The sequence below is a fragment of the Aplidium turbinatum genome, chromosome 9, assembly GCF_918807975.1.
Source record: "Aplidium turbinatum chromosome 9, kaAplTurb1.1, whole genome shotgun sequence".
In the NCBI taxonomy this organism is placed as follows: Eukaryota; Metazoa; Chordata; class Ascidiacea; order Aplousobranchia; family Polyclinidae; genus Aplidium; species Aplidium turbinatum.
Genome location: NC_137480.1, coordinates 249665 through 321753, shown reverse-complemented (window position 1 = coordinate 321753; position 72089 = coordinate 249665).

Below are 72089 nucleotides of genomic sequence, written 5' to 3'. Positions count from 1 at the left end.
TAATGACGTTAGTTTCAAACAAAAAGAATTAGACAGTTTCGAAAAAAAAAATTATTTTTCACTGTATGAAATGTCTTAGAAAAATTTTTTTGAAAAGAAAATTTTTTTTCAATAATTTTCACTTTTAGTACGTAAAAAAACTTTCTTAGACAATTTTTAATGACGCTAGTTTCAAACAAGAAAAATTGGATAGTTTCGCAAAAAAAAAATATTTTTCACTGTATGAAATGTCTTAGAAAAATTTTTTTGAAAAGACAATTTTTTTTCAATAATTTTCACTTTTAGTACTTAAAAAAACTTTCTTAGACAATTTTTAAGGACGTTAGTTTCAAACAAAAAGAATTAGACAGTTTCGCAAAAAAAAATTATTTTTCACTGTATGAAATGTCTTAGAAAAATTTTTTTGAAAAGAAAATTTTTTTTCAATAATTTTCACTTTTAGTACGTAAAAAAGCTTTCTTAGACAATTTTTAATGACGTTAGTTTCAAACAAATAGAATTAGACAGTTTCGCAAAAAAAAATTGTTTTTCACTGTATGAAATGTCTTAGAAAAATTTTTTTGAAAAGACAATTTTTTTTCAATAATTTTCACTTTTAGTACGTAAAAAAACTTTCTTAGACAATTTTTAATGACGTTAGTTTCAAACAAAAAGAATTAGACAGTTTCGCAAAAAAAAATTATTTTTCACTGTATGAAATGTCTTAGAAAAATTTTTTTGAAAAGACAATTTTTTTTCAATAATTTTCACTTTTAGTAGGTAAAAAAACTTTCTTAGACAATTTTTAATGACGTTAGTTTCAAACAAATAGAATTAGACAGTTTCGCAAAAAAAAATTGTTTTTCACTGTATGAAATGTCTTAGAAAAATTTTTTTGAAAAGAAAATTTTTTTTCAATAATTTTCACTTTTAGTACGTAAAAAAACTTTCTTAGACAATTTTTAATGACGCTAGTTTCAAACAAAAAAAATTGGATAGTTTCGCAAAAAAAAAATATTTTTCACTGTATGAAATGTCTTAGAAAATTTTTTTTGAAAAGACAATTTTTTTTCAATAATTTTCACTTTTAGTACTTAAAAAAACTTTCTTAGACAATTTTTAAGGACGTTAGTTTCAAACAAAAAGAATTAGACAGTTTCGCAAAAAAAAATTATTTTTCACTGTATGAAATGTCTTAGAAAAATTTTTTTGAAAAGACAATTTTTTTTCAATAATTTTCACTTTTAGTACGTAAAAAAACTTTCTTAGACAATTTTTAATGACGTTAGTTTCAAACAAAAAGAATTAGACAGTTTCGCAAAAAAAAATTATTTTTCACTGTATGAAATGTCTTAGAAAAATTTTTTTGAAAAGAAAATTTTTTTTCAATAATTTTCACTTTTAGTACGTAAAAAAGCTTTCTTAGACAATTTTTAATAACGTTAGTTTCAAACAAATAGAATTAGACAGTTTCGCAAAAAAAAATTGTTTTTCACTGTATGAAATGTCTTAGAAAAATTTTTTTGAAAAGACAATTTTTTTTCAATAATTTTCACTTTTAGTAGGTAAAAAAACTTTCTTAGACAATTTTTAATGACGTTAGTTTCAAACAAAAAGAATTAGACAGTTTCGCAAAAAAAAATTATTTTTCACTGTATGAAATGTCTTAGAAAAATTTTTGAAAATTTTTCTTGAAAAGAAAATTTTTTTCAATAATTTTCACTTTTAGTACGTAAAAAAACTTTCTTAGACAATTTTTAATGACGTTAGTTTCAAACAAAAAGAATTAGACAGTTTCGCAAAAAAAAATTATTTTTCACTGTATGAAATGTCTTTGAAAAATTTTTGAAATTTTTTTTTGAAAAGAAAATTTTTTTCAATAATGTTCACTTTTAGTACGTAAAAAAACTTTCTTAGACAATTTTTAATGACGTTGGTTTCAAACAAAAAGAATTAGACAGTTTCGCAAAAAAAAATTATTTTTCACTGTATGAAATGTCTTAGAAAAATTTTTTTGAAAAGACAATTTTTTTTCAATAATTTTCACTTTTAGTACTTAAAAAAACTTTCTTAGACAATTTTTAATGACGTTAGTTTCAAACAAAAAGAATTAGACAGTTTCGCAAAAAAAAATTATTTTTCACTGTATGAAATGTCTTAGAAAAATTTTTGAAAATTTTTCTTAAAAAGAAAATTTTTTTCAATAATTTTCACTTTTAGTACGTAAAAAAACTTTCTTAGACAATTTTTAATGACGTTAGTTTCAAACAAAAAGAATTAGACAGTTTCGCAAAAACAAATTATTTTTCACTGTATGAAATGTCTTAGAAAAATTTTTTGAAAAGACAACTTTTTTTCAATAATTTTCACTTTTAGTACGTAAAAAAACTTTCTTAGACAATTTTTAATGACGTTAGTTTCAAACAAAAAGAATTAGACAGTTTCGAAAAAAAAAATTATTTTTCACTGTATGAAATGTCTTAGAAAAATTTTTTTGAAAAGAAAATTTTTTTTCAATAATTTTCACTTTTAGTACGTAAAAAAACTTTCTTAGACAATTTTTAATGACGCTAGTTTCAAACAAAAAAATTGGATAGTTTCGCAAAAAAAAAATATTTTTCACTGTATGAAATGTCTTAGAAAAATTTTTTTGAAAAGACAATTTTTTTTCAATAATTTTCACTTTTAGTACTTAAAAAAACTTTCTTAGACAATTTTTAAGGACGTTAGTTTCAAACAAAAAGAATTAGACAGTTTCGCAAAAAAAAATTATTTTTCACTGTATGAAATGTCTTAGAAAAATTTTTTTGAAAAGACAATTTTTTTTCAATAATTTTCACTTTTAGTACGTAAAAAAACTTTCTTAGACAATTTTTAATGACGTTAGTTTCAAACAAAAAGAATTAGACAGTTTCGCAAAAAAAAATTATTTTTCACTGTATGAAATGTCTTAGAAAAATTTTTTTGAAAAGAAAATTTTTTTTCAATAATTTTCACTTTTAGTACGTAAAAAAGCTTTCTTAGACAATTTTTAATGACGTTAGTTTCAAACAAATAGAATTAGACAGTTTCGCAAAAAAAAATTGTTTTTCACTGTATGAAATGTCTTAGAAAAATTTTTTTGAAAAGACAATTTTTTTTCAATAATTTTCACTTTTAGTAGGTAAAAAAACTTTCTTAGACAATTTTTAATGACGTTAGTTTCAAACAAAAAGAATTAGACAGTTTCGCAAAAAAAAATTATTTTTCACTGTATGAAATGTCTTAGAAAAATTTTTGAAAATTTTTCTTGAAAAGAAAATTTTTTTCAATAATTTTCACTTTTAGTACGTAAAAAAACTTTCTTAGACAATTTTTAATGACGTTAGTTTCAAACAAAAAGAATTAGACAGTTTCGCAAAAAAAAATTATTTTTCACTGTATGAAATGTCTTTGAAAAATTTTTGAAATTTTTTTTTGAAAAGAAAATTTTTTTCAATAATGTTCACTTTTAGTACGTAAAAAAACTTTCTTAGACAATTTTTAATGACGTTGGTTTCAAACAAAAAGAATTAGACAGTTTCGCAAAAAAAAATTATTTTTCACTGTATGAAATGTCTTAGAAAAATTTTTTTGAAAAGAAAATTTTTTTTCAATAATTTTCACTTTTAGTACTTAAAAAAACTTTCTTAGACAATTTTTAATGACGTTAGTTTCAAACAAAAAGAATTAGACAGTTTCTCAAAAAAAAATTATTTTTCACTGTATGAAATGTCTTAGAAAAATTTTTGAAAATTTTTCTTGAAAAGAAAATTTTTTTCAATGATTTTCACTTTTAGTACGTAAAAAAACTTTCTTAGACAATTTTTAATGACGTTAGTTTCAAACAAAAAGAATTAGACAGTTTCGCAAAAAAAAATTTTTTTTCACTGTATGAAATGTCTTTGAAAAATTTTTTTGAAAAGACAATTTTTTTTCAATAATTTTCACTTTAGTACGTAAAAAAACTTTCTTAGACAATTTTTAATGACGTTAGTTTCAAACAAAAAGAATTAGACAGTTTCGCAAAAAAAAATTATTTTTCACTGTATGAAATGTCTTAGAAAAATTTTTTTGAAAAGACAACTTTTTTTCAATAATTTTCACTTTTAGTACGTAAAAAAACTTTCTTAGACAATTTGTAATGACGTTAGTTTCAAACAAAAAGAATTAGACAGTTTCGAAAAAAAAAATTATTTTTGAGTGTATGAAATGTCTTAGAAAAATTTTTGAAAATTTTTTTTGAAAAGACAGTTTTTTTTCAATAATTTTCACTTTAGTACGTAAAAAAACTTTCTTAGACAATTTTTAATGACGTTAGTTTCAAACAAAAAGAATTAGACAGTTTCGAAAAAAAAAATTATTTTTCACTGTATGAAATGTCTTAGAAAAATTTTTTTGAAAAGACAACTTTTTTTCAATAATTTTCACTTTTAGTACGTAAAAAAACTTTCTTAGACAATTTTTAATGACGTTAGTTTCAAACAAAAAGAATTAGACAGTTTCGCAAAAAAAAATTATTTTTCACTGTATGAAATGTCTTAGAAAAATTTTTGAAAATTTTTCTTGAAAAGAAAATTTTTTTCAATAATTTTCACTTTTAGTACGTAAAAAAACTTTCTTAGACAATTTTTAATGACGTTAGTTTCAAACAAAAAGAATTAGACAGTTTCGCAAAAAAAAATTATTTTTCACTGTATGAAATGTCTTAGAAAAATTTTTTTGAAAAGACAATTTTTTTTCAATAATTTTCACTTTTAGTACGTAAAAAAACTTTCTTAGACAATTTTTAATGACGTTAGTTTCAAACAAAAAGAATTAGACAGTTTCGCAAAAAAAAATTATTTTTCACTGTATGAAATGTCTTAGAAAAATTTTTGAAAATTTTTCTTAAAAAGAAAATTTTTTTCAATAATTTTCACTTTTAGTACGTAAAAAAACTTTCTTAGACAATTTTTAATGACGTTAGTTTCAAACAAAAAGAATTAGACAGTTTCGCAAAAACAAATTATTTTTCACTGTATGAAATGTCTTAGAAAAATTTTTTTGAAAAGACAACTTTTTTTCAATAATTTTCACTTTTAGTACGTAAAAAAACTTTCTTAGACAATTTGTAATGACGTTAGTTTCAAACAAAAAGAATTAGACAGTTTCGAAAAAAAAAATTATTTTTCACTGTATGAAATGTCTTAGAAAAATTTTTTTGAAAAGAAAATTTTTTTTCAATAATTTTCACTTTTAGTACGTAAAAAAACTTTCTTAGACAATTTTTAATGACGTTAGTTTCAAACAAAAAAAATTGGATAGTTTCGCAAAAAAAAAATATTTTTGACTGTATGAAATGTCTTAGAAAAATTTTTTTGAAAAGACAATTTTTTTTCAATAATTTTCACTTTTAGTACTTAAAAAAACTTTCTTAGACAATTTTTAAGGACGTTAGTTTCAAACAAAAAGAATTAGACAGTTTCGCAAAAAAAAATTATTTTTCACTGTATGAAATGTCTTAGAAAAATTTTTTTGAAAAGACAATTTTTTTTCAATAATTTTCACTTTTAGTACGTAAAAAAACTTTCTTAGACAATTTTTAATGACGTTAGTTTCAAACAAATAGAATTAGACAGTTTCGCAAAAAAAAATTGTTTTTCACTGTATGAAATGTCTTAGAAAAATTTTTTTGAAAAGACAATTTTTTTTCAATAATTTTCACTTTTAGTACGTAAAAAAACTTTCTTAGACAATTTTTAATGACGTTAGTTTCAAACAAAAAGAATTAGACAGTTTCGCAAAAAAAAATTATTTTTCACTGTATGAAATGTCTTAGAAAAATTTTTTTGAAAAGAAAATTTTTTTTCAATAATTTTCACTTTTAGTAGGTAAAAAAACTTTCTTAGACAATTTTTAATGACGTTAGTTTCAAACAAATAGAATTAGACAGTTTCGCAAAAAAAAATTGTTTTTCACTGTATGAAATGTCTTAGAAAAATTTTTTTGAAAAGAAAATTTTTTTTCAATAATTTTCACTTTTAGTACGTAAAAAAACTTTCTTAGACAATTTTTAATGACGCTAGTTTCAAACAAAAAAAATTGGATAGTTTCGCAAAAAAAAAATATTTTTCACTGTATGAAATGTCTTAGAAAAATTTTTTTGAAAAGACAATTTTTTTTCAATAATTTTCACTTTTAGTACTTAAAAAAACTTTCTTAGACAATTTTTAAGGACGTTAGTTTCAAACAAAAAGAATTAGACAGTTTCGCAAAAAAAAATTATTTTTCACTGTATGAAATGTCTTAGAAAAATTTTTTTGAAAAGACAATTTTTTTTCAATAATTTTCACTTTTAGTACGTAAAAAAACTTTCTTAGACAATTTTTAATGACGTTGGTTTAAAGAATTAGACAGTTTCGCAAAAAAAAATTATTTTTCACTGTATGAAATGTCTTAGAAAAATTTTTTTGAAAAGAAAATTTTTTTTCAATAATTTTCACTTTTAGTACGTAAAAAAGCTTTCTTAGACAATTTTTAATGACGTTAGTTTCAAACAAATAGAATTAGACAGTTTCGCAAAAAAAAATTGTTTTTCACTGTATGAAATGTCTTAGAAAAATTTTTTTGAAAAGACAATTTTTTTTCAATAATTTTCACTTTTAGTAGGTAAAAAAACTTTCTTAGACAATTTTTAATGACGTTAGTTTCAAACAAAAAGAATTAGACAGTTTCGCAAAAAAAAATTATTTTTCACTGTATGAAATGTCTGGGAAAAATTTTTGAAAATTTTTCTTGAAAAGAAAATTTTTTTCAATAATTTTCACTTTTAGTACGTAAAAAAACTTTCTTAGACAATTTTTAATGACGTTAGTTTCAAACAAAAAAAATTGGATAGTTTCGCAAAAAAAAAATATTTTTCACTGTATGAAATGTCTTAGAAAAATTTTTTTGAAAAGACAATTTTTTTTCAATAATTTTCACTTTTAGTACTTAAAAAAACTTTCTTAGACAATTTTTAAGGACGTTAGTTTCAAACAAAAAGAATTAGACAGTTTCGCAAAAAAAAATTATTTTTCACTGTATGAAATGTCTTAGAAAAATTTTTTTGAAAAGACAATTTTTTTTCAATAATTTTCACTTTTAGTACGTAAAAAAACTTTCTTAGACAATTTTTAATGACGTTAGTTTCAAACAAAAAGAATTAGACAGTTTCGCAAAAAAAAATTATTTTTCACTGTATGAAATGTCTTAGAAAAATTTTTTTGAAAAGAAAATTTTTTTTCAATAATTTTCACTTTTAGTACGTAAAAAAGCTTTCTTAGACAATTTTTAATGACGTTAGTTTCAAACAAAAAGAATTAGACAGTTTCGCAAAAAAAAATTGTTTTTCACTGTATGAAATGTCTTAGAAAAATTTTTTTGAAAAGACAATTTTTTTTCAATAATTTTCACTATTAGTACGTAAAAAAACTTTCTTAGACAATTTTTAATGACGTTAGTTTCAAACAAAAAGAATTAGACAGTTTCGCAAAAAAAAATTATTTTTCACTGTATGAAATGTCTTAGAAAAATTTTTTTGAAAAGAAAATTTTTTTTCAATAATTTTCACTTTTAGTAGGTAAAAAAACTTTCTTAGACAATTTTTAATGACGTTAGTTTCAAACAAATAGAATTAGACAGTTTCGCAAAAAAAAATTGTTTTTCACTGTATGAAATGTCTTAGAAAAATTTTTTTGAAAAGAAAATTTTTTTTCAATAATTTTCACTTTTAGTACGTAAAAAAACTTTCTTAGACAATTTTTAATGACGCTAGTTTCAAACAAAAAAAATTGGATAGTTTCGCAAAAAAAAAATATTTTTCACTGTATGAAATGTCTTAGAAAAATTTTTTTGAAAAGACAATTTTTTTTCAATAATTTTCACTTTTAGTACTTAAAAAAACTTTCTTAGACAATTTTTAAGGACGTTAGTTTCAAACAAAAAGAATTAGACAGTTTCGCAAAAAAAAATTATTTTTCACTGTATGAAATGTCTTAGAAAAATTTTTTTGAAAAGACAATTTTTTTTCAATAATTTTCACTTTTAGTACGTAAAAAAACTTTCTTAGACAATTTTTAATGACGTTAGTTTCAAACAAAAAGAATTAGACAGTTTCGCAAAAAAAAATTATTTTTCACTGTATGAAATGTCTTAGAAAAATTTTTTTGAAAAGAAAATTTTTTTTCAATAATTTTCACTTTTAGTACGTAAAAAAGCTTTCTCAGACAATTTTTAATGACGTTAGTTTCAAACAAATAGAATTAGACAGTTTCGCAAAAAAAAATTGTTTTTCACTGTATGAAATGTCTTAGAAAAATTTTTTTGAAAAGACAATTTTTTTTCAATAATTTTCACTTTTAGTAGGTAAAAAAACTTTCTTAGACAATTTTTAATGACGTTAGTTTCAAACAAAAAGAATTAGACAGTTTCGCAAAAAAAAATTATTTTTCACTGTATGAAATGTCTTAGAAAAATTTTTGAAAATTTTTCTTGAAAAGAAAATTTTTTTCAATAATTTTCACTTTTAGTACGTAAAAAAACTTTCTTAGACAATTTTTAATGACGTTAGTTTCAAACAAAAAGAATTAGACAGTTTCGCAAAAAAAAATTATTTTTCACTGTATGAAATGTCTTTGAAAAATTTTTGAAATTTTTTTTTGAAAAGAAAATTTTTTTCAATAATGTTCACTTTTAGTACGTAAAAAAACTTTCTTAGACAATTTTTAATGACGTTGGTTTCAAACAAAAAGAATTAGACAGTTTCGCAAAAAAAAATTATTTTTCACTGTATGAAATGTCTTAGAAAAATTTTTTTGAAAAGACAATTTTTTTTCAATAATTTTCACTTTTAGTACTTAAAAAAACTTTCTTAGACAATTTTTAATGACGTTAGTTTCAAACAAAAAGAATTAGACAGTTTCTCAAAAAAAAATTATTTTTCACTGTATGAAATGTCTTAGAAAAATTTTTGAAAATTTTTCTTGAAAAGAAAATTTTTTTCAATGATTTTCACTTTTAGTACGTAAAAAAACTTTCTTAGACAATTTGTAATGACGTTAGTTTCAAACAAAAAGAATTAGACAGTTTCGCAAAAAAAAATTTTTTTTCACTGTATGAAATGTCTTAGAAAAATTTTTTTGAAAAGACAATTTTTTTTCAATAATTTTCACTTTAGTACGTAAAAAAACTTTCTTAGACAATTTTTAATGACGTTAGTTTCAAACAAAAAGAATTAGACAGTTTCGCAAAAAAAAATTATTTTTCACTGTATGAAATGTCTTAGAAAAACTTTTTTGAAAAGACAACTTTTTTTCAATAATTTTCACTTTTAGTACGTAAAAAAACTTTCTTAGACAATTTGTAATGACGTTAGTTTCAAACAAAAAGAATTAGACAGTTTCGAAAAAAAAAATTATTTTTGAGTGTATGAAATGTCTTAGAAAAATTTTTGAAAATTTTTTTTGAAAAGACAATTTTTTTTCAATAATTTTCTTTTTAGTACGTAAAAAAACTTTCTTAGACAATTTTTAATGACGTTAGTTTCAAACAAAAAGAATTAGACAGTTTCGAAAAAAAAAATTATTTTTCACTGTATGAAATGTCTTAGAAAAATTTTTTTGAAAAGACAACTTTTTTTCAATAATTTTCACTTTTAGTACGTAAAAAAACTTTCTTAGACAATTTTTAAGGACGTTAGTTTCAAACAAAAAGAATTAGACAGTTTCGCAAAAAAAAATTATTTTTCACTGTATGAAATGTCTTAGAAAAATTTTTTTGAAAAGAAAATTTTTTTTCAATAATTTTCACTTTTAGTACGTAAAAAAACTTTCTTAGACAATTTTTAAGGACGTTAGTTTCAAACAAAAAGAATTAGACAGTTTCGCAAAAAAAAATTATTTTTCACTGTATGAAATGTCTTAGAAAAATTTTTTTGAAAAGAAAATTTTTTTTCAATAATTTTCACTTTTAGTACGTAAAAAAACTTTCTTAGACAATTTTTAATGACGTTAGTTGCAAACAAATAGAATTAGACAGTTTCGCAAAAAAAAATTGTTTTTCACTGTATGAAATGTCTTAGAAAAATTTTTTTGAAAAGACAATTTTTTTTCAATAATTTTCACTTTTAGTACGTAAAAAAACTTTCTTAGACAATTTTTAATGACGTTAGTTTCAAACAAAAAGAATTAGACAGTTTCGCAAAAAAAAATTATTTTTCACTGTATGAAATGTCTTAGAAAAATTTTTTTGAAAAGAAAATTTTTTTTCAATAATTTTCACTTTTAGTAGGTAAAAAAACTTTCTTAGACAATTTTTAATGACGTTAGTTTCAAACAAAAAGAATTAGACAGTTTCGCAAAAAAAAATTATTTTTCACTGTATGAAATGTCTTAGAAAAATTTTTGAAAATTTTTCTTGAAAAGAAAATTTTTTTCAATAATTTTCACTTTTAGTACGTAAAAAAACTTTCTTAGACAATTTTTAATGACGTTAGTTTCAAACAAAAAGAATTAGACAGTTTCGCAAAAAAAAATTATTTTTCACTGTATGAAATGTCTTAGAAAAATTTTTTTGAAAAGACAATTTTTTTTCAATAATTTTCACTTTTAGTACGTAAAAAAACTTTCTTAGACAATTTTTAATGACGTTAGTTTCAAACAAAAAGAATTAGACAGTTTCGCAAAAACAAATTATTTTTCACTGTATGAAATGTCTTAGAAAAATTTTTTTGAAAAGACAACTTTTTTTCATTAATTTTCACTTTTAGTACGTAAAAAAACTTTCTTAGACAATTTGTAATGACGTTAGTTTCAAACAAAAAGAATTAGACAGTTTCGAAAAAAAAAATTATTTTTCACTGTATGAAATGTCTTAGAAAAATTTTTTTGAAAAGAAAATTTTTTTTCAATAATTTTCACTTTTAGTACGTAAAAAAACTTTCTTAGACAATTTTTAATGACGCTAGTTTTAAACAAAAAAAATTGGATAGTTTCGCAAAAAAAAAATATTTTTCACTGTATGAAATGTCTTAGAAAAATTTTTTTGAAAAGAAAATTTTTTTTCAATAATTTTCACTTTTAGTACGTAAAAAAGCTTTCTTAGACAATTTTTAATGACGTTAGTTTCAAACAAATAGAATTAGACAGTTTCGCAAAAAAAAATTATTTTTCACTGTATGAAATGTCTTAGAAAAATTTTTGAAAATTTTTCTTGAAAAGAAAATTTTTTTCAATAATTTTCACTTTTAGTACGTAAAAAAACTTTCTTAGACAATTTTTAATGACGTTAGTTTCAAACAAAAAAAATTGGATAGTTTCGCAAAAAAAAAATATTTTTCACTGTATGAAATGTCTTAGAAAAATTTTTTTGAAAAGACAATTTTTTTTCAATAATTTTCACTTTTAGTACTTAAAAAAACTTTCTTAGACAATTTTTAAGGACGTTAGTTTCAAACAAAAAGAATTAGACAGTTTCGCAAAAAAAAATTATTTTTCACTGTATGAAATGTCTTAGAAAAATTTTTTTGAAAAGACAATTTTTTTTCAATAATTTTCACTTTTAGTACGTAAAAAAACTTTCTTAGACAATTTTTAAGGACGTTAGTTTCAAACAAAAAGAATTAGACAGTTTCGCAAAAAAAAATTATTTTTCACTGTATGAAATGTCTTAGAAAAATTTTTTTGAAAAGAAAATTTTTTTTCAATAATTTTCACTTTTAGTACGTAAAAAAGCTTTCTTAGACAATTTTTAATGACGTTAGTTTCAAACAAATAGAATTAGACAGTTTCGCAAAAAAAAATTGTTTTTCACTGTATGAAATGTCTTAGAAAAATTTTTTTGAAAAGACAATTTTTTTTCAATAATTTTCACTTTTAGTACGTAAAAAAACTTTCTTAGACAATTTTTAATGACGTTAGTTTCAAACAAAAAGAATTAGACAGTTTCGCAAAAAAAAATTATTTTTCACTGTATGAAATGTCTTAGAAAAATTTTTTTGAAAAGAAAATTTTTTTTCAATAATTTTCACTTTTAGTAGGTAAAAAAACTTTCTTAGACAATTTTTAATGACGTTAGTTTCAAACAAAAAGAATTAGACAGTTTCGCAAAAAAAAATTATTTTTCACTGTATGAAATGTCTTAGAAAAATTTTTTTGAAAAGAAAATTTTTTTTCAATAATTTTCACTTTTAGTACGTAAAAAAGCTTTCTTAGACAATTTTTAATGACGTTAGTTTCAAACAAATAGAATTAGACAGTTTCGCAAAAAAAAATTGTTTTTCACTGTATGAAATGTCTTAGAAAAATTTTTTTGGAAAGACAATTTTTTTTCAATAATTTTCACTTTTAGTACGTAAAAAAACTTTCTTAGACAATTTTTAATGACGTTAGTTTCAAACAAAAAGAATTAGACAGTTTCGCAAAAAAAAATTATTTTTCACTGTATGAAATGTCTTAGAAAAGTTTTTTTGAAAAGAAAATTTTTTTTCAATAATTTTCACTTTTAGTACGTAAAAAAGCTTTCTTAGACAATTTTTAATGACGTTAGTTTCAAACAAATAGAATTAGACAGTTTCGCAAAAAAAAATTGTTTTTCACTGTATGAAATGTCTTAGAAAAATTTTTTTGAAAAGACAATTTTTTTTCAATAATTTTCACTTTTAGTACGTAAAAAAACTTTCTTAGACAATTTTTAATGACGTTAGTTTCAAACAAAAAGAATTAGACAGTTTCGCAAAAAAAAATTATTTTTCACTGTATGAAATGTCTTAGAAAAATTTTTTTGAAAAGAAAATTTTTTTTCAATAATTTTCACTTTTAGTAGGTAAAAAAACTTTCTTAGACAATTTTTAATGACGTTAGTTTCAAACAAATAGAATTAGACAGTTTCGCAAAAAAAAATTGTTTTTCACTGTATGAAATGTCTTAGAAAAATTTTTTTGAAAAGACAATTTTTTTTCAATAATTTTCACTTTTAGTACGTAAAAAAACTTTCTTAGACAATTTTTAATGACGTTAGTTTCAAACAAAAAGAATTAGACAGTTTCGCAAAAACAAATTATTTTTCACTGTATGAAATGTCTTAGAAAAATTTTTTTGAAAAGACAACTTTTTTTCAATAATTTTCACTTTTAGTACGTAAAAAAACTTTCTTAGACAATTTGTAATGACGTTAGTTTCAAACAAAAAGAATTAGACAGTTTCGAAAAAAAAAATTATTTTTCACTGTATGAAATGTCTTAGAAAAATTTTTTTGAAAAGAAAATTTTTTTTCAATAATTTTCACTTTTAGTACGTAAAAAAACTTTCTTAGACAATTTTTAATGACGCTAGTTTTAAACAAAAAAAATTGGATAGTTTCGCAAAAAAAAAATATTTTTCACTGTATGAAATGTCTTAGAAAAATTTTTTTGAAAAGAAAATTTTTTTTCAATAATTTTCACTTTTAGTACGTAAAAAAGCTTTCTTAGACAATTTTTAATGACGTTAGTTTCAAACAAATAGAATTAGACAGTTTCGCAAAAAAAAATTATTTTTCACTGTATGAAATGTCTTAGAAAAATTTTTGAAAATTTTTCTTGAAAAGAAAATTTTTTTCAATAATTTTCACTTTTAGTACGTAAAAAAACTTTCTTAGACAATTTTTAATGACGTTAGTTTCAAACAAAAAAAATTGGATAGTTTCGCAAAAAAAAAATATTTTTCACTGTATGAAATGTCTTAGAAAAATTTTTTTGAAAAGACAATTTTTTTTCAATAATTTTCACTTTTAGTACTTAAAAAAACTTTCTTAGACAATTTTTAAGGACGTTAGTTTCAAACAAAAAGAATTAGACAGTTTCGCAAAAAAAAATTATTTTTCACTGTATGAAATGTCTTAGAAAAATTTTTTTGAAAAGAAAATTTTTTTTCAATAATTTTCACTTTTAGTACGTAAAAAAACTTTCTTAGACAATTTTTAAGGACGTTAGTTTCAAACAAAAAGAATTAGACAGTTTCGCAAAAAAAAATTATTTTTCACTGTATGAAATGTCTTAGAAAAATTTTTTTGAAAAGAAAATTTTTTTTCAATAATTTTCACTTTTAGTACGTAAAAAAGCTTTCTTAGACAATTTTTAATGACGTTAGTTTCAAACAAATAGAATTAGACAGTTTCGCAAAAAAAAATTGTTTTTCACTGTATGAAATGTCTTAGAAAAATTTTTTTGAAAAGACAATTTTTTTTCAATAATTTTCACTTTTAGTACGTAAAAAAACTTTCTTAGACAATTTTTAATGACGTTAGTTTCAAACAAAAAGAATTAGACAGTTTCGCAAAAAAAAATTATTTTTCACTGTATGAAATGTCTTAGAAAAATTTTTTTGAAAAGAAAATTTTTTTTCAATAATTTTCACTTTTAGTAGGTAAAAAAACTTTCTTAGACAATTTTTAATGACGTTAGTTTCAAACAAAAAGAATTAGACAGTTTCGCAAAAAAAAATTATTTTTCACTGTATGAAATGTCTTAGAAAAATTTTTTTGAAAAGAAAATTTTTTTTCAATAATTTTCACTTTTAGTACGTAAAAAAGCTTTCTTAGACAATTTTTAATGACGTTAGTTTCAAACAAATAGAATTAGACAGTTTCGCAAAAAAAAATTGTTTTTCACTGTATGAAATGTCTTAGAAAAATTTTTTTGAAAAGACAATTTTTTTTCAATAATTTTCACTTTTAGTACGTAAAAAAACTTTCTTAGACAATTTTTAATGACGTTAGTTTCAAACAAAAAGAATTAGACAGTTTCGCAAAAAAAAATTATTTTTCACTGTATGAAATGTCTTAGAAAAATTTTTTTGAAAAGAAAATTTTTTTTCAATAATTTTCACTTTTAGTAGGTAAAAAAACTTTCTTAGACAATTTTTAATGACGTTAGTTTCAAACAAATAGAATTAGACAGTTTCGCAAAAAAAAATTGTTTTTCACTGTATGAAATGTCTTAGAAAAATTTTTTTGAAAAGAAAATTTTTTTTCAATAATTTTCACTTTTAGTACGTAAAAAAACTTTCTTAGACAATTTTTAATGACGCTAGTTTCAAACAAAAAAAATTGGATAGTTTCGCAAAAAAAAAATATTTTTCACTGTATGAAATGTCTTAGAAAAATTTTTTTGAAAAGACAATTTTTTTTCAATAATTTTCACTTTTAGTACTTAAAAAAACTTTCTTAGACAATTTTTAATGACGTTAGTTTCAAACAAAAAGAATTAGACAGTTTCGCAAAAAAAAATTATTTTTCACTGTATGAAATGTCTTAGAAAAATTTTTGAAAATTTTTCTTGAAAAGAAAATTTTTTTCAATAATTTTCACTTTTAGTACGTAAAAAAACTTTCTTAGACAATTTTTAATGACGTTAGTTTCAAACAAAAAAAATTGGATAGTTTCGCAAAAAAAAAATATTTTTCACTGTATGAAATGTCTTAGAAAAATTTTTTTGAAAAGACAATTTTTTTTCAATAATTTTCACTTTTAGTACTTAAAAAAACTTTCTTAGACAATTTTTAATGACGTTAGTTTCAAACAAAAAGAATTAGACAGTTTCGCAAAAAAAAATTATTTTTCACTGTATGAAATGTCTTAGAAAAATTTTTTTGAAAAGACAATTTTTTTTCAATAATTTTCACTTTTAGTACGTAAAAAAACTTTCTTAGACAATTTTTAATGACGTTAGTTTCAAACAAAAAGAATTAGACAGTTTCGCAAAAAAAAATTATTTTTCACTGTATGAAATGTCTTAGAAAAATTTTTTTGAAAAGAAAATTTTTTTTCAATAATTTTCACTTTTAGTACGTAAAAAAGCTTTCTTAGACAATTTTTAATGACGTTAGTTTCAAACAAATAGAATTAGACAGTTTCGCAAAAAAAAATTGTTTTTCACTGTATGAAATGTCTTAGAAAAATTTTTTTGAAAAGACAATTTTTTTTCAATAATTTTCACTTTTAGTACGTAAAAAAACTTTCTTAGACAATTTTTAATGACGTTAGTTTCAAACAAAAAGAATTAGACAGTTTCGCAAAAAAAAATTATTTTTCACTGTATGAAATGTCTTAGAAAAATTTTTTTGAAAAGAAAATTTTTTTTCAATAATTTTCACTTTTAGTAGGTAAAAAAACTTTCTTAGACAATTTTTAATGACGTTAGTTTCAAACAAATAGAATTAGACAGTTTCGCAAAAAAAAATTGTTTTTCACTGTATGAAATGTCTTAGAAAAATTTTTTTGAAAAGAAAATTTTTTTTCAATAATTTTCACTTTTAGTACGTAAAAAAACTTTCTTAGACAATTTTTAATGACGCTAGTTTCAAACAAAAAAAATTGGATAGTTTCGCAAAAAAAAAATATTTTTCACTGTATGAAATGTCTTAGAAAAATTTTTTTGAAAAGACAATTTTTTTTCAATAATTTTCACTTTTAGTACTTAAAAAAACTTTCTTAGACAATTTTTAATGACGTTAGTTTCAAACAAAAAGAATTAGACAGTTTCGCAAAAAAAAATTATTTTTCACTGTATGAAATGTCTTAGAAAAATTTTTTTGAAAAGACAATTTTTTTTCAATAATTTTCACTTTTAGTACGTAAAAAAACTTTCTTAGACAATTTTTAATGACGTTAGTTTCAAACAAAAAGAATTAGACAGTTTCGCAAAAAAAAATTATTTTTCACTGTATGAAATGTCTTAGAAAAATTTTTTTAAAAAGAAAATTTTTTTTCAATAATTTTCACTTTTAGTACGTAAAAAAGCTTTCTTAGACAATTTTTAATGACGTTAGTTTCAAACAAATAGAATTAGACAGTTTCGAAAAAAAAAATTATTTTTGAGTGTATGAAATGTCTTAGAAAAATTTTTGAAAATTTTTTTTGAAAAGACAATTTTTTTTCAATAATTTTCACTTTAGTACGTAAAAAAACTTTCTTAGACAATTTTTAATGACGTTAGTTTCAAACAAAAAGAATTAGACAGTTTCGAAAAAAAAAATTATTTTTCACTGTATGAAATGTCTTAGAAAAATTTTTTTGAAAAGACAACTTTTTTTCAATAATTTTCACTTTTAGTACGTAAAAAAACTTTCTTAGACAATTTTTAAGGACGTTAGTTTCAAACAAAAAGAATTAGACAGTTTCGCAAAAAAAAATTATTTTTCACTGTATGAAATGTCTTAGAAAAATTTTTTTGAAAAGAAAATTTTTTTTCAATAATTTTCACTTTTAGTACGTAAAAAAACTTTCTTAGACAATTTTTAATGACGTTAGTTGCAAACAAATAGAATTAGACAGTTTCGCAAAAAAAAATTGTTTTTCACTGTATGAAATGTCTTAGAAAAGTTTTTTTGAAAAGACAATTTTTTTTCAATAATTTTCACTTTTAGTACGTAAAAAAACTTTCTTAGACAATTTTTAATGACGTCAGTTTCAAACAAAAAGAATTAGACAGTTTCGCAAAAAAAAATTATTTTTCACTGTATGAAATGTCTTAGAAAAATTTTTTTGAAAAGAAAATTTTTTTTCAATAATTTTCACTTTTAGTAGGTAAAAAAACTTTCTTAGACAATTTTTAATGACGTTAGTTTCAAACAAAACGAATTAGACAGTTTCGCAAAAAAAAATTATTTTTCACTGTATGAAATGTCTTAGAAAAATTTTTGAAAATTTTTCTTGAAAAGAAAATTTTTTTCAATAATTTTCACTTTTAGTACGTAAAAAAACTTTCTTAGACAATTTTTAATGACGTTAGTTTCAAACAAAAAGAATTAGACAGTTTCGCAAAAAAAAATTATTTTTCACTGTATGAAATGTCTTAGAAAAATTTTTTTGAAAAGACAATTTTTTTTCAATAATTTTCACTTTTAGTACGTAAAAAAACTTTCTTAGACAATTTTTAATGACGTTAGTTTCAAACAAAAAGAATTAGACAGTTTCGCAAAAACAAATTATTTTTCACTGTATGAAATGTCTTAGAAAAATTTTTTTGAAAAGACAACTTTTTTTCAATAATTTTCACTTTTAGTACGTAAAAAAACTTTCTTAGACAATTTGTAATGACGTTAGTTTCAAACAAAAAGAATTAGACAGTTTCGAAAAAAAAAATTATTTTTCACTGTATGAAATGTCTTAGAAAAATTTTTTTGAAAAGAAAATTTTTTTTCAATAATTTTCACTTTTAGTACGTAAAAAAACTTTCTTAGACAATTTTTAATGACGCTAGTTTCAAACAAAAAAAATTGGATAGTTTCGCAAAAAAAAAATATTTTTCACTGTATGAAATGTCTTAGAAAAATTTTTTTGAAAAGACAATTTTTTTTCAATAATTTTCACTTTTAGTACTTAAAAAAACTTTCTTAGACAATTTTTAAGGACGTTAGTTTCAAACAAAAAGAATTAGACAGTTTCGCAAAAAAAAATTATTTTTCACTGTATGAAATGTCTTAGAAAAATTTTTTTGAAAAGACAATTTTTTTTTAATAATTTTCACTTTTAGTACGTAAAAAAACTTTCTTAGACAATTTTTAATGACGTTAGTTTCAAACAAAAAGAATTAGACAGTTTCGCAAAAAAAAATTATTTTTCACTGTATGAAATGTCTTAGAAAAATTTTTTTGAAAAGAAAATTTTTTTTCAATAATTTTCACTTTTAGTACGTAAAAAAGCTTTCTTAGACAATTTTTAATGACGTTAGTTTCAAACAAATAGAATTAGACAGTTTCGCAAAAAAAAATTGTTTTTCACTGTATGAAATGTCTTAGAAAAATTTTTTTGAAAAGACAATTTTTTTTCAATAATTTTCACTTTTAGTACGTAAAAAAACTTTCTTAGACAATTTTTAATGACGTTAGTTTCAAACAAAAAGAATTAGACAGTTTCGCAAAAAAAAATTATTTTTCACTGTATGAAATGTCTTAGAAAAATTTTTTTGAAAAGAAAATTTTTTTTCAATAATTTTCACTTTTAGTAGGTAAAAAAACTTTCTTAGACAATTTTTAATGACGTTAGTTTCAAACAAAAAGAATTAGACAGTTTCGCAAAAAAAAATTATTTTTCACTGTATGAAATGTCTTAGAAAAATTTTTGAAAATTTTTCTTGAAAAGAAAATTTTTTTCAATAATTTTCACTTTTAGTACGTAAAAAAACTTTCTTAGACAATTTTTAATGACGTTAGTTTCAAACAAAAAGAATTAGACAGTTTCGCAAAAAAAAATTATTTTTCACTGTATGAGATGTCTTTGAAAAATTTTTGAAATTTTTTTTTGAAAAGAAAATTTTTTTCAATAATGTTCACTTTTAGTACGTAAAAAAACTTTCTTAGACAATTTTTAATGACGTTGGTTTCAAACAAAAAGAATTGGATAGTTTCGCAAAAAAAAAATATTTTTCACTGTATGAAATGTCTTAGAAAAATTTTTTTGAAAAGACAATTTTTTTTCAATAATTTTCACTTTTAGTACGTAAAAAAACTTTCTTAGACAATTTTTAATGACGTTAGTTTCAAACAAAAAGAATTAGACAGTTTCGCAAAAAAAAATTATTTTTCACTGTATGAAATGTCTTAGAAAAATTTTTTTGAAAAGAAAATTTTTTTTCAATAATTTTCACTTTTAGTACGTAAAAAAACTTTCTTAGACAATTTTTAATGACGTTAGTTGCAAACAAATAGAATTAGACAGTTTCGCAAAAAAAAATTGTTTTTCACTGTATGAAATGTCTTAGAAAAATTTTTTTGAAAAGACAATTTTTTTTCAATAATTTTCACTTTTAGTACGTAAAAAAACTTTCTTAGACAATTTTTAATGACGTTAGTTTCAAACAAAAAGAATTAGACAGTTTCGCAAAAAAAAATTATTTTTCACTGTATGAAATGTCTTAGAAAAATTTTTTTGAAAAGAAAATTTTTTTTCAATAATTTTCACTTTTAGTACGTAAAAAAACTTTCTTAGACAATTTTTAATGACGTTAGTTTCAAACAAAAAGAATTAGACAGTTTCGCAAAAAAAAATTATTTTTCACTGTATGAAATGTCTTAGAAAAATTTTTGAAAATTTTTCTTGAAAAGAAAATTTTTTTCAATAATTTTCACTTTTAGTACGTAAAAAAACTTTCTTAGACAATTTTTAATGACGTTAGTTTCAAACAAAAAGAATTAGACAGTTTCGCAAAAAAAAATTATTTTTCACTGTATGAAATGTCTCAGAAAAATTTTTGAAAATTCTTCTTAAAAAGAAAATTTTTTTCAATAATTTTCACTTTTAGTACGTAAAAAAACTTTCTTAGACAATTTTTAATGACGTTAGTTTCAAACAAAAAGAATTAGACAGTTTCGCAAAAACAAATTATTTTTCACTGTATGAAATGTCTTAGAAAAATTTTTTTGAAAAGACAACTTTTTTTCAATAATTTTCACTTTTAGTACGTAAAAAAACTTTCTTAGACAATTTGTAATGACGTTAGTTTCAAACAAAAAGAATTAGACAGTTTCGAAAAAAAAAATTATTTTTCACTGTATGAAATGTCTTAGAAAAATTTTTTTGAAAAGAAAATTTTTTTTCAATAATTTTCACTTTTAGTACGTAAAAAAACTTTCTTAGACAATTTTTAATGACGCTAGTTTCAAACAAAAAAAATTGGATAGTTTCGCAAAAAAAAAATATTTTTCACTGTATGAAATGTCTTAGAAAAATTTTTTTGAAAAGACAATTTTTTTTCAATAATTTTCACTTTTAGTACTTAAAAAAACTTTCTTAGACAATTTTTAAGGACGTTAGTTTCAAACAAAAAGAATTAGACAGTTTCGCAAAAAAAAATTATTTTTCACTGTATGAAATGTCTTAGAAAAATTTTTTTGAAAAGACAATTTTTTTTCAATAATTTTCACTTTTAGTACTTAAAAAAACATTCTTAGACAATTTTTAATGACGTTAGTTTCAAAAAAAAAGAATTAGACAGTTTCTCAAAAAAAAATTATTTCTCACTGTATGAAATGTCTTAGAAAAATTTTTGAAAATTTTTCTTGAAAAGAAAATTTTTTTCAATAATTTTCACTTTTAGTACGTAAAAAAACTTTCTTAGACAATTTTTAATGACGTTAGTTTCAAACAAAAAGAATTAGACAGTTTCGGAAAAAAAAATTATTTTTCACTGTATGAAATGTCTTAGAAAAATTTTTTTGAAAAGACAATTTTTTTTCAATAATTTTCACTTTTAGTACGTAAAAAAACTTTCTTAGACAATTTTTAATGACGTTAGTTTCAAACAAAAAGAATTAGACAGTTTCGCAAAAAAAAATTATTTTTCACTGTATGAAATGTCTTGGAAAAATTTTTTTGAAAAGATAATTTTTTTTTAATAATTTTCACTTTTAGTACGTAAAAAAACTTTCTTAGACAATTTTTAATGACGTTAGTTTCAAACAAAACGAATTAGACAGTTTCGCAAAAAAAAGTTATTTTTCACTGTATGAAATGTCTTAGAAAAATTTTTTTGAAAAGACAATTTTTTTTCAATAATTTTCACTTTTAGTACTTAAAAAAACTTTCTTAGACAATTTTTAATGACGTTAGTTTCAAACAAAAAGAATTAGACAGTTTCTCAAAAAAAAATTATTTTTCACTGTATGAAATGTCTTAGAAAAATTTTTGAAAATTTTTCTTGAAAAGAAAATTTTTTTCAATGATTTTCACTTTTAGTACGTAAAAAAACTTTCTTAGACAATTTGTAATGACGTTAGTTTCAAGCAAAAAGAATTAGACAGTTTCGCAAAAAAAAATTATTTTTCACTGTATGAAATGTCTTAGAAAAATTTTTTTGAAAAGATAATTTTTTTTCAATAATTTTCACTTTTAGTACGTAAAAAAACTTTCTTAGACAATTTTTAATGACGTTAGTTTCAAACAAAAAGAATTAGACAGTTTCGCAAAAAAAAATTATTTTTCACTGTATGAAATGTCTTAGAAAAATTTTTTTGAAAAGACAATTTTTTTTCAATAATTTTCACTTTTAGTACGTAAAAAAACTTTCTTAGACAATTTTTAATGACGTTAGTTTCAAACAAAAAGAATTAGACAGTTTCTCAAAAAAAAATTATTTTTCACTGTATGAAATGTCTTAGAAAAATTTTTGAAAATTTTTCTTGAAAAGAAAATTTTTTTCAATGATTTTCACTTTTAGTACGTAAAAAAACTTTCTTAGACAATTTGTAATGACGTTAGTTTCAAACAAAAAGAATTAGACAGTTTCGCAAAAAAAAATTATTTTTCAACGTATGAAATGTCTTAGAAAAATTTTTTTGAAAAGACAATTTTTTTTCAATAATTTTCACTTTTAGTACGTAAAAAAACTTTCTTAGACAATTTTTAATGACGTTAGTTTCAAACAAAAAGAATTAGACAGTTTCGCAAAAAAAAATTATTTTTCACTGTATGAAATGTCTTGGAAAAATTTTTTTGAAAAGACAATTTTTTTTCAATAATTTTCACTTTTAGTACGTAAAAAAACTTTCTTAGACAATTTTTAATGACGTTAGTTTCAAACAAAACGAATTAGACAGTTTCGCAAAAAAAAATTATTTTTCACTGTATGAAATGTCTTAGAAAACATTTTTTGAAAAGACAATTTGTTTTCAATAATTTTCACTTTTAGTACTTAAAAAAACTTTCTTAGACAATTTTTAATGACGTTTGTTTCAAACAAAAAGAATTAGACAGTTTCGCAAAAAAAAATTATTTTTCACTGTATGAAATGTCTTAGAAAAATTTTTGAAAATTTTTTTTGAAAAGAAAATTTTTTTCAATAATTTTCACTTTTAGTACGTAAAATAACTTTCTTAGACAATTTTTAATGACGTTAGTTTCAAACAAAAAGAATTAGACAATTTCGAAAAAAAAAATTATTTTTGACTGTATGAAATGTCTTTGAAAAATTTTTGAAAATTTTTTTTGAAAAGAAAATTTTTTTCAATAAATTTCACTTTTACTACGTAAAAAAACTTTCTTAGACAATTTGTAATGACGTTAGTTTCAAACAAAAAAAATTGGATAGTTTCGCAAAAAAAAATTATTTTTCACTGTATGAAATGTCTTAGAAAAATTTTTTTGAAAAGACAATTTTTTTTCAATAATTTTCACTTTTAGTACGTAAAAAAACTTTCTTAGACAATTTTTAATGACGTTAGTTTCAAACAAAAAGAATTAGACAGTTTCGCAAAAAAAAATTATTTTTCACTGTATGAAATGTCTTAGAAAAATTTTTTTGAAAAGAAAATTTTTTTTCAATAATTTTCACTTTTAGTACGTAAAAAAGCTTTCTTAGACAATTTTTAATGACGTTAGTTTCAAACAAATAGAATTAGACAGTTTCGCAAAAAAAAATTGTTTTTCACTGTATGAAATGTCTTAGAAAAATTTTTTTGAAAAGACAATTTTTTTTCAATAATTTTCACTTTTAGTAGGTAAAAAAACTTTCTTAGACAATTTTTAATGACGTTAGTTTCAAACAAAAAGAATTAGACAGTTTCGCAAAAAAAAATTATTTTTCACTGTATGAAATGTCTTAGAAAAATTTTTGAAAATTTTTCTTGAAAAGAAAATTTTTTTCAATAATTTTCACTTTTAGTAGGTAAAAAAACTTTCTTAGACAATTTTTAATGACGTTAGTTTCAAACAAAAAGAATTAGACAGTTTCGCAAAAAAAAATTATTTTTCACTGTATGAAATGTCTTTGAAAAATTTTTGAAATTTTTTTTTGAAAAGAAAATTTTTTTCAATAATGTTCACTTTTAGTACGTAAAAAAACTTTCTTAGACAATTTTTAATGACGTTGGTTTCAAACAAAAAGAATTAGACAGTTTCGCAAAAAAAAATTATTTTTCACTGTATGAAATGTCTTAGAAAAATTTTTTTGAAAAGACAATTTTTTTTCAATAATTTTCACTTTTAGTACTTAAAAAAACTTTCTTAGACAATTTTTAATGACGTTAGTTTCAAACAAAAAGAATTAGACAGTTTCTCAAAAAAAAATTATTTTTCACTGTATGAAATGTCTTAGAAAAATTTTTGAAAATTTTTCTTGAAAAGAAAATTTTTTTCAATGATTTTCACTTTTAGTACGTAAAAAAACTTTCTTAGACAATTTTTAATGACGTTAGTTTCAAACAAAAAGAATTAGACAGTTTCGCAAAAAAAAATTTTTTTTCACTGTATGAAATGTCTTAGAAAAGTTTTTTTGAAAAGACAATTTTTTTTCAATAATTTTCACTTTAGTACGTAAAAAAACTTTCTTAGACAATTTTTAATGACGTTAGTTTCAAACAAAAAGAATTAGACAGTTTCGCAAAAAAAAATTATTTTTCACTGTATGAAATGTCTTAGAAAAATTTTTTTGAAAAGACAACTTTTTTTCAATAATTTTCACTTTTAGTACGTAAAAAAACTTTCTTAGACAATTTGTAATGACGTTAGTTTCAAACAAAAAGAATTAGACAGTTTCGAAAAAAAAAATTATTTTTGAGTGTATGAAATGTCTTAGAAAAATTTTTGAAAATTTTTTTTGAAAAGACAATTTTTTTTCAATAATTTTCACTTTAGTACATAAAAAAACTTTCTTAGACAATTTTTAATGACGTTAGTTTCAAACAAAAAGAATTAGACAGTTTCGAAAAAAAAAATTATTTTTCACTGTATGAAATGTCTTAGAAAAATTTTTTTGAAAAGACAACTTTTTTTCAATAATTTTCACTTTTAGTACGTAAAAAAACTTTCTTAGACAATTTTTAATGACGTTAGTTTCAAACAAAAAGAATTAGACAGTTTCGCAAAAAAAAATTATTTTTCACTGTATGAAATGTCTTAGAAAAATTTTTGAAAATTTTTCTTGCAAAGAAAATTTTTTTTAATAATTTTCACTTTTAGTACGTAAAAAAACTTTCTTAGACAATTTTTAATGACGTTAGTTTCAAACAAAACGAATTAGACAGTTTCGCAAAAAAAAATTATTTTTCACTGTATGAAATGTCTTAGAAAAATTTTTTTGAAAAGACAATTTTTTTTCAATAATTTTCACTTTTAGTACGTAAAAAAACTTTCTTAGACAATTTTTAATGACGTTAGTTTCAAACAAAAAGAATTAGACAGTTTCGCAAAAAAAAATTATTTTTCACTGTATGAAATGTCTTAGAAAAATTTTTGAAAATTTTTCTTAAAAAGAAAATTTTTTTCAATAATTTTCACTTTTAGTACGTAAAAAAACTTTCTTAGACAATTTTTAATGACGTTAGTTTCAAACAAAAAGAATTAGACAGTTTCGCAAAAACAAATTATTTTTCACTGTAAGAAATGTCTTAGAAAAATTTTTTTGAAAAGACAACTTTTTTTCAATAATTTTCACTTTTAGTACGTAAAAAAACTTTCTTAGACAATTTGTAATGACGTTAGTTTCAAACAAAAAGAATTAGACAGTTTCGAAAAAAAAAATTATTTTTCACTGTATGAAATGTCTTAGAAAAATTTTTTTGAAAAGAAAATTTTTTTTCAATAATTTTCACTTTTAGTACGTAAAAAAACTTTCTTAGACAATTTTTAATGACGCTAGTTTCAAACAAAAAAAATTGGATAGTTTCGCAAAAAAAAAATATTTTTCACTGTATGAAATGTCTTAGAAAAATTTTTTTGAAAAGACAATTTTTTTTCAATAATTTTCACTTTTAGTACGTAAAAAAACTTTCTTAGACAATTTTTAAGGACGTTAGTTTCAAACAAAAAGAATTAGACAGTTTCGCAAAAAAAAATTATTTTTCACTGTATGAAATGTCTTAGAAAAATTTTTTTGAAAAGAAAATTTTTTTTCAATAATTTTCACTTTTAGTACGTAAAAAAGCTTTCTTAGACAATTTTTAATGACGTTAGTTTCAAACAAATAGAATTAGACAGTTTCGCAAAAAAAAATTGTTTTTCACTGTATGAAATGTCTTAGAAAAATTTTTTTGAAAAGACAATTTTTTTTCAATAATTTTCACTTTTAGTACGTAAAAAAACTTTCTTAGACAATTTTTAATGACGTTAGTTTCAAACAAAAAGAATTAGACAGTTTCGCAAAAAAAAATTATTTTTCACTGTATGAAATGTCTTAGAAAAATTTTTTTGAAAAGAAAATTTTTTTTCAATAATTTTCACTTTTAGTAGGTAAAAAAACTTTCTTAGACAATTTTTAATGACGTTAGTTTCAAACAAATAGAATTAGACAGTTTCGCAAAAAAAAATTGTTTTTCACTGTATGAAATGTCTTAGAAAAATTTTTTTGAAAAGAAAATTTTTTTTCAATAATTTTCACTTTTAGTACGTAAAAAAACTTTCTTAGACAATTTTTAATGACGCTAGTTTCAAACAAAAAAAATTGGATAGTTTCGCAAAAAAAAAATATTTTTCACTGTATGAAATGTCTTAGAAAATTTTTTTTGAAAAGACAATTTTTTTTCAATAATTTTCACTTTTAGTACTTAAAAAAACTTTCTTAGACAATTTTTAAGGACGTTAGTTTCAAACAAAAAGAATTAGACAGTTTCGCAAAAAAAAATTATTTTTCACTGTATGAAATGTCTTAGAAAAATTTTTTTGAAAAGACAATTTTTTTTCAATAATTTTCACTTTTAGTACGTAAAAAAACTTTCTTAGACAATTTTTAATGACGTTAGTTTCAAACAAAAAGAATTAGACAGTTTCGCAAAAAAAAATTATTTTTCACTGTATGAAATGTCTTAGAAAAATTTTTTTGAAAAGAAAATTTTTTTTCAATAATTTTCACTTTTAGTACGTAAAAAAGCTTTCTTAGACAATTTTTAATAACGTTAGTTTCAAACAAATAGAATTAGACAGTTTCGCAAAAAAAAATTGTTTTTCACTGTATGAAATGTCTTAGAAAAATTTTTTTGAAAAGACAATTTTTTTTCAATAATTTTCACTTTTAGTAGGTAAAAAAACTTTCTTAGACAATTTTTAATGACGTTAGTTTCAAACAAAAAGAATTAGACAGTTTCGCAAAAAAAAATTATTTTTCACTGTATGAAATGTCTTAGAAAAATTTTTGAAAATTTTTCTTGAAAAGAAAATTTTTTTCAATAATTTTCACTTTTAGTACGTAAAAAAACTTTCTTAGACAATTTTTAATGACGTTAGTTTCAAACAAAAAGAATTAGACAGTTTCGCAAAAAAAAATTATTTTTCACTGTATGAAATGTCTTTGAAAAATTTTTGAAATTTTTTTTTGAAAAGAAAATTTTTTTCAATAATGTTCACTTTTAGTACGTAAAAAAACTTTCTTAGACAATTTTTAATGACGTTGGTTTCAAACAAAAAGAATTAGACAGTTTCGCAAAAAAAAATTATTTTTCACTGTATGAAATGTCTTAGAAAAATTTTTTTGAAAAGACAATTTTTTTTCAATAATTTTCACTTTTAGTACTTAAAAAAACTTTCTTAGACAATTTTTAATGACGTTAGTTTCAAACAAAAAGAATTAGACAGTTTCGCAAAAAAAAATTATTTTTCACTGTATGAAATGTCTTAGAAAAATTTTTGAAAATTTTTCTTAAAAAGAAAATTTTTTTCAATAATTTTCACTTTTAGTACGTAAAAAAACTTTCTTAGACAATTTTTAATGACGTTAGTTTCAAACAAAAAGAATTAGACAGTTTCGCAAAAACAAATTATTTTTCACTGTATGAAATGTCTTAGAAAAATTTTTTGAAAAGACAACTTTTTTTCAATAATTTTCACTTTTAGTACGTAAAAAAACTTTCTTAGACAATTTGTAATGACGTTAGTTTCAAACAAAAAGAATTAGACAGTTTCGAAAAAAAAAATTATTTTTCACTGTATGAAATGTCTTAGAAAAATTTTTTTGAAAAGAAAATTTTTTTTCAATAATTTTCACTTTTAGTACGTAAAAAAACTTTCTTAGACAATTTTTAATGACGCTAGTTTCAAACAAAAAAATTGGATAGTTTCGCAAAAAAAAAATATTTTTCACTGTATGAAATGTCTTAGAAAAATTTTTTTGAAAAGACAATTTTTTTTCAATAATTTTCACTTTTAGTACTTAAAAAAACTTTCTTAGACAATTTTTAAGGACGTTAGTTTCAAACAAAAAGAATTAGACAGTTTCGCAAAAAAAAATTATTTTTCACTGTATGAAATGTCTTAGAAAAATTTTTTTGAAAAGACAATTTTTTTTCAATAATTTTCACTTTTAGTACGTAAAAAAACTTTCTTAGACAATTTTTAATGACGTTAGTTTCAAACAAAAAGAATTAGACAGTTTCGCAAAAAAAAATTATTTTTCACTGTATGAAATGTCTTAGAAAAATTTTTTTGAAAAGAAAATTTTTTTTCAATAATTTTCACTTTTAGTACGTAAAAAAGCTTTCTTAGACAATTTTTAATGACGTTAGTTTCAAACAAATAGAATTAGACAGTTTCGCAAAAAAAAATTGTTTTTCACTGTATGAAATGTCTTAGAAAAATTTTTTTGAAAAGACAATTTTTTTTCAATAATTTTCACTTTTAGTAGGTAAAAAAACTTTCTTAGACAATTTTTAATGACGTTAGTTTCAAACAAAAAGAATTAGACAGTTTCGCAAAAAAAAATTATTTTTCACTGTATGAAATGTCTTAGAAAAATTTTTGAAAATATTTCTTGAAAAGAAAATTTTTTTCAATAATTTTCACTTTTAGTACGTAAAAAAACTTTCTTAGACAATTTTTAATGACGTTAGTTTCAAACAAAAAGAATTAGACAGTTTCGCAAAAAAAAATTATTTTTCACTGTATGAAATGTCTTTGAAAAATTTTTGAAATTTTTTTTTGAAAAGAAAATTTTTTTCAATAATGTTCACTTTTAGTACGTAAAAAAACTTTCTTAGACAATTTTTAATGACGTTGGTTTCAAACAAAAAGAATTAGACAGTTTCGCAAAAAAAAATTATTTTTCACTGTATGAAATGTCTTAGAAAAATTTTTTTGAAAAGACAATTTTTTTTCAATAATTTTCACTTTTAGTACTTAAAAAAACTTTCTTAGACAATTTTTAATGACGTTAGTTTCAAACAAAAAGAATTAGACAGTTTCTCAAAAAAAAATTATTTTTCACTGTATGAAATGTCTTAGAAAAATTTTTGAAAATTTTTCTTGAAAAGAAAATTTTTTTCAATGATTTTCACTTTTAGTACGTAAAAAAACTTTCTTAGACAATTTTTAATGACGTTAGTTTCAAACAAAAAGAATTAGACAGTTTCGCAAAAAAAAATTTTTTTTCACTGTATGAAATGTCTTTGAAAAATTTTTTTGAAAAGACAATTTTTTTTCAATAATTTTCACTTTAGTACGTAAAAAAACTTTCTTAGACAATTTTTAATGACGTTAGTTTCAAACAAAAAGAATTAGACAGTTTCGCAAAAAAAAATTATTTTTCACTGTATGAAATGTCTTAGAAAAATTTTTTTGAAAAGACAACTTTTTTTCAATAATTTTCACTTTTAGTACGTAAAAAAACTTTCTTAGACAATTTGTAATGACGTTAGTTTCAAACAAAAAGAATTAGACAGTTTCGAAAAAAAAAATTATTTTTGAGTGTATGAAATGTCTTAGAAAAATTTTTGAAAATTTTTTTTGAAAAGACAGTTTTTTTTCAATAATTTTCACTTTAGTACGTAAAAAAACTTTCTTAGACAATTTTTAATGACGTTAGTTTCAAACAAAAAGAATTAGACAGTTTCGAAAAAAAAAATTATTTTTCACTGTATGAAATGTCTTAGAAAAATTTTTTTGAAAAGACAACTTTTTTTCAATAATTTTCACTTTTAGTACGTAAAAAAACTTTCTTAGACAATTTTTAATGACGTTAGTTTCAAACAAAAAGAATTAGACAGTTTCGCAAAAAAAAATTATTTTTCACTGTATGAAATGTCTTAGAAAAATTTTTGAAAATTTTTCTTGAAAAGAAAATTTTTTTCAATAATTTTCACTTTTAGTACGTAAAAAAACTTTCTTAGACAATTTTTAATGACGTTAGTTTCAAACAAAAAGAATTAGACAGTTTCGCAAAAAAAAATTATTTTTCACTGTATGAAATGTCTTAGAAAAATTTTTTTGAAAAGACAATTTTTTTTCAATAATTTTCACTTTTAGTACGTAAAAAAACTTTCTTAGACAATTTTTAATGACGTTAGTTTCAAACAAAAAGAATTAGACAGTTTCGCAAAAAAAAATTATTTTTCACTGTATGAAATGTCTTAGAAAAATTTTTGAAAATTTTTCTTAAAAAGAAAATTTTTTTCAATAATTTTCACTTTTAGTACGTAAAAAAACTTTCTTAGACAATTTTTAATGACGTTAGTTTCAAACAAAAAGAATTAGACAGTTTCGCAAAAACAAATTATTTTTCACTGTATGAAATGTCTTAGAAAAATTTTTTTGAAAAGACAACTTTTTTTCAATAATTTTCACTTTTAGTACGTAAAAAAACTTTCTTAGACAATTTGTAATGACGTTAGTTTCAAACAAAAAGAATTAGACAGTTTCGAAAAAAAAAATTATTTTTCACTGTATGAAATGTCTTAGAAAAATTTTTTTGAAAAGAAAATTTTTTTTCAATAATTTTCACTTTTAGTACGTAAAAAAACTTTCTTAGACAATTTTTAATGACGTTAGTTTCAAACAAAAAAAATTGGATAGTTTCGCAAAAAAAAAATATTTTTGACTGTATGAAATGTCTTAGAAAAATTTTTTTGAAAAGACAATTTTTTTTCAATAATTTTCACTTTTAGTACTTAAAAAAACTTTCTTAGACAATTTTTAAGGACGTTAGTTTCAAACAAAAAGAATTAGACAGTTTCGCAAAAAAAAATTGTTTTTCACTGTATGAAATGTCTTAGAAAAATTTTTTTGAAAAGACAATTTTTTTTCAATAATTTTCACTTTTAGTACGTAAAAAAACTTTCTTAGACAATTTTTAATGACGTTAGTTTCAAACAAATAGAATTAGACAGTTTCGCAAAAAAAAATTGTTTTTCACTGTATGAAATGTCTTAGAAAAATTTTTTTGAAAAGACAATTTTTTTTCAATAATTTTCACTTTTAGTACGTAAAAAAACTTTCTTAGACAATTTTTAATGACGTTAGTTTCAAACAAAAAGAATTAGACAGTTTCGCAAAAAAAAATTATTTTTCACTGTATGAAATGTCTTAGAAAAATTTTTTTGAAAAGAAAATTTTTTTTCAATAATTTTCACTTTTAGTAGGTAAAAAAACTTTCTTAGACAATTTTTAATGACGTTAGTTTCAAACAAATAGAATTAGACAGTTTCGCAAAAAAAAATTGTTTTTCACTGTATGAAATGTCTTAGAAAAATTTTTTTGAAAAGAAAATTTTTTTTCAATAATTTTCACTTTTAGTACGTAAAAAAACTTTCTTAGACAATTTTTAATGACGCTAGTTTCAAACAAAAAAAATTGGATAGTTTCGCAAAAAAAAAATATTTTTCACTGTATGAAATGTCTTAGAAAAATTTTTTTGAAAAGACAATTTTTTTTCAATAATTTTCACTTTTAGTACTTAAAAAAACTTTCTTAGACAATTTTTAAGGACGTTAGTTTCAAACAAAAAGAATTAGACAGTTTCGCAAAAAAAAATTATTTTTCACTGTATGAAATGTCTTAGAAAAATTTTTTTGAAAAGACAATTTTTTTTCAATAATTTTCACTTTTAGTACGTAAAAAAACTTTCTTAGACAATTTTTAATGACGTTGGTTTAAAGAATTAGACAGTTTCGCAAAAAAAAATTATTTTTCACTGTATGAAATGTCTTAGAAAAATTTTTTTGAAAAGAAAATTTTTTTTCAATAATTTTCACTTTTAGTACGTAAAAAAGCTTTCTTAGACAATTTTTAATGACGTTAGTTTCAAACAAATAGAATTAGACAGTTTCGCAAAAAAAAATTGTTTTTCACTGTATGAAATGTCTTAGAAAAATTTTTTTGAAAAGACAATTTTTTTTCAATAATTTTCACTTTTAGTAGGTAAAAAAACTTTCTTAGACAATTTTTAATGACGTTAGTTTCAAACAAAAAGAATTAGACAGTTTCGCAAAAAAAAATTATTTTTCACTGTATGAAATGTCTGGGAAAAATTTTTGAAAATTTTTCTTGAAAAGAAAATTTTTTTCAATAATTTTCACTTTTAGTACGTAAAAAAACTTTCTTAGACAATTTTTAATGACGTTAGTTTCAAACAAAAAAAATTGGATAGTTTCGCAAAAAAAAAATATTTTTCACTGTATGAAATGTCTTAGAAAAATTTTTTTGAAAAGACAATTTTTTTTCAATAATTTTCACTTTTAGTACTTAAAAAAACTTTCTTAGACAATTTTTAAGGACGTTAGTTTCAAACAAAAAGAATTAGACAGTTTCGCAAAAAAAAATTATTTTTCACTGTATGAAATGTCTTAGAAAAATTTTTTTGAAAAGACAATTTTTTTTCAATAATTTTCACTTTTAGTACGTAAAAAAACTTTCTTAGACAATTTTTAATGACGTTAGTTTCAAACAAAAAGAATTAGACAGTTTCGCAAAAAAAAATTATTTTTCACTGTATGAAATGTCTTAGAAAAATTTTTTTGAAAAGAAAATTTTTTTTCAATAATTTTCACTTTTAGTACGTAAAAAAGCTTTCTTAGACAATTTTTAATGACGTTAGTTTCAAACAAATAGAATTAGACAGTTTCGCAAAAAAAAATTGTTTTTCACTGTATGAAATGTCTTAGAAAAATTTTTTTGAAAAGACAATTTTTTTTCAATAATTTTCACTATTAGTACGTAAAAAAACTTTCTTAGACAATTTTTAATGACGTTAGTTTCAAACAAAAAGAATTAGACAGTTTCGCAAAAAAAAATTATTTTTCACTGTATGAAATGTCTTAGAAAAATTTTTTTGAAAAGAAAATTTTTTTTCAATAATTTTCACTTTTAGTAGGTAAAAAAACTTTCTTAGACAATTTTTAATGACGTTAGTTTCAAACAAATAGAATTAGACAGTTTCGCAAAAAAAAATTGTTTTTCACTGTATGAAATGTCTTAGAAAAATTTTTTTGAAAAGAAATTTTTTTTTCAATAATTTTCACTTTTAGTACGTAAAAAAACTTTCTTAGACAATTTTTAATGACGCTAGTTTCAAACAAAAAAAATTGGATAGTTTCGCAAAAAAAAAATATTTTTCACTGTATGAAATGTCTTAGAAAAATTTTTTTGAAAAGACAATTTTTTTTCAATAATTTTCACTTTTAGTACTTAAAAAAACTTTCTTAGACAATTTTTAAGGACGTTAGTTTCAAACAAAAAGAATTAGACAGTTTCGCAAAAAAAAATTATTTTTCACTGTATGAAATGTCTTAGAAAAATTTTTTTGAAAAGACAATTTTTTTTCAATAATTTTCACTTTTAGTACGTAAAAAAACTTTCTTAGACAATTTTTAATGACGTTAGTTTCAAACAAAAAGAATTAGACAGTTTCGCAAAAAAAAATTATTTTTCACTGTATGAAATGTCTTAGAAAAATTTTTTTGAAAAGAAAATTTTTTTTCAATAATTTTCACTTTTAGTACGTAAAAAAGCTTTCTCAGACAATTTTTAATGACGTTAGTTTCAAACAAATAGAATTAGACAGTTTCGCAAAAAAAAATTGTTTTTCACTGTATGAAATGTCTTAGAAAAATTTTTTTGAAAAGACAATTTTTTTTCAATAATTTTCACTTTTAGTAGGTAAAAAAACTTTCTTAGACAATTTTTAATGACGTTAGTTTCAAACAAAAAGAATTAGACAGTTTCGCAAAAAAAAATTATTTTTCACTGTATGAAATGTCTTAGAAAAATTTTTGAAAATTTTTCTTGAAAAGAAAATTTTTTTCAATAATTTTCACTTTTAGTACGTAAAAAAACTTTCTTAGACAATTTTTAATGACGTTAGTTTCAAACAAAAAGAATTAGACAGTTTCGCAAAAAAAAATTATTTTTCACTGTATGAAATGTCTTTGAAAAATTTTTGAAATTTTTTTTTTGAAAAGAAAATTTTTTTCAATAATGTTCACTTTTAGTACGTAAAAAAACTTTCTTAGACAATTTTTAATGACGTTGGTTTCAAACAAAAAGAATTAGACAGTTTCGCAAAAAAAAATTATTTTTCACTGTATGAAATGTCTTAGAAAAATTTTTTTGAAAAGACAATTTTTTTTCAATAATTTTCACTTTTAGTACTTAAAAAAACTTTCTTAGACAATTTTTAATGACGTTAGTTTCAAACAAAAAGAATTAGACAGTTTCTCAAAAAAAAATTATTTTTCACTGTATGAAATGTCTTAGAAAAATTTTTGAAAATTTTTCTTGAAAAGAAAATTTTTTTCAATGATTTTCACTTTTAGTACGTAAAAAAACTTTCTTAGACAATTTTTAATGACGTTAGTTTCAAACAAAAAGAATTAGACAGTTTCGCAAAAAAAAATTTTTTTTCACTGTATGAAATGTCTTAGAAAAATTTTTTTGAAAAGACAATTTTTTTTCAATAATTTTCACTTTAGTACGTAAAAAAACTTTCTTAGACAATTTTTAATGACGTTAGTTTCAAACAAAAAGAATTAGACAGTTTCGCAAAAAAAAATTATTTTTCACTGTATGAAATGTCTTAGAAAAACTTTTTTGAAAAGACAACTTTTTTTCAATAATTTTCACTTTTAGTACGTAAAAAAACTTTCTTAGACAATTTGTAATGACGTTAGTTTCAAACAAAAAGAATTAGACAGTTTCGAAAAAAAAAATTATTTTTGAGTGTATGAAATGTCTTAGAAAAATTTTTGAAATTTTTTCTTGAAAAGAAAATTTTTTTCAATAATTTTCACTTTTAGTACGTAAAAAAACTTTCTTAGACAATTTTTAATGACGTTAGTTTCAAACAAAAAGAATTAGACAGTTTCGCAAAAAAAAATTATTTTTCACTGTATGAAATGTCTTAGAAAAATTTTTTTGAAAAGACAATTTTTTTTCAATAATTTTCACTTTTAGTACGTAAAAAAACTTTCTTAGACAATTTTTAATGACGTTAGTTTCAAACAAAAAGAATTAGACAGTTTCGCAAAAACAAATTATTTTTCACTGTATGAAATGTCTTAGAAAATTTTTTTTGAAAAGACAACTTTTTTTCAATAATTTTCACTTTTAGTACGTAAAAAAACTTTCTTAGACAATTTGTAATGACGTTAGTTTCAAACAAAAAGAATTAGACAGTTTCGAAAAAAAAAATTATTTTTCACTGTATGAAATGTCTTAGAAAAATTTTTTTGAAAAGAAAATTTTTTTTCAATAATTTTCACTTTTAGTACGTAAAAAAACTTTCTTAGACAATTTTTAATGACGCTAGTTTTAAACAAAAAAAATTGGATAGTTTCGCAAAAAAAAAATATTTTTCACTGTATGAAATGTCTTAGAAAAATTTTTTTGAAAAGACAATTTTTTTTCAATAATTTTCACTTTTAGTACTTAAAAAAACTTTCTTAGACAATTTTTAAGGACGTTAGTTTCAAACAAAAAGAATTAGACAGTTTCGCAAAAAAAAATTATTTTTCACTGTATGAAATGTCTTAGAAAAATTTTTTTGAAAAGACAATTTTTTTTCAATAATTTTCACTTTTAGTACGTAAAAAAACTTTCTTAGACAATTTTTAATGACGTTAGTTTCAAACAAAAAGAATTAGACAGTTTCGCAAAAAAAAATTATTTTTCACTGTATGAAATGTCTTAGAAAAATTTTTTTGAAAAGAAAATTTTTTTTCAATAATTTTCACTTTTAGTACGTAAAAAAGCTTTCTTAGACAATTTTTAATGACGTTAGTTTCAAACAAATAGAATTAGACAGTTTCGCAAAAAAAAATTGTTTTTCACTGTATGAAATGTCTTAGAAAAATTTTTTTGAAAAGACAATTTTTTTTCAATAATTTTCACTTTTAGTACGTAAAAAAACTTTCTTAGACAATTTTTAATGACGTTAGTTTCAAACAAAAAGAATTAGACAGTTTCGCAAAAAAAAATTATTTTTCACTGTATGAAATGTCTTAGAAAAATTTTTTTGAAAAGAAAATTTTTTTTCAATAATTTTCACTTTTAGTAGGTAAAAAAACTTTCTTAGACAATTTTTAATGACGTTAGTTTCAAACAAAAAGAATTAGACAGTTTCGCAAAAAAAAATTATTTTTCACTGTATGAAATGTCTTAGAAAAATTTTTGAAAATTTTTCTTGAAAAGAAAATTTTTTTCAATAATTTTCACTTTTAGTACGTAAAAAAACTTTCTTAGACAATTTTTAATGACGTTAGTTTCAAACAAAAAGAATTAGACAGTTTCGCAAAAAAAAATTATTTTTCACTGTATGAAATGTCTTTGAAAAATTTTTGAAATTTTTTTTTGAAAAGAAAATTTTTTTCAATAATGTTCACTTTTAGTACGTAAAAAAACTTTCTTAGACAATTTTTAATGACGTTGGTTTCAAACAAAAAGAATTGGATAGTTTCGCAAAAAAAAAATATTTTTCACTGTATGAAATGTCTTAGAAAAATTTTTTTGAAAAGACAATTTTTTTTCAATAATTTTCACTTTCAGTACGTAAAAAAACTTTCTTAGACAATTTTTAATGACGTTAGTTTCAAACAAAAAGAATTAGACAGTTTCGCAAAAAAAAATTATTTTTCACTGTATGAAATGTCTTAGAAAATTTTTTTTGAAAAGAAAATTTTTTTTCAATAATTTTCACTTTTAGTACGTAAAAAAACTTTCTTAGACAATTTTCAATGACGTTAGTTTCAAAAAAAAAGAATTAGACAGTTTCTCAAAAAAAAATTATTTCTCACTGTATGAAATGTCTTAGAAAACTTTTTGAAAATTTTTCTTGAAAAGAAAATTTTTTTCAATAATTTTCACTTTTAGTACGTAAAAAAACTTTCTTAGACAATTTTTAATGACGTTAGTTTCAAACAAAACGAATTAGACAGTTTCGCAAAAAAAAATTATTTTTCACTGTATGAAATGTCTTAGAAAAGTTTTTTTGAAAAGACAATTTTTTTTCAATAATTTTCACTTTTAGTACTTAAAAAAACTTTCTTAGACAATTTTTAATGACGTTAGTTTCAAACAAAAAGAATTAGACAGTTTCTCAAAAAAAAATTATTTTTCACTGTATGAAATGTCTTAGAAAAATTTTTGAAAATTTTTCTTGAAAAGAAAATTTTTTTCAATAATTTTCACTTTTAGTACGTAAAAAAACTTTCTTAGACAATTTTTAATGACGTTGGTTTCAAACAAAAAGAATTAGACAGTTTCGCAAAAAAAAATTATTTTTCACTGTATGAAATGTCTTTGAAAAATTTATGAAATTTTTTTTTGAAAAGAAAATTTTTTTCAATAATGTTCACTTTTAGTACGTAAAAAAACTTTCTTAGACAATTTTTAATGACGTTAGTTTCAAACAAAAAGAATTAGACAGTTTCGCAAATAAAAATAATTTTTCACTGTATGAAATGTCTTAGAAAAATTTTTTTGAAAAGACAACTTTTTTTCAATAATTTTCACTTTTAGTACGTAAAAAAACTTTCTTAGACAATTTGTAATGACGTTAGTTTCAAACAAAACGAATTAGACAGTTTCGCAAAAAAAAATTATTTTTCACTGTATGAAATGTCTTAGAAAAATTTTTTTGAAAAGACAATTTTTTTTCAATAATTTTCACTTTTAGTACGTAAAAAAACTTTCTTAGACAATTTTTAATGACGTTAGTTTCAAACAAAAAGAATTAGACAGTTTCGCAAAAAAAAATTATTTTTCACTGTATGAAATGTCTTAGAAAAATTTTTGAAAATTTTTCTTAAAAAGAAAATTTTTTTCAATAATTTTCACTTTTAGTACGTAAAAAAACTTTCTTAGACAATTTTTAATGACGTTAGTTTCAAACAAAAAGAATTAGACAGTTTCGCAAAAACAAATTATTTTTCACTGTATGAAATGTCTTAGAAAAATTTTTTTGAAAAGACAACTTTTTTTCAATAATTTTCACTTTTAGTAGGTAAAAAAACTTTCTTAGACAATTTGTAATGACGTTAGTTTCAAACAAAAAGAATTAGACAGTTTCGAAAAAAAAAATTATTTTTCACTGTATGAAATGTCTTAGAAAAATTTTTTTGAAAAGAAAATTTTTTTTCAATAATTTTCACTTTTAGTACGTAAAAAAACTTTCTTAGACAATTTTTAATGACGCTAGTTTCAAACAAAAAAAATTGGATAGTTTCGCAAAAAAAAAATATTTTTCACTGTATGAAATGTCTTAGAAAAATTTTTTTGAAAAGACAATTTTTTTTCAATAATTTTCACTTTTAGTACGTAAAAAAACTTTCTTAGACAATTTTTAAGGACGTTAGTTTCAAACAAAAAGAATTAGACAGTTTCGCAAAAACAAATTATTTTTCACTGTATGAAATGTCTTAGAAAAATTTTTTTGAAAAGACAATTTTTTTTCAATAATTTTCACTTTTAGTACGTAAAAAAACTTTCTTAGACAATTTTTAATGACGTTAGTTTCAAACAAAAAGAATTAGACAGTTTCGCAAAAAAAAATTATTTTTCACTGTATGAAATGTCTTAGAAAAATTTTTTTGAAAAGAAAATTTTTTTTCAATAATTTTCACTTTTAGTACGTAAAAAAGCTTTCTTAGACAATTTTTAATGACGTTAGTTTCAAACAAATAGAATTAGACAGTTTCGCAAAAAAAAATTGTTTTTCACTGTATGAAATGTCTTAGAAAAATTTTTTTGAAAAGACAATTTTTTTTCAATAATTTTCACTTTTAGTACGTAAAAAAACTTTCTTAGACAATTTTTAATGACGTTAGTTTCAAACAAAAAGAATTAGACAGTTTCGCAAAAAAAAATTATTTTTCACTGTATGAAATGTCTTAGAAAAATTTTTTTGAAAAGAAAATTTTTTTTCAATAATTTTCACTTTTAGTAGGTAAAAAAACTTTCTTAGACAATTTTTAATGACGTTAGTTTCAAACAAAAAGAATTAGACAGTTTCGCAAAAAAAAATTATTTTTCACTGTATGAAATGTCTTAGAAAAATTTTTGAAAATTTTTCTTGAAAAGAAAATTTTTTTCAATAATTTTCACTTTTAGTACGTAAAAAAACTTTCTTAGACAATTTTTAATGACGTTAGTTTCAAACAAAAAGAATTAGACAGTTTCGCAAAAAAAAATTATTTTTCACTGTATGAAATGTCTTTGAAAAATTTTTGAAATTTTTTTTTGAAAAGAAAATTTTTTTCAATAATGTTCACTTTTAGTACGTAAAAAAACTTTCTTAGACAATTTTTAATGACGTTGGTTTCAAACAAAAAGAATTGGATAGTTTCGCAAAAAAAAAATATTTTTCACTGTATGAAATGTCTTAGAAAAATTTTTTTGAAAAGACAATTTTTTTTCAATAATTTTCACTTTCAGTACGTAAAAAAACTTTCTTAGACAATTTTTAATGACGTTAGTTTCAAACAAAAAGAATTAGACAGTTTCGCAAAAAAAAATTATTTTTCACTGTATGAAATGTCTTAGAAAATTTTTTTTGAAAAGAAAATTTTTTTTCAATAATTTTCACTTTTAGTACGTAAAAAAACTTTCTTAGACAATTTTCAATGACGTTAGTTTCAAAAAAAAAGAATTAGACAGTTTCTCAAAAAAAAATTATTTCTCACTGTATGAAATGTCTTAGAAAAATTTTTGAAAATTTTTCTTGAAAAGAAAATTTTTTTCAATAATTTTCACTTTTAGTACTTAAAAAAACTTTCTTAGACAATTTTTAATGACGTTAGTTTCAAACAAAACGAATTAGACAGTTTCGCAAAAAAAAATTATTTTTCACTGTATGAAATGTCTTAGAAAAGTTTTTTTGAAAAGACAATTTTTTTTCAATAATTTTCACTTTTAGTACTTAAAAAAACTTTCTTAGACAATTTTTAATGACGTTAGTTTCAAACAAAAAGAATTAGACAGTTTCTCAAAAAAAAATTATTTTTCACTGTATGAAATGTCTTAGAAAAATTTTTGAAAATTTTTCTTGAAAAGAAAATTTTTTTCAATAATTTTCACTTTTAGTACGTAAAAAAACTTTCTTAGACAATTTTTAATGACGTTGGTTTCAAACAAAAAGAATTAGACAGTTTCGCAAAAAAAAATTATTTTTCACTGTATGAAATGTCTTTGAAAAATTTATGAAATTTTTTTTTGAAAAGAAAATTTTTTTCAATAATGTTCACTTTTAGTACGTAAAAAAACTTTCTTAGACAATTTTTAATGACGTTAGTTTCAAACAAAAAGAATTAGACAGTTTCGCAAATAAAAATAATTTTTCACTGTATGAAATGTCTTAGAAAAATTTTTTTGAAAAGACAACTTTTTTTCAATAATTTTCACTTTTAGTACGTAAAAAAACTTTCTTAGACAATTTGTAATGACGTTAGTTTCAAACAAAACGAATTAGACAGTTTCGCAAAAAAAAATTATTTTTCACTGTATGAAATGTCTTAGAAAAATTTTTTTGAAAAGACAATTTTTTTTCAATAATTTTCACTTTTAGTACGTAAAAAAACTTTCTTAGACAATTTTTAATGACGTTAGTTTCAAACAAAAAGAATTAGACAGTTTCGCAAAAAAAAATTATTTTTCACTGTATGAAATGTCTTAGAAAAATTTTTGAAAATTTTTCTTAAAAAGAAAATTTTTTTCAATAATTTTCACTTTTAGTACGTAAAAAAACTTTCTTAGACAATTTTTAATGACGTTAGTTTCAAACAAAAAGAATTAGACAGTTTCGCAAAAACAAATTATTTTTCACTGTATGAAATGTCTTAGAAAAATTTTTTTGAAAAGACAACTTTTTTTCAATAATTTTCACTTTTAGTAGGTAAAAAAACTTTCTTAGACAATTTGTAATGACGTTAGTTTCAAACAAAAAGAATTAGACAGTTTCGAAAAAAAAAATTATTTTTCACTGTATGAAATGTCTTAGAAAAATTTTTTTGAAAAGAAAATTTTTTTTCAATAATTTTCACTTTTAGTACGTAAAAAAACTTTCTTAGACAATTTTTAATGACGCTAGTTTCAAACAAAAAAAATTGGATAGTTTCGCAAAAAAAAAATATTTTTCACTGTATGAAATGTCTTAGAAAAATTTTTTTGAAAAGACAATTTTTTTTCAATAATTTTCACTTTTAGTACGTAAAAAAACTTTCTTAGACAATTTTTAAGGACGTTAGTTTCAAACAAAAAGAATTAGACAGTTTCGCAAAAAAAAATTATTTTTCACTGTATGAAAAATGTCTTAGAAAAATTTTTTTGAAAAGACAATTTTTTTTCAATAATTTTCACTTTTAGTACGTAAAAAAACTTTCTTAGACAATTTTTAATGACGTTAGTTTCAAACAAAAAGAATTAGACAGTTTCGCAAAAAAGAAATTATTTTTCACTGTATGAAATGTCTTAGAAAAATTTTTTTGAAAAGAAAATTTTTTTTCAATAATTTTCACTTTTAGTACGTAAAAAAGCTTTCTTAGACAATTTTTAATGACGTTAGTTTCAAACAAATAGAATTAGACAGTTTCGCAAAAAAAAATTGTTTTTCACTGTATGAAATGTCTTAGAAAAATTTTTTTGAAAAGACAATTTTTTTTCAATAATTTTCACTTTTAGTACGTAAAAAAACTTTCTTAGACAATTTTTAATGACGTTAGTTTCAAACAAAAAGAATTAGACAGTTTCGCAAAAAAAAATTATTTTTCACTGAATGAAATGTCTTAGAAAAATTTTTTTGAAAAGAAAATTTTTTTTCAATAATTTTCACTTTTAGTAGGTAAAAAAACTTTCTTAGACAATTTTTAATGACGTTAGTTTCAAACAAAAAGAATTAGACAGTTTCGCAAAAAAAAATTATTTTTCACTGTATGAAATGTCTTTGAAAAATTTTTGAAATTTTTTTTTGAAAAGAAAATTTTTTTCAATAATGTTCACTTTTAGTACGTAAAAAAACTTTCTTAGACAATTTTTAATGACGTTAGTTTCAAACAAAAAGAATTAGACAGTTTCGGAAAAAAAAATTATTTTTCACTGTATGAAATGTCTTAGAAAAATTTTTTTGAAAAGACAATTTTTTTTCAATAATTTTCACTTTTAGTACGTAAAAAAACTTTCTTAGACAATTTTTAATGACGTTAGTTTCAAACAAAAAGAATTAGACAGTTTCGCAAAAAAAATTATTTTTCACTGTATGAAATGTCTTGGAAAAATTTTTTTGAAAAGACCATTTTTTTTCAATAATTTTCACTTTTAGTACGTAAAAAAACTTTCTTAGACAATTTTTAATGACGTTAGTTTCAAACAAAACGAATTAGACAGTTTCGCAAAAAAAAATTATTTTTCACTGTATGAAATGTCTTAGAAAAGTTTTTTTGAAAAGACAATTTTTTTTCAATAATTTTCACTTTTAGTACTTAAAAAAACTTTCTTAGACAATTTTTAAGGACGTTAGTTTCAAACAAAAAGAATTAGACAGTTTCGCAAAAAAAAATTATTTTTCACTGTATGAAATGTCTTAGAAAAATTTTTTTGAAAAGAAAATTTTTTTTCAATAATTTTCACTTTTAGTACGTAAAAAAACTTTCTTAGACAATTTTTAAGGACGTTAGTTTCAAACAAAAAGAATTAGACAGTTTCGCAAAAAAAAATTATTTTTCACTGTATGAAATGTCTTAGAAAAATTTTTTTGAAAAGAAAATTTTTTTCAATAATTTTCACTTTTAGTACGTAAAAAAACTTTCTTAGACAATTTTTAATGACGTTAGTTGCAAACAAATAGAATTAGACAGTTTCGGAAAAAAAAATTGTTTTTCACTGTATGAAATGTCTTAGAAAAATTTTTTTGAAAAGACAATTTTTTTTCAATAATTTTCACTTTTAGTACGTAAAAAAACTTTCTTAGACAATTTTTAATGACGTTAGTTTCAAACAAAAAGAATTAGACAGTTTCGCAAAAAAAAATTATTTTTCACTGTATGAAATGTCTTAGAAAAATTTTTTTGAAAAGAAAATTTTTTTTCAATAATTTTCACTTTTAGTACGTAAAAAAACTTTCTTAGACAATTTTTAATGACGTTAGTTTCAAACAAAAAGAATTAGACAGTTTCGCAAAAAAAAATTATTTTTCACTGTATGAAATGTCTTAGAAAAATTTTTTTGAAAAGAAAATTTTTTTTCAATAATTTTCACTTTTAGTACGTAAAAAAACTTTCTTAGACAATTTTTAAGGACGTTAGTTTCAAACAAAAAGAATTAGACAGTTTCGCAAAAAAAAATTATTTTTCACTGTATGAAATGTCTTAGAAAAATTTTTTTGAAAAGAAAATTTTTTTCAATAATTTTCACTTTTAGTACGTAAAAAAACTTTCTTAGACAATTTTTAATGACGTTAGTTGCAAACAAATAGAATTAGACAGTTTCGCAAAAAAAAATTGTTTTTCACTGTATGAAATGTCTTAGAAAAATTTTTTTGAAAAGACAATTTTTTTTCAATAATTTTCACTTTTAGTACGTAAAAAAACTTTCTTAGACAATTTTTAATGACGTTAGTTTCAAACAAAAAGAATTAGACAGTTTCGCAAAAAAAAATTATTTTTCACTGTATGAAATGTCTTAGAAAAATTTTTTTGAAAAGAAAATTTTTTTTCAATAATTTTCACTTTTAGTACGTAAAAAAACTTTCTTAGACAATTTTTAATGACGTTAGTTTCAAACAAAAAGAATTAGACAGTTTCGCAAAAAAAAATTATTTTTCACTGTATGAAATGTCTTAGAAAAATTTTTGAAAATTTTTCTTGAAAAGAAAATTTTTTTCAATAATTTTCACTTTTAGTACGTAAAAAAACTTTCTTAGACAATTTTTAATGACGTTAGTTTCAAACAAAAAGAATTAGACAGTTTCGCAAAAAAAAATTATTTTTCACTGTATGAAATGTCTTAGAAAAATTTTTTGAAAAGACAACTTTTTTTCAATAATTTTCACTTTTAGTACGTAAAAAAACTTTCTTAGACAATTTTTAATGACGTTAGTTTCAAACAAAAAGAATTAGACAGTTTCGCAAAAAAAAATTATTTTTCACTGTATGAAATGTCTTAGAAAAATTTTTGAAAATTTTTCTTAAAAAGAAAATTTTTTTCAATAATTTTCACTTTTAGTACGTAAAAAAACTTTCTTAGACAATTTTTATTGACGCTAGTTTCAAACAAAAAAAATTGGATAGTTTCGCAAAAAAAAAATATTTTTCACTGTATGAAATGTCTTAGAAAAATTTTTTTGAAAAGACAATTTTTTTTCAATAATTTTCACTTTTAGTACTTAAAAAAACTTTCTTAGACAATTTTTAAGGACGTTAGTTTCAAACAAAAAGAATTAGACAGTTTCGCAAAAAAAAATTATTTTTCACTGTATGAAATGTCTTAGAAAAATTTTTTTGAAAAGACAATTTTTTTTCAATAATTTTCACTTTTAGTACTTAAAAAAACATTCTTAGACAATTTTTAATGACGTTAGTTTCAAAAAAAAAGAATTAGACAGTTTCTCAAAAAAAAATTATTTCTCACTGTATGAAATGTCTTAGAAAAATTTTTGAAAATTTTTCTTGAAAAGAAAATTTTTTTCAATAATTTTCACTTTTAGTACGTAAAAAAACTTTCTTAGACAATTTTTAATGACGTTAGTTTCAAACAAAAAGAATTAGACAGTTTCGGAAAAAAAAATTATTTTTCACTGTATGAAATGTCTTAGAAAAATTTTTTTGAAAAGAAAATTTTTTTCAATAATTTTCACTTTTAGTACGTAAAAAAACTTTCTTAGACAATTTTTAATGACGTTAGTTGCAAACAAATAGAATTAGACAGTTTCGCAAAAAAAAATTGTTTTTCACTGTATGAAATGTCTTAGAAAAATTTTTTTGAAAAGACAATTTTTTTTCAATAATTTTCACTTTTAGTACGTAAAAAAACTTTCTTAGACAATTTTTAATGACGTTAGTTTCAAACAAAAAGAATTAGACAGTTTCGCAAAAAAAAATTATTTTTCACTGTATGAAATGTCTTAGAAAAATTTTTTTGAAAAGAAAATTTTTTTTCAATAATTTTCACTTTTAGTACGTAAAAAAACTTTCTTAGACAATTTTTAATGACGTTAGTTTCAAACAAAAAGAATTAGACAGTTTCGCAAAAAAAAATTATTTTTCACTGTATGAAATGTCTTAGAAAAATTTTTTTGAAAAGAAAATTTTTTTTCAATAATTTTCACTTTTAGTACGTAAAAAAACTTTCTTAGACAATTTTTAAGGACGTTAGTTTCAAACAAAAAGAATTAGACAATTTCGCAAAAAAAAATTATTTTTCACTGTATGAAATGTCTTAGAAAAATTTTTTTGAAAAGAAAATTTTTTTCAATAATTTTCACTTTTAGTACGTAAAAAAACTTTCTTAGACAATTTTTAATGACGTTAGTTGCAAACAAATAGAATTAGACAGTTTCGCAAAAAAAAATTGTTTTTCACTGTATGAAATGTCTTAGAAAAATTTTTTTGAAAAGACAATTTTTTTTCAATAATTTTCACTTTTAGTACGTAAAAAAACTTTCTTAGACAATTTTTAATGACGTTAGTTTCAAACAAAAAGAATTAGACAGTTTCGCAAAAAAAAATTATTTTTCACTGTATGAAATGTCTTAGAAAAATTTTTTTGAAAAGAAAATTTTTTTTCAATAATTTTCACTTTTAGTACGTAAAAAAACTTTCTTAGACAATTTTTAATGACGTTAGTTTCAAACAAAAAGAATTAGACAGTTTCGCAAAAAAAAATTATTTTTCACTGTATGAAATGTCTTAGAAAAATTTTTGAAAATTTTTCTTGAAAAGAAAATTTTTTTCAATAATTTTCACTTTTAGTACGTAAAAAAACTTTCTTAGACAATTTGTAATGACGTTAGTTTCAAACAAAAAGAATTAGACAGTTTCGCAAAAAAAAATTATTTTTCACTGTATGAAATGTCTTAGAAAAATTTTTTGAAAAGACAACTTTTTTTCAATAATTTTCACTTTTAGTACGTAAAAAAACTTTCTTAGACAATTTTTAATGACGTTAGTTTCAAACAAAAAGAATTAGACAGTTTCGCAAAAAAAAATTATTTTTCACTGTATGAAATGTCTTAGAAAAATTTTTGAAAATTTTTCTTAAAAAGAAAATTTTTTTCAATAATTTTCACTTTTAGTACGTAAAAAAACTTTCTTAGACAATTTTTATTGACGCTAGTTTCAAACAAAAAAAATTGGATAGTTTCGCAAAAAAAAAATATTTTTCACTGTATGAAATGTCTTAGAAAAATTTTTTTGAAAAGACAATTTTTTTTCAATAATTTTCACTTTTAGTACTTAAAAAAACTTTCTTAGACAATTTTTAAGGACGTTAGTTTCAAACAAAAAGAATTAGACAGTTTCGCAAAAAAAAATTATTTTTCACTGTATGAAATGTCTTAGAAAAATTTTTTTGAAAAGACAATTTTTTTTCAATAATTTTCACTTTTAGTACTTAAAAAAACATTCTTAGACAATTTTTAATGACGTTAGTTTCAAAAAAAAAGAATTAGACAGTTTCTCAAAAAAAAATTATTTCTCACTGTATGAAATGTCTTAGAAAAATTTTTGAAAATTTTTCTTGAAAAGAAAATTTTTTTCAATAATTTTCACTTTTAGTACGTAAAAAAACTTTCTTAGACAATTTTTAATGACGTTAGTTTCAAACAAAAAGAATTAGACAGTTTCGGAAAAAAAAATTATTTTTCACTGTATGAAATGTCTTAGAAAAATTTTTTTGAAAAGACAATTTTTTTTCAATAATTTTCACTTTTAGTACGTAAAAAAACTTTCTTAGACAATTTTTAATGACGTTAGTTTCAAACAAAAAGAATTAGACAGTTTCGCAAAAAAAAATTATTTTTCACTGTATGAAATGTCTTGGAAAAATTTTTTTGAAAAGACAATTTTTTTTTAATAATTTTCACTTTTAGTACGTAAAAAAACTTTCTTAGACAATTTTTAATGACGTTAGTTTCAAACAAAACGAATTAGACAGTTTCGCAAAAAAAAGTTATTTTTCACTGTATGAAATGTCTTAGAAAAATTTTTTTGAAAAGACAATTTTTTTTCAATAATTTTCACTTTTAGTACTTAAAAAAACTTTCTTAGACAATTTTTAATGACGTTAGTTTCAAACAAAAAGAATTAGACAGTTTCGCAAAAAAAAATTATTTTTCACTGTATGAAATGTCTTAGAAAAATTTTTGAAAATTTTTCTTGAAAAGAAAATTTTTTTCAATGATTTTCACTTTTAGTACGTAAAAAAACTTTCTTAGACAATTTGTAATGACGTTAGTTTCAAACAAAAAGAATTAGACAGTTTCGCAAAAAAAAATTATTTTTCACTGTATGAAATGTCTTAGAAAAATTTTTTTGAAAAGACAATTTTTTTTCAATAATTTTCACTTTTAGTACGTAAAAAAACTTTCTTAGACAATTTTTAATGACGTTAGTTTCAAACAAAAAGAATTAGACAGTTTCGCAAAAAAAAATTATTTTTCACTGTATGAAATGTCTTAGAAAAATTTTTTTGAAAAGACAATTTTTTTTCAATAATTTTCACTTTTAGTACGTAAAAAAACTTTCTTAGACAATTTTTAATGACGTTAGTTTCAAACAAAAAGAATTAGACAGTTTCTCAAAAAAAAATTATTTTTCACTGTATGAAATGTCTTAGAAAAATTTTTGAAAATTTTTCTTGAAAAGAAAATTTTTTTCAATGATTTTCACTTTTAGTACGTAAAAAAACTTTCTTAGACAATTTGTAATGACGTTAGTTTCAAACAAAAAGAATTAGACAGTTTCGCAAAAAAAAATTATTTTTCAATGTATGAAATGTCTTAGAAAAATTTTTTTGAAAAGACAATTTTTTTTCAATAATTTTCACTTTTAGTACGTAAAAAAACTTTCTTAGACAATTTTTAATGACGTTAGTTTCAAACAAAAAGAATTAGACAGTTTCGCAAAAACAAATTATTTTTCACTGTATGAAATGTCTTAGAAAAATTTTTTTGAAAAGACAACTTTTTTTCAATAATTTTCACTTTTAGTACGTAAAAAAACTTTCTTAGACAATTTGTAATGACGTTAGTTTCAAACAAAAAGAATTAGACAGTTTCGAAAAAAAAAATTATTTTTCACTGTATGAAATGTCTTAGAAAAATTTTTTTGAAAAGAAAATTTTTTTTCAATAATTTTCACTTTTAGTACGTAAAAAAACTTTCTTAGACAATTTTTAATGACGCTAGTTTCAAACAAAAAAAATTGGATAGTTTCGCAAAAAAAAAATATTTTTGACTGTATGAAATGTCTTAGAAAAATTTTTTTGAAAAGACAATTTTTTTTCAATAATTTTCACTTTTAGTACTTAAAAAAACTTTCTTAGACAATTTTTAAGGACGTTAGTTTCAAACAAAAAGAATTAGACAGTTTCGCAAAAAAAAATTATTTTTCACTGTATGAAATGTCTTAGAAAAATTTTTTTGAAAAGACAATTTTTTTTCAATAATTTTCACTTTTAGTACGTAAAAAAACTTTCTTAGACAATTTTTAATGACGTTAGTTTCAAACAAAAAGAATTAGACAGTTTCGCAAAAAAAATTATTTTTCACTGTATGAAATGTCTTAGAAAAATTTTTTTGAAAAGAAAATTTTTTTTCAATAATTTTCACTTTTAGTACGTAAAAAAACTTTCTTAGACAATTTTTAATGACGTTAGTTTCAAACAAATAGAATTAGACAGTTTCGCAAAAAAAAATTGTTTTTCACTGTATGAAATGTCTTAGAAAAATTTTTTTGAAAAGACAATTTTTTTTCAATAATTTTCACTTTTAGTACGTAAAAAAACTTTCTTAGACAATTTTTAATGACGTTAGTTTCAAACAAAAAGAATTAGACAGTTTCGCAAAAAAAAATTATTTTTCACTGTATGAAATGTCTTAGAAAAATTTTTTTGAAAAGAAAATTTTTTTTCAATAATTTTCACTTTTAGTAGGTAAAAAAACTTTCTTAGACAATTTTTAATGACGTTAGTTTCAAACAAATAGAATTAGACAGTTTCGCAAAAAAAAATTGTTTTTCACTGTATGAAATGTCTTAGAAAAATTTTTTTGAAAAGAAAATTTTTTTTCAATAATTTTCACTTTTAGTACGTAAAAAAACTTTCTTAGACAATTTTTAATGACGCTAGTTTCAAACAAAAAAAATTGGATAGTTTCGCAAAAAAAAAATATTTTTCACTGTATGAAATGTCTTAGAATTTTGAAAAGACAATTTTTTTTCAATAATTTTCACTTTTAGTACTTAAAAAAACTTTCTTAGACAATTTTTAAGGACGTTAGTTTCAAACAAAAAGAATTAGACAGTTTCGCAAAAAAAAATTATTTTTCACTGTATGAAATGTCTTAGAAAAATTTTTTTGAAAAGACAATTTTTTTTCAATAATTTTCACTTTTAGTACGTAAAAAAACTTTCTTAGACAATTTTTAATGACGTTGGTTTCAAACAAAAAGAATTAGACAGTTTCGCAAAAAAAAATTATTTTTCACTGTATGAAATGTCTTAGAAAAATTTTTTTGAAAAGAAAATTTTTTTTCAATAATTTTCACTTTTAGTACGTAAAAAAGCTTTCTTAGACAATTTTTAATGACGTTAGTTTCAAACAAATAGAATTAGACAGTTTCGCAAAAAAAAATTGTTTTTCACTGTATGAAATGTCTTAGAAAAATTTTTTTGAAAAGACAATTTTTTTTCAATAATTTTCACTTTTAGTAGGTAAAAAAACTTTCTTAGACAATTTTTAATGACGTTAGTTTCAAACAAAAAGAATTAGACAGTTTCGCAAAAAAAAATTATTTTTCACTGTATGAAATGTCTGGGAAAAATTTTTGAAAATTTTTCTTGAAAAGAAAATTTTTTTCAATAATTTTCACTTTTAGTACGTAAAAAAACTTTCTTAGACAATTTTTAATGACGTTAGTTTCAAACAAAAAAAATTGGATAGTTTCGCAAAAAAAAAATATTTTTCACTGTATGAAATGTCTTAGAAAAATTTTTTTGAAAAGACAATTTTTTTTCAATAATTTTCACTTTTAGTACTTAAAAAAACTTTCTTAGACAATTTTTAAGGACGTTAGTTTCAAACAAAAAGAATTAGACAGTTTCGGAAAAAAAAATTATTTTTCACTGTATGAAATGTCTTAGAAAAATTTTTTTGAAAAGACAATTTTTTTTCAATAATTTTCACTTTTAGTACGTAAAAAAACTTTCTTAGACAATTTTTAATGACGTTAGTTTCAAACAAAAAGAATTAGACAGTTTCGCAAAAAAAAATTATTTTTCACTGTATGAAATGTCTTAGAAAAATTTTTTTGAAAAGAAAATTTTTTTTCAATAATTTTCACTTTTAGTACGTAAAAAAGCTTTCTTAGACAATTTTTAATGACGTTAGTTTCAAACAAATAGAATTAGACAGTTTCGCAAAAAAAAATTGTTTTTCACTGTATGAAATGTCTTAGAAAAATTTTTTTGAAAAGACAATTTTTTTTCAATAATTTTCACTATTAGTACGTAAAAAAACTTTCTTAGACAATTTTTAATGACGTTAGTTTCAAACAAAAAGAATTAGACAGTTTCGCAAAAAAAAATTATTTTTCACTGTATGAAATGTCTTAGAAAAATTTTTTTGAAAAGAAAATTTTTTTTCAATAATTTTCACTTTTAGTAGGTAAAAAAACTTTCTTAGACAATTTTTAAGGACGTTAGTTTCAAACAAATAGAATTAGACAGTTTCGCAAAAAAAAATTGTTTTTCACTGTATGAAATGTCTTAGAAAAATTTTTTTGAAAAGAAAATTTTTTTTCAATAATTTTCACTTTTAGTACGTAAAAAAACTTTCTTAGACAATTTTTAATGACGCTAGTTTCAAACAAAAAAAATTGGATAGTTTCGCAAAAAAAAAATATTTTTCACTGTATGAAATGTCTTAGAAAAATTTTTTGAAAAGACAATTTTTTTTCAATAATTTTCACTTTTAGTACTTAAAAAAACTTTCTTAGACAATTTTTAAGGACGTTAGTTTCAAACAAAAAGAATTAGACAGTTTCGCAAAAAAAAATTATTTTTCACTGTATGAAATGTCTTAGAAAAATTTTTTTGAAAAGACAATTTTTTTTCAATAATTTTCACTTTTAGTACGTAAAAAAACTTTCTTAGACAATTTTTAATGACGTTAGTTTCAAACAAAAAGAATTAGACAGTTTCGCAAAAAAAAATTATTTTTCACTGTATGAAATGTCTTAGAAAAATTTTTTTGAAAAGAAAATTTTTTTTCAATAATTTTCACTTTTAGTACGTAAAAAAGCTTTCTTAGACAATTTTTAATGACGTTAGTTTCAAACAAATAGAATTAGACAGTTTCGCAAAAAAAAATTGTTTTTCACTGTATGAAATGTCTTAGAAAAATTTTTTTGAAAAGACAATTTTTTTTCAATAATTTTCACTTTTAGTAGGTAAAAAAACTTTCTTAGACAATTTTTAATGACGTTAGTTTCAAACAAAAAGAATTAGACAGTTTCGCAAAAAAAAATTATTTTTCACTGTATGAAATGTCTTAGAAAAATTTTTGAAAATTTTTCTTAAAAAGAAAATTTTTTTCAATAATTTTCACTTTTAGTACGTAAAAAAACTTTCTTAGACAATTTTTAATGACGTTAGTTTCAAACAAAAAGAATTAGACAGTTTCGCAAAAAAAAATTATTTTTCACTGTATGAAATGTCTTTGAAAAATTTTTGAAATTTTTTTTTGAAAAGAAAATTTTTTTCAATAATGTTCACTTTTAGTACGTAAAAAAACTTTCTTAGACAATTTTTAATGACGTTGGTTTCAAACAAAAAGAATTAGACAGTTTCGCAAAAAAAAATTATTTTTCACTGTATGAAATGTCTTAGAAAAATTTTTTTGAAAAGACAATTTTTTTTCAATAATTTTCACTTTTAGTACTTAAAAAAACTTTCTTAGACAATTTTTAATGACGTTAGTTTCAAACAAAAAGAATTAGACAGTTTCTCAAAAAAAAATTATTTTTCACTGTATGAAATGTCTTAGAAAAATTTTTGAAAATTTTTCTTGAAAAGAAAATTTTTTTCAATGATTTTCACTTTTAGTACGTAAAAAAACTTTCTTAGACAATTTTTAATGACGTTAGTTTCAAACAAAAAGAATTAGACAGTTTCGCAAAAAAAAATTTTTTTTCACTGTATGAAATGTCTTAGAAAAATTTTTTTGAAAAGACAATTTTTTTTCAATAATTTTCACTTTAGTACGTAAAAAAACTTTCTTAGACAATTTTTAATGACGTTAGTTTCAAACAAAAAGAATTAGACAGTTTCGCAAAAAAAATTATTTTTCACTGTATGAAATGTCTTAGAAAAATTTTTTTGAAAAGACAACTTTTTTTCAATAATTTTCACTTTTAGTACGTAAAAAAACTTTCTTAGACAATTTGTAATGACGTTAGTTTCAAACAAAAAGAATTAGACAGTTTCGAAAAAAAAAATTATTTTTGAGTGTATGAAATGTCTTAGAAAAATTTTTGAAAATTTTTTTTGAAAAGACAATTTTTTTTCAATAATTTTCACTTTAGTACGTAAAAAAACTTTCTTAGACAATTTTTAATGACGTTAGTTTCAAACAAAAAGAATTAGACAGTTTCGAAAAAAAAAATTATTTTTCACTGTATGAAATGTCTTAGAAAAATTTTTTTGAAAAGACAACTTTTTTTCAATAATTTTCACTTTTAGTACGTAAAAAAACTTTCTTAGACAATTTTTAAGGACGTTAGTTTCAAACAAAAAGAATTAGACAGTTTCGCAAAAAAAAATTATTTTTCACTGTATGAAATGTCTTAGAAAAATTTTTTTGAAAAGAAAATTTTTTTTCAATAATTTTCACTTTTAGTACGTAAAAAAACTTTCTTAGACAATTTTTAAGGACGTTAGTTTCAAACAAAAAGAATTAGACAGTTTCGCAAAAAAAAATTATTTTTCACTGTATGAAATGTCTTAGAAAAATTTTTTTGAAAAGAAAATTTTTTTTCAATAATTTTCACTTTTAGTACGTAAAAAAACTTTCTTAGACAATTTTTAATGACGTTAGTTGCAAACAAATAGAATTAGACAGTTTCGCAAAAAAAAATTGTTTTTCACTGTATGAAATGTCTTAGAAAAATTTTTTTGAAAAGACAATTTTTTTTCAATAATTTTCACTTTTAGTACGTAAAAAAACTTTCTTAGACAATTTTTAATGACGTTAGTTTCAAACAAAAAGAATTAGACAGTTTCGCAAAAAAAAATTATTTTTCACTGTATGAAATGTCTTAGAAAAATTTTTTTGAAAAGAAAATTTTTTTTCAATAATTTTCACTTTTAGTAGGTAAAAAAATTTTCTTAGACAATTTTTAATGACGTTAGTTTCAAACAAAAAGAATTAGACAGTTTCGCAAAAAAAAATTATTTTTCACTGTATGAAATGTCTTAGAAAAATTTTTGAAAATTTTTCTTGAAAAGAAAATTTTTTTCAATAATTTTCACTTTTAGTACGTAAAAAAACTTTCTTAGACAATTTTTAATGACGTTAGTTTCAAACAAAAAGAATTAGACAGTTTCGCAAAAAAAAATTATTTTTCACTGTATGAAATGTCTTAGAAAAATTTTTTTGAAAAGACAATTTTTTTTCAATAATTTTCACTTTTAGTACGTAAAAAAACTTTCTTAGACAATTTTTAATGACGTTAGTTTCAAACAAAAAGAATTAGACAGTTTCGCAAAAACAAATTATTTTTCACTGTATGAAATGTCTTAGAAAAATTTTTTTGAAAAGACAACTTTTTTTCAATAATTTTCACTTTTAGTACGTAAAAAAACTTTCTTAGACAATTTGTAATGACGTTAGTTTCAAACAAAAAGAATTAGACAGTTTCGAAAAAAAAAATTATTTTTCACTGTATGAAATGTCTTAGAAAATTTTTTTTGAAAAGAAAATTTTTTTTCAATAATTTTCACTTTTAGTACGTAAAAAAACTTTCTTAGACAATTTTTAATGACGCTAGTTTCAAACAAAAAAAATTGGATAGTTTCGCAAAAAAAAAATATTTTTCACTGTATGAAATGTCTTAGAAAAATTTTTTTGAAAAGACAATTTTTTTTCAATAATTTTCACTTTTAGTACTTAAAAAAACTTTCTTAGACAATTTTTAAGGACGTTAGTTTCAAACAAAAAGAATTAGACAGTTTCGCAAAAAAAAATTATTTTTCACTGTATGAAATGTCTTAGAAAAATTTTTTTGAAAAGACAATTTTTTTTCAATAATTTTCACTTTTAGTACGTAAAAAAACTTTCTTAGACAATTTTTAATGACGTTAGTTTCAAACAAAAAGAATTAGACAGTTTCGCAAAAAAAAATTATTTTTCACTGTATGAAATGTCTTAGAAAAATTTTTTTGAAAAGAAAATTTTTTTTCAATAATTTTCACTTTTAGTACGTAAAAAAGCTTTCTTAGACAATTTTTAATGACGTTAGTTTCAAACAAATAGAATTAGACAGTTTCGCAAAAAAAAATTGTTTTTCACTGTATGAAATGTCTTAGAAAAATTTTTTTGAAAAGACAATTTTTTTTCAATAATTTTCACTTTTAGTACGTAAAAAAACTTTCTTAGACAATTTTTAATGACGTTAGTTTCAAACAAAAAGAGTTAGACAGTTTCGCAAAAAAAAATTATTTTTCACTGTATGAAATGTCTTAGAAAAATTTTTTTGAAAAGAAAATTTTTTTTCAATAATTTTCACTTTTAGTAGGTAAAAAAACTTTCTTAGAAAATTTTTAATGACGTTAGTTTCAAACAAAAAGAATTAGACAGTTTCGCAAAAAAAAATTATTTTTCACTGTATGAAATGTCTTAGAAAAATTTTTGAAAATTTTTCTTGAAAAGAAAATTTTTTTCAATAATTTTCACTTTTAGTACGTAAAAAAACTTTCTTAGACAATTTTTAATGACGTTAGTTTCAAACAAAAAGAATTAGACAGTTTCGCAAAAAAAAATTATTTTTCACTGTATGAAATGTCTTTGAAAAATTTTTGAAATTTTTTTTTGAAAAGAAAATTTTTTTCAATAATGTTCACTTTTAGTACGTAAAAAAACTTTCTTAGACAATTTTTAATGACGTTGGTTTCAAACAAAAAGAATTGGATAGTTTCGCAAAAAAAAAATATTTTTCACTGTATGAAATGTCTTAGAAAAATTTTTTTGAAAAGACAATTTTTTTTCAATAATTTTCACTTTCAGTACGTAAAAAAACTTTCTTAGACAATTTTTAATGACGTTAGTTTCAAACAAAAAGAATTAGACAGTTTCGCAAAAAAAAATTATTTTTCACTGTATGAAATGTCTTAGAAAATTTTTTTTGAAAAGAAAATTTTTTTTCAATAATTTTCACTTTTAGTACGTAAAAAAACTTTCTTAGACAATTTTCAATGACGTTAGTTTCAAAAAAAAAGAATTAGACAGTTTCTCAAAAAAAAATTATTTCTCACTGTATGAAATGTCTTAGAAAAATTTTTGAAAATTTTTCTTGAAAAGAAAATTTTTTTCAATAATTTTCACTTTTAGTACGTAAAAAAACTTTCTTAGACAATTTTTAATGACGTTAGTTTCAAACAAAACGAATTAGACAGTTTCGCAAAAAAAAATTATTTTTCACTGTATGAAATGTCTTAGAAAAGTTTTTTTGAAAAGACAATTTTTTTTCAATAATTTTCACTTTTAGTACTTAAAAAAACTTTCTTAGACAATTTTTAATGACGTTAGTTTCAAACAAAAAGAATTAGACAGTTTCTCAAAAAAAAATTATTTTTCACTGTATGAAATGTCTTAGAAAAATTTTTGAAAATTTTTCTTGAAAAGAAAATTTTTTTCAATAATTTTCACTTTTAGTACGTAAAAAAACTTTCTTAGACAATTTTTAATGACGTTGGTTTCAAACAAAAAGAATTAGACAGTTTCGCAAAAAAAAATTATTTTTCACTGTATGAAATGTCTTTGAAAAATTTATGAAATTTTTTTTTGAAAAGAAAATTTTTTTCAATAATGTTCACTTTTAGTACGTAAAAAAACTTTCTTAGACAATTTTTAATGACGTTAGTTTCAAACAAAAAGAATTAGACAGTTTCGCAAATAAAAATAATTTTTCACTGTATGAAATGTCTTAGAAAAATTTTTTTGAAAAGACAACTTTTTTTCAATAATTTTCACTTTTAGTACGTAAAAAAACTTTCTTAGACAATTTGTAATGACGTTAGTTTCAAACAAAACGAATTAGACAGTTTCGCAAAAAAAAATTATTTTTCACTGTATGAAATGTCTTAGAAAAATTTTTTTGAAAAGACAATTTTTTTTCAATAATTTTCACTTTTAGTACGTAAAAAGACTTTCTTAGACAATTTTTAATGACGTTAGTTTCAAACAAAAAGAATTAGACAGTTTCGCAAAAAAAAATTATTTTTCACTGTATGAAATGTCTTAGAAAAATTTTTGAAAATTTTTCTTAAAAAGAAAATTTTTTTCAATAATTTTCACTTTTAGTACGTAAAAAAACTTTCTTAGACAATTTTTAATGACGTTAGTTTCAAACAAAAAGAATTAGACAGTTTCGCAAAAACAAATTATTTTTCACTGTATGAAATGTCTTAGAAAAATTTTTTTGAAAAGACAACTTTTTTTCAATAATTTTCACTTTTAGTACGTAAAAAAACTTTCTTAGACAATTTGTAATGACGTTAGTTTCAAACAAAAAGAATTAGACAGTTTCGAAAAAAAAAATTATTTTTCACTGTATGAAATGTCTTAGAAAAATTTTTTTGAAAAGACAATTTTTTTTCAATAATTTTCACTTTTAGTACGTAAAAAAACTTTCTTAGACAATTTTTAATGACGCTAGTTTCAAACAAAAAAAATTGGATAGTTTCGCAAAAAAAAAATATTTTTCACTGTATGAAATGTCTTAGAAAAATTTTTTTGAAAAGACAATTTTTTTTCAATAATTTTCACTTTTAGTACGTAAAAAAACTTTCTTAGACAATTTTTAAGGACGTTAGTTTCAAACAAAAAGAATTAGACAGTTTCGCAAAAAAAAATTATTTTTCACTGTATGAAATGTCTTAGAAAAATTTTTTTGAAAAGACAATTTTTTTTCAATAATTTTCACTTTTAGTACGTAAAAAAACTTTCTTAGACAATTTTTAATGACGTTAGTTTCAAACAAAAAGAATTAGACAGTTTCGCAAAAAAGAAATTATTTTTCACTGTATGAAATGTCTTAGAAAAATTTTTTTGAAAAGAAAATTTTTTTTCAATAATTTTCACTTTTAGTACGTAAAAAAGCTTTCTTAGACAATTTTTAATGACGTTAGTTTCAAACAAATAGAATTAGACAGTTTCGCAAAAAAAAATTGTTTTTCACTGTATGAAATGTCTTAGAAAAACTTTTTTGAAAAGACAATTTTTTTTCAATAATTTTCACTTTTAGTACGTAAAAAAACTTTCTTAGACAATTTTTAATGACGTTAGTTTCAAACAAAAAGAATTAGACAGTTTCGCAAAAAAAAATTATTTTTCACTGAATGAAATGTCTTAGAAAAATTTTTTTGAAAAGAAAATTTTTTTTCAATAATTTTCACTTTTAGTAGGTAAAAAAAACTTTCTTAGACAATTTTTAATGACGTTAGTTTCAAACAAAAAGAATTAGACAGTTTCGCAAAAAAAAATTATTTTTCACTGTATGAAATGTATTTGAAAAATTTTTGAAATTTTTTTTTGAAAAGAAAATTTTTTTCAATAATGTTCACTTTTAGTACGTAAAAAAACTTTCTTAGACAATTTTTAATGACGTTAGTTTCAAACAAAAAGAATTAGACAGTTTCGGAAAAAAAAATTATTTTTCACTGTATGAAATGTCTTAGAAAAATTTTTTTGAAAAGACAATTTTTTTTCAATAATTTTCACTTTTAGTACGTAAAAAAACTTTCTTAGACAATTTTTAATGACGTTAGTTTCAAACAAAAAGAATTAGACAGTTTCGCAAAAAAAATTATTTTTCACTGTATGAAATGTCTTGGAAAAATTTTTTTGAAAAGACCATTTTTTTTCAATAATTTTCACTTTTAGTACGTAAAAAAACTTTCTTAGACAATTTTTAATGACGTTAGTTTCAAACAAAACGAATTAGACAGTTTCGCAAAAAAAAATTTTTTTTCACTGTATGAAATGTCTTAGAAAAGTTTTTTTGAAAAGACAATTTTTTTTCAATAATTTTCACTTTTAGTACTTAAAAAAACTTTCTTAGACAATTTTTAAGGACGTTAGTTTCAAACAAAAAGAATTAGACAGTTTCGCAAAAAAAAATTATTTTTCACTGTATGAAATGTCTTAGAAAAATTTTTTTGAAAAGAAAATTTTTTTTCAATAATTTTCACTTTTAGTACGTAAAAAAACTTTCTTAGACAATTTTTAAGGACGTTAGTTTCAAACAAAAAGAATTAGACAGTTTCGCAAAAAAAAATTATTTTTCACTGTATGAAATGTCTTAGAAAAATTTTTTTGAAAAGACAATTTTTTTCAATAATTTTCACTTTTAGTACGTAAAAAAACTTTCTTAGACAATTTTTAATGACGTTAGTTGCAAACAAATAGAATTAGACAGTTTCGCAAAAAAAAATTGTTTTTCACTGTATGAAATGTCTTAGAAAAATTTTTTTGAAAAGACAATTTTTTTTCAATAATTTTCACTTTTAGTACGTAAAAAAACTTTCTTAGACAATTTTTAATGACGTTAGTTTCAAACAAAAAGAATTAGACAGTTTCGCAAAAAAAAATTATTTTTCACTGTATGAAATGTCTTAGAAAAATTTTTTTGAAAAGACAATTTTTTTTCAATAATTTTCACTTTTAGTACGTAAAAAAACTTTCTTAGACAATTTTTAATGACGTTAGTTTCAAACAAAAAGAATTAGACAGTTTCGAAAAAAAAAATTATTTTTCACTGTATGAAATGTCTTAGAAAAATTTTTGAAAATTTTTCTTGAAAAGAAAATTTTTTTCAATAATTTTCACTTTTAGTACGTAAAAAAACTTTCTTAGACAATTTTTAATGACGTTAGTTTCAAACAAAAAGAATTAGACAGTTTCGCAAAAAAAAATTATTTTTCACTGTATGAAATGTCTTAGAAAAATTTTTTTGAAAAGACAACTTTTTTTCAATAATTTTCACTTTTAGTACGTAAAAAAACTTTCTTAGACAATTTTTAATGACGTTAGTTTCAAACAAAAAGAATTAGACAGTTTCGCAAAAAAAAATTATTTTTCACTGTATGAAATGTCTTAGAAAAATTTTTGAAAATTTTTCTTAAAAAGAAAATTTTTTTCAATAATTTTCACTTTTAGTACGTAAAAAAACTTTCTTAGACAATTTTTAATGACGTTAGTTTCAAACAAAAAGAATTAGACAGTTTCGCAAAAACAAATTATTTTTCACTGTATGAAATGTCTTAGAAAAATTTTTTTGAAAAGACAACTTTTTTTCAATAATTTTCACTTTTAGTACGTAAAAAAACTTTCTTAGACAATTTGTAATGACGTTAGTTTCAAACAAAAAGAATTAGACAGTTTCGAAAAAAAAAATTATTTTTCACTGTATGAAATGTCTTAGAAAAATTTTTTTGAAAAGAAAATTTTTTTTCAATAATTTTCACTTTTAGTACGTAAAAAAACTTTCTTAGACAATTTTTAATGACGCTAGTTTCAAACAAAAAAAATTGGATAGTTTCGCAAAAAAAAAATATTTTTCACTGTATGAAATGTCTTAGAAAAATTTTTTTGAAAAGACAATTTTTTTTCAATAATTTTCACTTTTAGTACTTAAAAAAACTTTCTTAGACAATTTTTAATGACGTTAGTTTCAAACAAAAAGAATTAGACAGTTTCGCAAAAAAAAATTATTTTTCACTGTATGAAATGTCTTAGAAAAACTTTTTTGAAAAGAAAATTTTTTTTCAATAATTTTCACTTTTAGTACGTAAAAAAGCTTTCTTAGACAATTTTTAATGACGTTAGTTTCAAACAAATAGAATTAGACAGTTTCGCAAAAAAAAATTGTTTTTCACTGTATGAAATGTCTTAGAAAAATTTTTTTGAAAAGACAATTTTTTTTCAATAATTTTCACTTTTAGTACGTAAAAAAACTTTCTTAGACAATTTTTAATGACGTTAGTTTCAAACAAAAAGAATTAGACAGTTTCGCAAAAAAAAATTATTTTTCACTGTATGAAATGTCTTAGAAAAATTTTTTTGAAAAGAAAATTTTTTTTCAATAATTTTCACTTTTAGTAGGTAAAAAAACTTTCTTAGACAATTTTTAATGACGTTAGTTTCAAACAAAAAGAATTAGACAGTTTCGCGAAAAAAAATTATTTTTCACTGTATGAAATGTCTTAGAAAAATTTTTGAAAATTTTTCTTGAAAAGAAAATTTTTTTCAATAATTTTCACTTTTAGTACGTAAAAAAACTTTCTTAGACAATTTTTAATGACGTTAGTTTCAAACAAAAAGAATTAGACAGTTTCGCAAAAAAAAATTATTTTTCACTGTATGAAATGTCTTTGAAAAATTTTTGAAATTTTTTTTTGAAAAGAAAATTTTTTTCAATAATGTTCACTTTTAGTACGTAAAAAAACTTTCTTAGACAATTTTTAATGACGTTGGTTTCAAACAAAAAGAATTGGATAGTTTCGCAAAAAAAAAATATTTTTCACTGTATGAAATGTCTTAGAAAAATTTTTTTGAAAAGACAATTTTTTTTCAATAATTTTCACTTTTAGTACGTAAAAAAACTTTCTTAGACAATTTTTAATGACGTTAGTTTCAAACAAAAAGAATTAGACAGTTTCGCAAAAAAAAATTATTTTTCACTGTATGAAATGTCTTAGAAAATTTTTTTTGAAAAGAAAATTTTTTTTCAATAATTTTCACTTTTAGTACGTAAAAAAACTTTCTTAGACAATTTTTAATGACGTTAGTTTCAAACAAAAAGAATTAGACAGTTTCGCAAAAAAAAATTATTTTTCACTGTATGAAATGTCTTAGAAAAATTTTTTTGAAAAGACAATTTTTTTTCAATAATTTTCACTTTTAGTACGTAAAAAAACTTTCTTAGACAATTTTTAAGGACGTTAGTTTCAAACAAAAAGAATTAGATAGTTTCGCAAAAAAAAATTATTTTTCACTGTATGAAATGTCTTAGAAAAATTTTTTTGAAAAGACAATTTTTTTTCAATAATTTTCACTTTTAGTACTTAAAAAAATTTTCTTAGACAATTTTTAATGACGTTAGTTTCAAAAAAAAAGAATTAGACAGTTTCTCAAAAAAAAATTATTTCTCACTGTATGAAATGTCTTAGAAAAATTTTTGAAAATTTTTCTTGAAAAGAAAATTTTTTTCAATAATTTTCACTTTTAGTACGTAAAAAAACTTTCTTAGACAATTTTTAATGACGTTAGTTTCAAACAAAAAGAATTAGACAGTTTCGGAAAAAAAAATTATTTTTCACTGTATGAAATGTCTTAGAAAAATTTTTTTGAAAAGAAAATTTTTTTTCAATAATTTTCACTTTTAGTACGTAAAAAAGCTTTCTTAGACAATTTTTAATGACGTTAGTTTCAAACAAATAGAATTAGACAGTTTCGCAAAAAAAAATTGTTTTTCACTGTATGAAATGTCTTAGAAAAATTTTTTTGAAAAGACAATTTTTTTTCAATAATTTTCACTTTTAGTACGTAAAAAAACTTTCTTAGACAATTTTTAATGACGTTAGTTTCAAACAAAAAGAATTAGACAGTTTCGCAAAAAAAAATTATTTTTCACTGTATGAAATGTCTTAGAAAAATTTTTTTGAAAAGAAAATTTTTTTTCAATAATTTTCACTTTTAGTAGGTAAAAAAACTTTCTTAGACAATTTTTAATGACGTTGGTTTCAAACAAAAAGAATTGGATAGTTTCGCAAAAAAAAAATATTTTTCACTGTATGAAATGTCTTAGAAAAATTTTTTTGAAAAGACAATTTTTTTTCAATAATTTTCACTTTTAGTACGTAAAAAAACTTTCTTAGACAATTTTTAATGACGTTAGTTTCAAACAAAAAGAATTAGACAGTTTCGCAAAAAAAAATTATTTTTCACTGTATGAAATGTCTTAGAAAATTTTTTTTGAAAAGAAAATTTTTTTTCAATAATTTTCACTTTTAGTACGTAAAAAAACTTTCTTAGACAATTTTTAATGACGTTAGTTTCAAACAAAAAGAATTAGACAGTTTCGCAAAAAAAAATTATTTTTCACTGTATGAAATGTCTTAGAAAAATTTTTTTGAAAAGACAATTTTTTTTCAATAATTTTCACTTTTAGTACGTAAAAAAACTTTCTTAGACAATTTTTAAGGACGTTAGTTTCAAACAAAAAGAATTAGATAGTTTCGCAAAAAAAAATTATTTTTCACTGTATGAAATGTCTTAGAAAAATTTTTTTGAAAAGACAATTTTTTTTCAATAATTTTCACTTTTAGTACTTAAAAAAACTTTCTTAGACAATTTTTAATGACGTTAGTTTCAAAAAAAAAGAATTAGACAGTTTCTCAAAAAAAAATTATTTCTCACTGTATGAAATGTCTTAGAAAAATTTTTGAAAATTTTTCTTGAAAAGAAAATTTTTTTCAATAATTTTCACTTTTAGTACGTAAAAAAACTTTCTTAGACAATTTTTAATGACGTTAGTTTCAAACAAAAAGAATTAGACAGTTTCGGAAAAAAAAATTATTTTTCAATGTATGAAATGTCTTAGAAAAATTTTTTTGAAAAGAAAATTTTTTTTCAATAATTTTCACTTTTAGTACGTAAAAAAGCTTTCTTAGACAATTTTTAATGACGTTAGTTTCAAACAAATAGAATTAGACAGTTTCGCAAAAAAAAATTGTTTTTCACTGTATGAAATGTCTTAGAAAAATTTTTTTGAAAAGACAATTTTTTTTCAATAATTTTCACTTTCAGTACGTAAAAAAGCTTTCTTAGACAATTTTTAATGACGTTAGTTTCAAACAAATAGAATTAGACAGTTTCGCAAAAAAAAATTATTTTTCACTGTATGAAATGTCTTTGAAAAATTTTTGAAATTTTTTTTTGAAAAGAAAATTTTTTTCAATAATGTTCACTTTTAGTACGTAAAAAAACTTTCTTAGACAATTTTTAATGACGTTGGTTTCAAACAAAAAGAATTGGATAGTTTCGCAAAAAAAAAATATTTTTCACTGTATGAAATGTCTTAGAAAAATTTTTTTGAAAAGACAATTTTTTTTCAATAATTTTCACTTTCAGTACGTAAAAAAACTTTCTTAGACAATTTTTAATGACGTTAGTTTCAAACAAAAAGAATTAGACAGTTTCGCAAAAAAAAATTATTTTTCACTGTATGAAATGTCTTAGAAAATTTTTTTTGAAAAGAAAATTTTTTTTCAATAATTTTCACTTTTAGTACGTAAAAAAACTTTCTTAGACAATTTTCAATGACGTTAGTTTCAAAAAAAAAGAATTAGACAGTTTCTCAAAAAAAAATTATTTCTCACTGTATGAAATGTCTTAGAAAAATTTTTGAAAATTTTTCTTGAAAAGAAAATTTTTTTCAATAATTTTCACTTTTAGTACGTAAAAAAACTTTCTTAGACAATTTTTAATGACGTTAGTTTCAAACAAAACGAATTAGACAGTTTCGCAAAAAAAAATTATTTTTCACTGTATGAAATGTCTTAGAAAAGTTTTTTTGAAAAGACAATTTTTTTTCAATAATTTTCACTTTTAGTACTTAAAAAAACTTTCTTAGACAATTTTTAATGACGTTAGTTTCAAACAAAAAGAATTAGACAGTTTCTCAAAAAAAAATTATTTTTCACTGTATGAAGTGTCTTAGAAAAATTTTTGAAAATTTTTCTTGAAAAGAAAATTTTTTTCAATAATTTTCACTTTTAGTACGTAAAAAAACTTTCTTAGACAATTTTTAATGACGTTGGTTTCAAACAAAAAGAATTAGACAGTTTCGCAAAAAAAAATTATTTTTCACTGTATGAAATGTCTTTGAAAAATTTATGAAATTTTTTTTTGAAAAGAAAATTTTTTTCAATAATGTTCACTTTTAGTACGTAAAAAAACTTTCTTAGACAATTTTTAATGACGTTAGTTTCAAACAAAAAGAATTAGACAGTTTCGCAAATAAAAATAATTTTTCACTGTATGAAATGTCTTAGAAAAATTTTTTTGAAAAGACAACTTTTTTTCAATAATTTTCACTTTTAGTACGTAAAAAAACTTTCTTAGACAATTTGTAATGACGTTAGTTTCAAACAAAACGAATTAGACAGTTTCGCAAAAAAAAATTATTTTTCACTGTATGAAATGTCTTAGAAAAATTTTTTTGAAAAGACAATTTTTTTTCAATAATTTTCACTTTTAGTACGTAAAAAGACTTTCTTAGACAATTTTTAATGACGTTAGTTTCAAACAAAAAGAATTAGACAGTTTCGCAAAAAAAAATTATTTTTCACTGTATGAAATGTCTTAGAAAAATTTTTGAAAATTTTTCTTAAAAAGAAAATTTTTTTCAATAATTTTCACTTTTAGTACGTAAAAAAACTTTCTTAGACAATTTTTAATGACGTTAGTTTCAAACAAAAAGAATTAGACAGTTTCGCAAAAACAAATTATTTTTCACTGTATGAAATGTCTTAGAAAAATTTTTTTGAAAAGACAACTTTTTTTCAATAATTTTCACTTTTAGTACGTAAAAAAACTTTCTTAGACAATTTTTAATGACGTTAGTTTCAAACAAAAAGAATTAGACAGTTTCGAAAAAAAAAATTATTTTTCACTGTATGAAATGTCTTAGAAAAATTTTTTTGAAAAGACAATTTTTTTTCAATAATTTTCACTTTTAGTACGTAAAAAAACTTTCTTAGACAATTTTTAATGACGCTAGTTTCAAACAAAAAAAATTGGATAGTTTCGCAAAAAAAAAATATTTTTCACTGTATGAAATGTCTTAGAAAAATTTTTTTGAAAAGACAATTTTTTTTCAATAATTTTCACTTTTAGTACGTAAAAAAACTTTCTTAGACAATTTTTAAGGACGTTAGTTTCAAACAAAAAGAATTAGACAGTTTCGCAAAAAAAAATTATTTTTCACTGTATGAAATGTCTTAGAAAAATTTTTTTGAAAAGACAATTTTTTTTCAATAATTTTCACTTTTAGTACGTAAAAAAACTTTCTTAGACAATTTTTAATGACGTTAGTTTCAAACAAAAAGAATTAGACAGTTTCGCAAAAAAGAAATTATTTTTCACTGTATGAAATGTCTTAGAAAAACTTTTTTGAAAAGACAATTTTTTTTCAATAATTTTCACTTTTAGTACGTAAAAAAACTTTCTTAGACAATTTTTAATGACGTTAGTTTCAAACAAAAAGAATTAGACAGTTTCGCAAAAAAAAATTATTTTTCACTGAATGAAATGTCTTAGAAAAATTTTTTTGAAAAGAAAATTTTTTTTCAATAATTTTCACTTTTAGTAGGTAAAAAAACTTTCTTAGACAATTTTTAATGACGTTAGTTTCAAACAAAAAGAATTAGACAGTTTCGCAAAAAAAAATTATTTTTCACTGTATGAAATGTCTTTGAAAAATTTTTGAAATTTTTTTTTGAAAAGAAAATTTTTTTCAATAATGTTCACTTTTAGTACGTAAAAAAACTTTCTTAGACAATTTTTAATGACGTTAGTTTCAAACAAAAAGAATTAGACAGTTTCGGAAAAAAAAATTATTTTTCACTGTATGAAATGTCTTAGAAAAATTTTTTTGAAAAGACAATTTTTTTTCAATAATTTTCACTTTTAGTACGTAAAAAAACTTTCTTAGACAATTTTTAATGACGTTAGTTTCAAACAAAAAGAATTAGACAGTTTCGCAAAAAAAATTATTTTTCACTGTATGAAATGTCTTGGAAAAATTTTTTTGAAAAGACCATTTTTTTTCAATAATTTTCACTTTTAGTACGTAAAAAAACTTTCTTAGACAATTTTTAATGACGTTAGTTTCAAACAAAACGAATTAGACAGTTTCGCAAAAAAAAATTTTTTTTCACTGTATGAAATGTCTTAGAAAAGTTTTTTTGAAAAGACAATTTTTTTTCAATAATTTTCACTTTTAGTACTTAAAAAAACTTTCTTAGACAATTTTTAAGGACGTTAGTTTCAAACAAAAAGAATTAGACAGTTTCGCAAAAAAAAATTATTTTTCACTGTATGAAATGTCTTAGAAAAATTTTTTTGAAAAGAAAATTTTTTTTCAATAATTTTCACTTTTAGTACGTAAAAAAACTTTCTTAGACAATTTTTAAGGACGTTAGTTTCAAACAAAAAGAATTAGACAGTTTCGCAAAAAAAAATTATTTTTCACTGTATGAAATGTCTTAGAAAAATTTTTTTGAAAAGACAATTTTTTTCAATAATTTTCACTTTTAGTACGTAAAAAAACTTTCTTAGACAATTTTTAATGACGTTAGTTGCAAACAAATAGAATTAGACAGTTTCGCAAAAAAAAATTGTTTTTCACTGTATGAAATGTCTTAGAAAAATTTTTTTGAAAAGACAATTTTTTTTCAATAATTTTCACTTTTAGTACGTAAAAAAACTTTCTTAGACAATTTTTAATGACGTTAGTTTCAAACAAAAAGAATTAGACAGTTTCGCAAAAAAAAATTATTTTTCACTGTATGAAATGTCTTAGAAAAATTTTTTTGAAAAGAAAATTTTTTTTCAATAATTTTCACTTTTAGTACGTAAAAAAACTTTCTTAGACAATTTTTAATGACGTTAGTTTCAAACAAAAAGAATTAGACAGTTTCGAAAAAAAAAATTATTTTTCACTGTATGAAATGTCTTAGAAAAATTTTTGAAAATTTTTCTTGAAAAGAAAATTTTTTTCAATAATTTTCACTTTTAGTACGTAAAAAAACTTTCTTAGACAATTTTTAATGACGTTAGTTTCAAACAAAAAGAATTAGACAGTTTCGCAAAAAAAAATTATTTTTCACTGTATGAAATGTCTTAGAAAAATTTTTTTGAAAAGACAACTTTTTTTCAATAATTTTCACTTTTAGTACGTAAAAAAACTTTCTTAGACAATTTTTAATGACGTTAGTTTCAAACAAAAAGAATTAGACAGTTTCGCAAAAAAAAATTATTTTTCACTGTATGAAATGTCTTAGAAAAATTTTTGAAAATTTTTCTTAAAAAGAAAATTTTTTTCAATAATTTTCACTTTTAGTACGTAAAAAAACTTTCTTAGACAATTTTTAATGACGTTAGTTTCAAACAAAAAGAATTAGACAGTTTCGCAAAAACAAATTATTTTTCACTGTATGAAATGTCTTAGAAAAATTTTTTTGAAAAGACAACTTTTTTTCAATAATTTTCACTTTTAGTACGTAAAAAAACTTTCTTAGACAATTTGTAATGACGTTAGTTTCAAACAAAAAGAATTAGACAGTTTCGAAAAAAAAAATTATTTTTCACTGTATGAAATGTCTTAGAAAAATTTTTTTGAAAAGAAAATTTTTTTTCAATAATTTTCACTTTTAGTACGTAAAAAAACTTTCTTAGACAATTTTTAATGACGCTAGTTTCAAACAAAAAAAATTGGATAGTTTCGCAAAAAAAAAATATTTTTCACTGTATGAAATGTCTTAGAAAAATTTTTTTGAAAAGACAATTTTTTTTCAATAATTTTCACTTTTAGTACTTAAAAAAACTTTCTTAGACAATTTTTAATGACGTTAGTTTCAAACAAAAAGAATTAGACAGTTTCGCAAAAAAAAATTATTTTTCACTGTATGAAATGTCTTAGAAAAACTTTTTTGAAAAGAAAATTTTTTTTCAATAATTTTCACTTTTAGTACGTAAAAAAGCTTTCTTAGACAATTTTTAATGACGTTAGTTTCAAACAAATAGAATTAGACAGTTTCGCAAAAAAAAATTGTTTTTCACTGTATGAAATGTCTTAGAAAAATTTTTTTGAAAAGACAATTTTTTTTCAATAATTTTCACTTTTAGTACGTAAAAAAACTTTCTTAGACAATTTTTAATGACGTTAGTTTCAAACAAAAAGAATTAGACAGTTTCGCAAAAAAAAATTATTTTTCACTGTATGAAATGTCTTAGAAAAATTTTTTTGAAAAGAAAATTTTTTTTCAATAATTTTCACTTTTAGTAGGTAAAAAAACTTTCTTAGACAATTTTTAATGACGTTAGTTTCAAACAAAAAGAATTAGACAGTTTCGCGAAAAAAAATTATTTTTCACTGTATGAAATGTCTTAGAAAAATTTTTGAAAATTTTTCTTGAAAAGAAAATTTTTTTCAATAATTTTCACTTTTAGTACGTAAAAAAACTTTCTTAGACAATTTTTAATGACGTTAGTTTCAAACAAAAAGAATTAGACAGTTTCGCAAAAAAAAATTATTTTTCACTGTATGAAATGTCTTTGAAAAATTTTTGAAATTTTTTTTTGAAAAGAAAATTTTTTTCAATAATGTTCACTTTTAGTACGTAAAAAAACTTTCTTAGACAATTTTTAATGACGTTGGTTTCAAACAAAAAGAATTGGATAGTTTCGCAAAAAAAAAATATTTTTCACTGTATGAAATGTCTTAGAAAAATTTTTTTGAAAATACAATTTTTTTTCAATAATTTTCACTTTTAGTACGTAAAAAAACTTTCTTAGACAATTTTTAATGACGTTAGTTTCAAACAAAAAGAATTAGACAGTTTCGCAAAAAAAAATTATTTTTCACTGTATGAAATGTCTTAGAAAATTTTTTTTGAAAAGAAAATTTTTTTTCAATAATTTTCACTTTTAGTACGTAAAAAAACTTTCTTAGACAATTTTTAATGACGTTAGTTTCAAACAAAAAGAATTAGACAGTTTCGCAAAAAAAAATTATTTTTCACTGTATGAAATGTCTTAGAAAAATTTTTTTGAAAAGACAATTTTTTTTCAATAATTTTCACTTTTAGTACGTAAAAAAACTTTCTTAGACAATTTTTAAGGACGTTAGTTTCAAACAAAAAGAATTAGATAGTTTCGCAAAAAAAAATTATTTTTCACTGTATGAAATGTCTTAGAAAAATTTTTTTGAAAAGACAATTTTTTTTCAATAATTTTCACTTTTAGTACTTAAAAAAATTTTCTTAGACAATTTTTAATGACGTTAGTTTCAAAAAAAAAGAATTAGACAGTTTCTCAAAAAAAAATTATTTCTCACTGTATGAAATGTCTTAGAAAAATTTTTGAAAATTTTTCTTGAAAAGAAAATTTTTTTCAATAATTTTCACTTTTAGTACGTAAAAAAACTTTCTTAGACAATTTTTAATGACGTTAGTTTCAAACAAAAAGAATTAGACAGTTTCGGAAAAAAAAATTATTTTTCACTGTATGAAATGTCTTAGAAAAATTTTTTTGAAAAGAAAATTTTTTTTCAATAATTTTCACTTTTAGTACGTAAAAAAGCTTTCTTAGACAATTTTTAATGACGTTAGTTTCAAACAAATAGAATTAGACAGTTTCGCAAAAAAAAATTGTTTTTCACTGTATGAAATGTCTTAGAAAAATTTTTTTGAAAAGACAATTTTTTTTCAATAATTTTCACTTTTAGTACGTAAAAAAACTTTCTTAGACAATTTTTAATGACGTTAGTTTCAAACAAAAAGAATTAGACAGTTTCGCAAAAAAAAATTATTTTTCACTGAATGAAATGTCTTAGAAAAATTTTTTTGAAAAGAAAATTTTTTTTCAATAATTTTCACTTTTAGTAGGTAAAAAAACTTTCTTAGACAATTTTTAATGACGTTGGTTTCAAACAAAAAGAATTGGATAGTTTCGCAAAAAAAAAATATTTTTCACTGTATGAAATGTCTTAGAAAAATTTTTTTGAAAAGACAATTTTTTTTCAATAATTTTCACTTTTAGTACGTAAAAAAACTTTCTTAGACAATTTTTAATGACGTTAGTTTCAAACAAAAAGAATTAGACAGTTTCGCAAAAAAAAATTATTTTTCACTGTATGAAATGTCTTAGAAAATTTTTTTTGAAAAGAAAATTTTTTTTCAATAATTTTCACTTTTAGTACGTAAAAAAACTTTCTTAGACAATTTTTAATGACGTTAGTTTCAAACAAAAAGAATTAGACAGTTTCGCAAAAAAAAATTATTTTTCACTGTATGAAATGTCTTAGAAAAATTTTTTTGAAAAGACAATTTTTTTTCAATAATTTTCACTTTTAGTACGTAAAAAAACTTTCTTAGACAATTTTTAAGGACGTTAGTTTCAAACAAAAAGAATTAGATAGTTTCGCAAAAAAAAATTATTTTTCACTGTATGAAATGTCTTAGAAAAATTTTTTTGAAAAGACAATTTTTTTTCAATAATTTTCACTTTTAGTACTTAAAAAAACTTTCTTAGACAATTTTTAATGACGTTAGTTTCAAAAAAAAAGAATTAGACAGTTTCTCAAAAAAAAATTATTTCTCACTGTATGAAATGTCTTAGAAAAATTTTTGAAAATTTTTCTTGAAAAGAAAATTTTTTTCAATAATTTTCACTTTTAGTACGTAAAAAAACTTTCTTAGACAATTTTTAATGACGTTAGTTTCAAACAAAAAGAATTAGACAGTTTCGGAAAAAAAAATTATTTTTCAATGTATGAAATGTCTTAGAAAAATTTTTTTGAAAAGAAAATTTTTTTTCAATAATTTTCACTTTTAGTACGTAAAAAAGCTTTCTTAGACAATTTTTAATGACGTTAGTTTCAAACAAATAGAATTAGACAGTTTCGCAAAAAAAAATTGTTTTTCACTGTATGAAATGTCTTAGAAAAATTTTTTTGAAAAGACAATTTTTTTTCAATAATTTTCACTTTTAGTACGTAAAAAAACTTTCTTAGACAATTTTTAATGACGTTAGTTTCAAACAAAAAGAATTAGACAGTTTCGCAAAAAAAAATTATTTTTCACTGTATGAAATGTCTTAGAAAAATTTTTTTGAAAAGAAAATTTTTTTTCAATAATTTTCACTTTTAGTAGGTAAAAAAACTTTCTTAGACAATTTTTAATGACGTTAGTTTCAAACAAAAAGAATTAGACAGTTTCGCAAAAAAAAATTATTTTTCACTGTATGAAATGTCTTAGAAAAATTTTTGAAAATTTTTCTTAAAAAGAAAATTTTTTTCAATAATTTTCACTTTTAGTACGTAAAAAAACTTTCTTAGACAATTTTTAATGACGTTAGTTTCAAACAAAAAGAATTAGACAGTTTCGCAAAAAAAAATTATTTTTCACTGTATGAAATGTCTTAGAAAAATTTTTTTGAAAAGACAACTTTTTTTCAATAATTTTCACTTTTAGTACGTAAAAAAACTTTCTTAGACAATTTGTAATGACGTTAGTTTCAAACAAAAAGAATTAGACAGTTTCGCAAAAAAAAATTATTTTTCACTGTATGAAATGTCTTAGAAAAATTTTTTTGAAAAGAAAATTTTTTTTCAATAATTTTCACTTTTAGTAGGTAAAAAAACT